We start from the raw sequence: 72,089 nt of genomic DNA on the forward strand, positions 1-72,089 counted from the left end.
ATTACACATTCGAGTGCGCGACTCAAAAAGGTATCTTTCTCCTATTGGTTCCAGTAAAGTGCCGCCACTGTCTAACTCTCATTGGCTGAAGGCCACTTGCACGAAAAGTGCATCATTCGTACGTTCTACAGATACTATTCTGAATCAACTTGAACACTTACTGCACTGATCTAATACATTGCAGTAATATTTAATTAAAGAAATTTTATGGACATTCGCTCACACTCAGACCGTTCACAATAAATGTAAATAAAGGTATTCTCATAAATGATTAAGCAAGCGTTTTGCGCCTGCGCGCTGATGTTGAACCATAATAAAATGTCGTTAAATGTTGTTTAAACAATTTTTTATGCCTGCCTGATAGAAGCATCTTATGGCAGTCTTCCAAATAGTGGTATCAGCTAGCAAATGTTATAACCGCTCCCCAGTTCGCAACGATCTGTATTATTCGCATACGCTGAAAATGAAATTATATTTAATTAGTTCAGCATAATAGATAACAGCTCCTTTCATGAAACTCATTGTCGTGACCTTCCGTTCTTGTGAAATCTAAATCTTAACATCTCCTTTCACCAATATTGGATTTTATTAATTGTTCAAATGGTTCAAATGGCTCGGAGCACTATGGGACTTAACATCTGAGATCATCAGTCCCCTAGAACTTTTAACTGCTTAAACGTAACTAACCTAAGGATATCACACACACCCATGCCCGAGGCAGGATTCGAACCTGCGACCGTAGCGGTCGCGTGGTTCCAGACTGAAGAGTCTACAACCATTCGGCCACACCGGCAGGCTTTTATTAATTGAAACACTCTTTCGTAAACCAACATTTATAAACGCCAAACAGAAATCAAAAACTGTGTACCATTACGTCCATTTCTGTCACTGATCTCCAGCCTCGTGACCAAGAAACTGTCTCTAGCCCATCGCACACCGGATTTCCACTCTCTGACCCTAACAGCCGACTCTCGCTCACCCACTCGCACATATTGCTGACAGTACTGCCGTCTTTGCTTTATTTTATGATCGCTGCATAGTACATGATTGATGCTATGTAAGGTTACAGTACCCTTACAATGTGATTTACCCATTTTAAGCTAACACAGTTTTCAATATCAATTTTAATCAACAGTGAAATATAGTCGCTGCCAATTCTGTAAAATATTCTTTAAGTAACCACACCGGGAGTTTCCATTGTTCAAGTGATAAGTCAAGTTTATACATTTCACTATACATAACTAGTCCTATTGCAAGCTGCCCATGGTCTTGTTTACTTTCTGTGAGGGTCATTGAGGGTTGAAGACAACTGTAAAGTTTAAAGGAATGTGGGCTATTGGGTCGGGGATGGAGCGTGGAGAGAGGGTGGGTGGGTGTTTGTGTGTTTGTGTTTGTGTGTGTGTGTGTTTGTGTGTGTGTGTGTGTTTGTGTGTGTGTTTGTGTGTGTGTGTGTGTGTTTGTGTGTGTGTGTGTTTGTGTGTGTGTGTGTTTGTGTGTGTGTGTGTTTGTGTGTGTGTGTGTTTGTGTGTGTGTGTGTTTGTGTGTGTGTGTGTTTGTGTGTGTGTGTGTTTGTGTGTGTGTGTGTTTGTGTGTGTGTGTGTTTGTGTGTGTGTGTGTTTGTGTGTGTGTGTGTTTGTGTGTGTGTGTTTGTGTGTGTGTGTGTTTGTGTGTGTGTGTGTTTGTGTGTGTGTGTGTTTGTGTGTGTGTGTGTTTGTGTGTGTGTGTGTTTGTGTGTGTGTGTTTGTGTGTGTGTGTGTTTGTGTGTGTGTGTGTTTGTGTGTGTGTGTTTGTGTGTGTGTTTGTGTGTGTGTTTGTGTGTGTGTTTGTGTGTGTGTGTTTGTGTGTGTGTTTGTGTGTGTGTGTTTGTGTGTGTGTTTGTGTGTGTGTTTGTGTGTGTGTTTGTGTGTGTGTTTGTGTGTGTGTTTGTGTGTGTTTGTGTGTGTTTGTGTGTGTATGTGTGTGTATGTGTATGTGTGTATGTGTATGTATGTGTGTGTATGTGTGTGTGTGTATGTGTGTGTGTGTATGTGTGTGTGTGTATGTGTGTGTATGTATGTGTGTGTATGTATGTGTGTGTGTGTATGTGTGTGTATGTGTGTGTATGTGTGTGTATGTATGTGTATGTATGTGTGTGTATGTATGTGTGTGTATGTATGTGTGTGTATGTATGTGTGTGTATGTATGTGTGTGTATGTATGTGTGTGTATGTATGTGTGTGTATGTATGTGTGTGTATGTATGTGTGTGTATGTATGTGTGTGTATGTATGTGTGTGTATGTATGTGTGTGTATGTATGTGTGTGTATGTATGTGTGTGTATGTATGTGTGTGTGTATGTATGTGTGTGTATGTATGTGTGTGTATGTATGTGTGTGTATGTATGTGTGTGTATGTATGTGTGTGTATGTATGTGTGTGTATGTATGTGTGTGTATGTATGTGTGTGTATGTATGTGTGTGTATGTATGTGTGTGTATGTATGTGTGTGTATGTATGTGTGTGTATGTATGTGTGTGTATGTATGTGTGTGTATGTATGTGTGTGTATGTATGTGTGTGTATGTATGTGTGTGTGTGTATGTGTGTGTATGTGTGTGTATGTGTGTGTATGTGTGTGTATGTGTGTGTATGTGTGTGTGTATGTGTGTATGTGTGTGTGTGTATGTGTGTGTGTGTATGTGTGTGTATGTATGTGTGTGTATGTGTGTGTATGTATGTGTGTGTATGTGTGTGTATGTGTGTGTATGTGTGTGTATGTGTGTGTATGTGTGTGTATGTGTGTGTATGTGTGTGTGTATGTGTGTGTACGTATGTTTCGTATTTTGTCTCCTTCATTTGTGTGTTCAGGTTGTTTTCAGTCACTGTGTTACTGTGAAGGATACACTGAGCTGAAAAATATATGTATAATGAAAAAGATCTAAAACTTAATAGACCAATAAATAAATTAGATACACGTATGTTTCGTGAGTGATAGCTATAGTGCAATGCTGTCATATGAGATATCGTTTCAACATTTCAATGTTGTTAATTCAAAGGTTCATTGTGGAAAGATTTAATCACTGTAAGATTTTAACTTTTCTAGTTTTAAGTAATTGAAAATATTATTGATTCATTCGATGTGCCTCATTTTTCTCAGACTACAGATGCATTTAGATTTCCTTTATTATGTAACGTCATTTAGTGTAAAGTTTCTGAGAGCTGTAAGTGGCTATATTTCAGACTGTCTTGGAGTCCGCCATTTCTGGTACAACTTCTGCACACCCCATGCGATCAACTGTCGTCCAGCTGCCCTCGTTTTAGAATTTATCTATTTGGGGTTGCGCTGTATGCCTTGGCAACGAGCTCGTCTGGAGCGGCCGCCGACTCAAATGGTTCAAATGGCTCTGAGCACTATGCGACTTAACAACTGAGGTCATCAGTCCCCTAGAACTTAGATCTACTTAAACCTAAGTAACCTAAGGACATCACACACATCCATGCCCGAGGCAAGATTCGAACCTGCGACCGTAGCGGTCACGTGGTTCCAGACCGAAGCGCCTAGAACCGCTCGGCCGCCGACTCTCGCTCACCCGGGTAAGCTAATTCACCTCTCCTCAGTACCCGACCTAATCGGCCCAATAACTCGTCCACGCCGGCCGGAGTGGCCGTGCGGTTCTAGGCGCTACAGTCTGGAGCCGAGCGACCGCTACGGTCGCAGGTTCGAATCCTGCCTCGGGCATGGATGTGCGTGATGTCCTTAGGTTAGTTAGGTTTAAGTAGTTCTAAGTTCTAGGCGACTGATGACCTCAGTAGGTAAGTCGCATTGTGCTCAGAGCCATTTGAACTCGTCCACATACTCGTACTGTTACGCACTAATACACTCCTGTTACGAGATCATCAGTAAGAAGTAGAGACAAAAGCTCTAAACTGTTTCAGAATACTTTTCCTGAGTGTTCTTGCGGCGAAATATTCTCTATAATCGAGAGGCGAAGGCACCTAGTCTGAGAGACCTCTCAGGTAAATCTCTGTATTCTTGACACAGTCGCGTCTATTGATTTATGGTTGTCCGTCTTCTTGCATGGACGAGGGGCTTCAGCTAATGATGTACACGAGAAAACGTAGCACCACAGCAGTAACTTGAGAGTGTCTTTATTCTGTCGCACTTCTAGTTTCTGGGCCACATTAACGCCATCCTCAGGAGGCACCACTGCCAAAGGAGCATTTGATTTCCTTGGCGCATTTACTGTGGGATCCTTGTTACTAGACCACGTGTGCTAATGACAAGGATCCCACAGTAAATGTGCCAAGGAAATCAAATAGTCTTTTGGCAGTGGTGGGACCTGAGGATAGCGGCAATGTGCCACCAAAACTAGAAGTGCAGGCTGTGGTGGTACGTTTTTTCATATAGTCTAGGTGTTAAAATGGAAAGTGATACTAAATGGAGTGAACACGAACGTCGGTGGTAGATTTATAGGGAGAATTTTTAGGAAAGTATGGGTCAGCTGTAATGGAGACTACGTGTAGAGCAATAGTGAGAAATATTCTGGAATATGGCTCCAGAGTTCGGAATTACCGCAAGGAGACGTTAAAGGAAGACATCGGACCAATTCAGAAACATCCTGCCGGATCTGTCACCGATAGGCTCCATCAACACGCGAGTAGTACAGATATGCTTCATGACCTCAGACGGCACTCTCTGGAGGGTCGATGACGTATTTCGCAAAATAGCATTGAGAAAGTTTAGAGAAACATTTTTTGCGGCTAAGTGCAAGACGCTTGTTGTCTCACCAACACAGATTTTACGTAAGGACTCGGAAGTCTAGAGGAATTAGGGCACGACAGAGGCATATAAGCACTCGTTTCCCCTCTCTCCATTTGCGAGTAGAAGAAGACGAAAAGAATGGCCACTTGCGGTGGTTTGTGGAGTATGTACGCAAATGCAGAGGGCCCTGTAATCCTACTTCTCTCAAAGTATCCACGGTACAGTGAACTGCAGCACATTTTTTTCCCCGCTGCTGGATGTGTGCGTCATGTAGCAACAGGACACGCGAATAGTGGATCGCAACACGCCATGCTTGTCGGCGAACGCCACTACTGGCCGGTGGTGGGCAGCTGCGTTGAAGCGGAAATAAATGTGGAATGACCAGTGAAGCACTACCGGCAACAAGGTGTACGAAGAAGAGAAATGAAGCAGGCAGGCGGGAGCGGTGCAGCGAGGCTGCTACTGGACGGATGGCTGAGGCCGGCGGTGGCTTGCAGTCAACATGGTCACCTTTCCGGCTGGACGGTGCTTGGCTTCGTGTATCCAGGGAAAACAGAGCAGCCTGTAGTTAAGCGTTTGCTACTTTAGCGTGTTTGCAGGTACGACGGAGGAGACCACTACATAGGTCTGGAAAATTTGTGAAATTTATCATAATTTCTTATGGGACAAAACTGCTGGGGACATCGGTCCGTAAACTCACACACTACATCTAACTTAAATTAACTTAAGCTAAGGACGACGCACACACCCATGCCGCAGGGAGGACTCGAACCTCTGACAGCTGGAGCCACGCTGACCGTGCAAGACGCCTGAGAAGGCGCTGCTACCCCTCGCGGTCATAGGTCTTGCCTTAAAGTCGTAAACACCACGCAGCGGTCAGGTCTGGTCATAGAGCTGTAATGGTTCGGTCTGATCGAAATGTTCCTTGTGAAATTTTATTCTATTACTGTTCGATATTCTTGTTTTACTGTTCTCGTATTCTTTATGCAACGGAGTGTACATTGCACCCCGACAAGGATAGTGACACGAGCCAAAAAGGGGCATTTTTTAGTTTATGTCACTGAAAAGGACGTGTGGAGTGCCGCAGTGGGCATAAAAATGGTTCAAATGGCTCTGAGCACTATGGGACTTAGAACTACTTAAATCTAACTAACCTAAGGACATCACACATACCCATGCCCGAGGCATGATTCGAACCTGGGACCGTAGCGGTCGCGCGGTTTCCGACTGTAGCGCCAAGAACCGCTCGCCCACTCCGGCCGGCAGTGTGCATAAAAAACGTTACAACTTTATCTCGCAATTTGTGAACTTCAAGGTAGTTGTGTCAGTTTTGTTACAGGCTACTTCATGATTGGTCACCACAAGAACAGTATCACTTCAGTGCTGCTGCTGGTTGGTGCGGATGGGTCATTCACGACAGTAAGTTGAATGTAATGTTTATTATAATTTATTATAACAATATCTGTATTTATACCATGTCATTTATACAGTGTCACATTCCTACATGCAAGGTCCTTCAGACATGTATGCTGACACTACGTTGGCAGCTGTTGTAAGTAATTCGTAAGTTCGTGCGTTGCAGCGAATGAGGAGAAAGTGGAAATTTCTGCTACAAAGGAAATTAGTATGGAGTCCCTATTCCCGGCGAAATTACTACTACGTTATGTAAACCCATTTATGTTTCTATATTTTCAAAAATTGTATTCCGTATATTGCATCTAATTGATGTTCCTTATTAAATTGTACTAATTTTCATAAATTATATTTTTTCATTTTGTATTTTTCTAATAAAACAGTTTCAGTTTGTTTTCCACTTTATTTTACCTTAAGTACTTATTTCGTCTGATGGAAGTTCGAATGTTGTATTATATTTCAGCAAGTGAAATAAAATATTATTTGGGGTGCAAAAGTGGTAAAGGACGGCGTTGGTTGAGCGGTAATAACAAAGAAAAGTTTTTAGAAAAGTAGTGAAAATGACTCAGCTCAAAGAAATAATCAATAATTGCCTCATAACACCTCACATTCGACGAAAACACAACCATATTACCATATTAATGTTGTGTAGAGTATAATGGAATTTACTGCTGGAAATACCAACTTGAAATTTAAACGAAGCCTCTATTACTTGAATGTAATTTTTATAGAATTGTTTGAGCCGATTTTTTCAGGTATCGATTTTTGATTTGTATCACGGTACTTGTCGGGGTGCTATATGGTTCGTTTTAGTGTGGAATACTTTTTGGTTCAAATGGGTCTGAGCACTATGGGACTTAACATCTGTGGTCATCAGTCCCTAGAACGTAGAACTACTTAAACCTACCTAACCTAAGGACAGCACACACATCAACGCCCGAAGCAGGATTCGAACCTCCGAACGTAGCGGTCACGCGGTTCCAGACTGCAGCGCCTAGAACCGCACGGCCACACCACCCGGCGGAATTCATTTTCTCTATTGTATTCGCTGATCAGCATTAAGTACGGTGTCGACGTTGGTTGGGTTCATTTTAGGATGTGCTTCTCGGTATTCTCGTATTCCGTTTTTACAGTGTGTTTTTATTTGTGAACAATTGTTCATGCTCCTTTTATTGTAAAGCTAGATTAATTCGCTGGGACAGATTTATACATACTACGCTCAGTTGCATTAGATATTAGTGAATTATTTTGGTATGTTGACCGGCCCTTCCACTTCACTGTACAGTTGATTGGTTCCAGGTGGGCAAGTCATTTAAAGATGTACTATCTCGCATTAAATCTTAAGCATAATTTTGTTAACCTGAGTGCTGACTTCATTTGGTTGTTTCTTATTCTATATGCAGTCTGAGATGTTTGTGCTTATTAATAAATTGAATTACATTTCCTTCAGATTTTACGGCCACAGCATCCAATCACTATACACTTCCCTTCTCCTGCGCCGCAGTTGGTAGCGTTTCCTGCACAACAGCTGGTAACAGATCTTATTTGAATTGAAAGGAAGGTCAGCGTTGGGCGTAATATTGATGTTTTATTGATAGCAAAACCGATTTTCAATCACATAGTGATCATCTTCAGTGCTGTGGTATACAAATTAAACTCATAGACACTGGTATCAAGTTATTAATAACCAAACCTGAGAAGCGATCACAATAACTCAATCGCTTGTGATCGCTTCTCAGCTTTGGTTTCTGATAACTAGATACCAGTGTCTATGAGTTTAATATGCACACCACAGCTCGGAAGATTATCACTAAGTGATTAAAAATCAATTTTGCTATCAATAAAACATCAATATTACGGCCAGCGTTGACCTTCCTTTTAATGTAACATACATGGTCGTTCTGCACACAGCACTCCATGGAGTCACCAATCAATAGAACGTATTTGTGTTGTATTGACGTGGAGTTAGTGGTAACAATATGTCAGAGATAATTTCGGTTTGTGTCCTTTCTCTCCTTGGTTTCTGTGTTGCAGGATTAACAGGAATGTCGTAGCTGCGTGTTGATTGAGGAAGGACTAGTTTACCGATGAAGTTGCCCCGGCTCTACGGCTTACGAAGTTACCCAACAGCTTCGCCAAGAAGTGATAGAGCCAATGCCGTTAACGTGAGCGCAGCAGCAGAACACGAGTAGCTAAACTGCTACCATGTGCCGACCGCAGTGGCCGAGCGGTTCGAGGCGCTTCAGTCCAGTACCAAGCTGCTGCTACGGTCGCAGGTTCGAATCCTGCCTCGGGTATGGGGTATGGATGTGTGTGATGTCCTACGGTTAGTTAGGTTTAAGTTGTTCTAAATTAAGTCCAGGGGACTGATGACCTCAGATGTTAAGTTCCATAGTGCTTAGAGCCATTAGATTTCTTTTTTTGTTTTTTTTGGGGGGGAGTGGGGTGGGGGGATATCTCGTCAACCTAGACTGAAGATGAATATTTACTGCAGCCTTCTTAAGTAACGTGACATCCTACTCACAGCTATAAAGGTGATTTATTAGAGGTACTCTGAGTCCAGAACGAGATTTTCACTCTGCAGCGGAGTGTGCGCTGATATGAAACTTCCTGGCAGAATAAACCTGTGTGCCGGACCGAGACTCAAACTCGGGACCTTTGCATTTCGAGAGAAATTGCTCTAACGTCTGAGCCACCCAGGCACGACTCACGGCCCGTTCTCACAGCTTCACTTGCCAGTACCTCGTACTCTACCTTCCAAACCTTACAGAAGCTCTCCTGCAAACCTTGCAGAACTGGCACTCCTGAAAGAAAGGATATTGGGGAGACATGGCTTAGCCACCGCCTGGGGGATGTTTACAGAGTGAGATTTTCACTCTGCAGCCGAGTTCGAGTCTCGGTCCGGCACACAGTTTTAATCTGCCAGGAAGTTTCAACTCAGTGAGTGATTTGATACTCTTAATTAATGTATGGTATACAGTAAAGTGAAGTCATAAGGTTTGCGGGCATGGTCTGCTCAGATAGAAATAATACTAATTGATATTTTGTCAATTATGTTTCTGAAAGGCAGTAGGTTCAAATTAGATGCGATGGAGAAAGAATGTGGCGGTCAGATTTGAGAGCTAGAGGCTCCACGTGTTAAGACGGGACAGTGAGATAAACAGTTCGCTAGGTTACCTCATCCTCTCTTGTGGATGATGGAAGAAACAGTTTTCTGTGGATTCGATTCTGGAAATTGTGCAGTTCCGTAACGTTTTGCTATCATTGATCAAACAGAACAAGGTGTTCGGATTTGGAGATGTAGAAATTCTTCAGATGTTATACCCACACGCTAAGGGAAGTGTGATATAGTGGGTGACTAATGTTATAATTTCAAAACACTCGGTCAGGAGCTTCCATGAGCAGCTGTGTAGGCACGGGATTACGGCTATGGCTATGAGACGCCTAATACAGATACACTATGGGCGTGAACAGACTGAAGGAACCGTTTGGGCAAATAATAGGGTGAGAAAGATGTCCAAGTGTTGCGTCCTTCACATAAGGAGGCAGAAGTGGTAATCAACATTACAGGGGGAATTAAGTCAGTAGACCGGTCTCATATGGGCAACCGCGCAGAACCTTCCAAGATGTAGAAGAAATAGCCAACAAAATCGATGGCATTAAGTATGTAGATCAAGGGTAGGGTGCGGGAAATAAGAAAGCTATGGGGTGGAAAAACGAATGACTGGTTCAGGTGAGGCCCAGTTTTTGCTTCCTTTGTGACATGGAAGGGCACTTAAGGGCAAATTCTCCATAGAAAACAGCAGACGCTGTTAAGACCTGATTATGGCTTCGCAGGAGCGTGGCACGCAGTATTACCTCGGACACTGCCCCAAGCAACATCAAGGTGACGTTTGCGCAACAGAGAAATTTAACCGTTTATGTGCTGTGAGATCGATTATGACCAGTTGTCTGCCCTCCTGGATATGGGTGGCTTGATAACTCTTTTAGGTCAGTAGTGGGCTTCGACGCATCATGCAATGTATGGGCGGGGGAAATTGAACCAGGAGGTCATTTGATATGTCACTACTAGTTCCAGCTCATTACATATGGTAGGCTGGGTGTAGGCAAAATTAAGAATTCTTGATTTTACTAGAAGGGTTATGTTGTTGGTAGCTGAAGCACTGTCTGCTGATATAATTTTGGGATCTGATATCATTTGGGTGATGTGGTTAATTAGTAATTGGGAACACACCAATTAATGTTTCGATTCTGGAGAAATAAATCACACTTTTTTGCCCGCACTGTGAATTAGCCATGGCATCTGTCCAACAGAGGCAAGGGGTGGTAGATGGCTTGCAGTTACATCACCTACCCCGGACCAGGAGGACCAGTTGAACGAGCTGTACGATCATTTCATGGAAGCCTCAGCCGCAGGCTGTGACTTAAGAACCTGATTAAACACCGAAAGAGGTGATGTACAGTGCCTGCCATTCGGCCACTGTATCGATTGCCAACACCACCGATGAAAGAACGAAGGCAACTCAAGGGAAAAAAAAATGCTACAACAGGGGACCATACTGCCATCTATATCGCCTTACTTATTTTTACTAGCCAGACCACTGAGTAACAGTATCGGACCACCACACGGTTTTTGACTGGTTTGCTGGTTCTAGTTGAAAGGGGAAAGATTAACAGGCAAAGCATGCAAGCTTAAAGTCGCATTTCCAGAAATGTCTTTCTGCGGGCATATTATGTCATTGTGTGAAGTGTGAGTAAATCCAGCTTGCACCTAGGCTATTAGTGTGACTGTAAGGAAATTTCCAAAAATTCTCCAAGAAAATCTATAAAACTCATTTCATTATTTTTAGATGATTAAAGTTCTTCAAGGACATATAATCTATTTAGAGATTCCCTCATTAGGTAACACAACCGGTTTCACATAATTCAAGGTCGCACTCCAGCTGATAATAAATTTTCACTTCACGAGACAAGATAAACGGTACGATATCGAAACATTCAGGTAGTAGCATAACCTCTTAAAAGTTTGATCATCGGATGGCCAAACTGCGAATTATGCACCGTAAAGTTAACATCGAAAGCGTCAGACAACAAACAGAAGCTGTTTTATAATAGACTCACTGTCTAAAGTTGTATTCTTGTTTAACGTGGCCGGCCGCTGTGGCCGACCGCTTCTAGGCGCTACGGTCTGGAACCGCACGACCGCTACGGTCGCAGGTTCGAATCCTGCCTCGGGCATGGATGTGTGTGATGTCCTTAGGTTAGTTAGATTTGAGTAGTTCTAAGTTCTAGTGGAATGATGACCTCAGAAGTTAAGTCGCATATTGTTCAGAGCCATTTGAACCACATGCGGAAAACCGATGACGGTTAGAGTAGAATCAGCGTAAGGTATGCTGAGGAGGATAGTACGGACGTGTTAGAGAACCAGATGAATGAATCTCAGGTTATCCTATATTAGCAGATTTTGCCACGTTTTGTAAAGGCATACAGGGTTTCTATACCCTTCATCCATTTAATAACGCCTTCTAATTCATAGCTCTTGTTTGTTTTCAGATTTGCTAAATAAAATCGCATATTACACAGTCGAGCGTAGAAAGTCGTTTAGTGCAGCGTTGAAAACTGGAGCTACAATACTAACAAGTAAACAAATTGGTTAAATAATTTCTTGCGCGTCGCTGATAATGCTATCAGACTTTTATCTTGGACAAAAAACCGAAAAACGAAAACGTTGCTTTGTTGTGAAGTTGCAGTCTGTATAATAGATTAGCGAACCTGACAATGCTATGCAATTGCCAGATACGTATGGAAATTTGGTATTCGTTTCAGCCTCCTTCACTCCTTCACTCCCTCACTCTGATCTCTTTCCCTAGCCTGCTTGCCCCTCTCTGTTCATCAGCTCCTCCCCCTCCTCCTCTCCCTATCCATCTCCTCCATCCGCTTCTCTCTGTCCAGTCCCAACACTATCTCCTCTACACTCCCACCCCCACCCACCGCTTCACACACTGACCTTCAGCGTTGTTTATTGTTATTGGTAACGAAACCTTGGTTGGTTGGGTTGGTTGGGGGAGGAGACCAGACAGCGAGTTCATCGGTATCGTCGGATTAGGGAAGGAAGGGGAATGAAGTCGGTCGTGCCCTATCAAAGGAATTATCCAGGCATTTGCCTGGAGTGATATAGGGAAATCACGGAAAACCTAAATCAGTATGGCCGGACGCACGAAATCTTGTTGGGAAGGGAAGTCACTTCAAATGAACTGGTATCATTGTCATATGGGATGTGATAAGCCTCTACTGGTGCTGAATATGTGAATATACAGCTTTAGTAGTACTATTTCACACAATTTTCATCTGCTAAGGGGTATAATTAAAACGTTTCGGACTATTCGGATTCTAACCGTAAGTTCATAAAAAAGTCAGTCGTTGTTTAACGTTGTTACCCAATATCTCGGAAAATTCTTGGCCGTTGTACCTCAGATTTTTACGCTGTAGTCGAGTAAACGTCTGATCGAAACGATCAAATTCTAAATATTTTTTAAAAAAGTATGTGGAATTTAAACGTTTATATCAAATAAATAATATGGAAAAGCTAGTAGAAAGTCCCGTGGAGTTCGTGACCGAGTTATCTTATATTCTTACACAGTACTCTAACAAACATTCAGACAGTCATATATTTTTACGCAACAATGTAAAAGATTTCTGTGAAAACCGAGTGCCATGAAGAAGATGATATGCTTTCAAAATGAGCGGTTTCGCTTAGTTTCTAGCAGTTTGTTGTGGTTGGCAGGAGAGCCAACCGTGTTAATAAAGGAGGCCGAATTGCACGCGTTTTAGCTCACGCAGGCTGGCGTGAGGTCTGGAACAAGACAAGGGAATTAGAATTGAGAAAAACGGACGTAGCTGGTGGAATACTTAACTTTAATCCATTAATGGAGAACGTCTTTCTTTATGCTACATGATTCACAATATCAATAGTACGAATACTGGCGCCTTGCTAGGTCATAGCAAATAACGTAGCTGAAGCCTATGCTAACTATCGTATCGGCAAATGAGAGCGTAGAAGTCAGTGAACCATCGCTAGCAAAGTCGGCTGTACAGCTGGGGAGAGGGCTAGGAAGTCTCTAGCCCTGCCGTGTGACGGCGCTCGGTCTGCAATCACTGATAGTGGCGACACGAGGGTCCGACGTATACGACCGGACCGCGGCCGATTTATAGGCTACCACCTAGCATGTGTGGTGTCTGGCGGTGACACCACATTCCTCCCCCGCAAATCGGCTAAGGTTGTGGAATAAGGCTTCCGCACGCCGTGGGGAGGACCGAATGTTGACGTATGCGACGAGGAGGGGAGCCTAACAACAGGCGAGGCTGTCCCACCCGCACCGTGCCATTCGGACCGCGGGGAGCGAGGAAACGTCAGAAAACCTGCTCCAGGGTGCACGCCAACATGCGGTGTATGCGCCCGTAGAGAGAGAGGAGGGCCGAACGGTCGACCTCCATCGGGCAGGGGCACTCGACGGGCGAAGACGACACATGGTTCAGAGCGGGCAAGAGTTCCATGTCGGAGGACAACTGGTCCGGGGAAGCGATCGGCGGCGCGTGACAAAAGAAGGCGCCCTGCGGTTGCAGCGACGCGTCCACTGCGGGTGTCGCCTGCGGGAGAACAGGCGGCGGCGGCAGCGGTGGCGGCAAAATAGAAGGCAGCGTCGGTAACACCTGGGGCTGAGGCGAGCCAGTAGATGGGTCCCCGGGGCGCTAACAGGACGGCACCGTCGCTGAAAGCAGACGGCGAGCGGCAGATCCCGTGCGACGACAGAGGCGCAGCTCATTGAGATGCCGACGCACCTCACCAGAAGCCCCCAAAACCAGTTACATAGCGCGTCCGAGGCAGCGAAGAATGCGCCCTTCGACCCACGCCGTGAACCTCGATAATGGCGATAGTAGACAACGTCGCCGAGTGCAAAAGCAGGTGTCTGCTGATGCACAGGAACCTGACGTGGTGGATTTAGCAAAGAGATCAAGGTTTGATGATGACGACCGTGGAGCAAGTCAGCGGGCGAGCGACCATCTCGGGATTGAGAGCGATACGAGGACAAAAAGAGCAATAAAGCGTCCTCCCGAGAATGCGACTCTCTCAACTTCAACATCTGTGACTTGAAAGTCGCGACCAATCGTTCAGCGGCACCGTTTGACTGTGGCGAAAACAGCGCGGACGTCAGATGTTGAATACCAGTGGCCTTGAAGAATGACTGAAATTCTGCGGACATGAATTGTGGGTCATTGTCGGAAACAATAGTCTGTCGAAGACCTTCAACGCAAAAGATAGCGGATAACGCTTGGATGGTGGCAGATGACGTCGTGGAAGACATCCGGACAACACAAGGAAAATTACTGAATGAATCTACCACTACCAACCATCGAGCATTCCAGAATGGACCAGCAAAATCGATGTGTAAGCGTTGCCAAGGGGAAGTGGCTTTTGTCCATGGAAAGAATTTCCGTGGTGGTGCTGACTGTTGTTCGGCACACACCATGCAAGAAGAGCACATATTCGTAATCGCGGCATCGATTCCGAACCAAGTACAGTGCTGACGAGCAAGTTGTTTCGTTCTTACCATACCCCAATGTCTTTGGTGGAGAAGCTGTAAGACAGAGGACTGTAACGAACGTGGCACCACGACCCTTGACTGATCATTATCAGAACGCAACAGCAAAACACCACGTCGTACAAAAAGCCTCTCCTTAAAAGCAAAAAATCGGCGAACCAACGGGTCCCCGATCCGTGATTTTGACAAAGGCCATTGCGTAGCAACAAAACGCAGAACCGGATCAAGGACAGGGTCGGCAGCTGTGGCTGTAGTTACTCGACGAAAATCAATCGGAAACGATTCGACCAAATCATTGGTTTCCGCATCAATGAACATGCAAGCAAGTTCGGAAGAATCGAATGCCCTATCCTCAGCAACAGGGAAGCGGGACAACGCATCGGCGTTTCTGTGCTTAGCAGTGGACCGATATAAGATCGTAGCGGTACTGCGAGAGGAATATAGACCAGTGAATGAATTTCTGCGCTGTACGTGGATGTACAGGCTTGTTCGGATGAAAAAGCAATGTCAAGGGTTTGTGGTCTGTGATTATGGTAAAGTGACGAGCATAGAAGAAATCATGAAACTTTGTAACACCAAATACGAGAGCCAATGCTTCTTTCCCGCTCTGTGAATAATTTCTTTGAGCAGACGAGAGCAATTTAGACGCAAAGGCAATATTGCGATAGTGTTATCCATCTTTATGCACAAGCACAGCACCGATCCCGAAATCCGATGCATCAACCATCAACAGGAGGGGCTTCTGGGGATCGAATGGCGTAAGGTAAGTATTGGAAAGCAACGCCAATTTCAACTGGCGAAAGGCGCATCCGCATTCCGTCGTCCAGTCGAACGGAACACCCTTAGGGCGTAAGCGATGAAGCGGAGCTGAAATGGAAAAGGCGCGTGGAATATATTTACGATAATAGTTGATTTTTCCCAGCACTCTCTGTAGCTGCTTCAAATTCTGCGGCGACGGTAAGTCTTGTATGGCACGAAGGTGCGTGGGACTGGGATGTATGCCTTGGGCATTGAGTACATGGCCCAAGTATGGCAAGTCCCGAGCAAAAAATACACATTTGTCCTTTCGCAAGCAAAGACCATTTTGTCGCAAGACCTGAAATAATATTCTGAGATTGGCCAAATGTTCTTCTTCCGTCTTTCCGGAGATCACAATATCGGCCAGATAATTTGCTGCAGTAGGAACCCACGCACAAACAGTTTGTAGATATTGCTGAAACAATGCAGGGGCGGATGCACACCCGAATGGCAGTCATTTGAATCAATACAACCCAAGATGCGTGTTAACCACCAAAACGCGCTGGGATTCTTCGTTCACCGGTATTTGCAAGTACGCATCTGCGAGGTCCAACTTCGAAAAATATTTACCCGGGCACAGCTTGTCAAAAAGATCTTCCGGGCGGGGTAAAGGAAAAGTTGCAGTCACTAGTTGTGGATTCACTGTTGCCTTGAAATCCACACAAAGTCTCAATTTGCCTTAAGGTATTGGCAAAATTACTAAGGGTGATGCCCAGCGAGAAGCCTGCACACGTTCAATCACACCTTGTGATTACAAATCGTGTAATGTTTTTGCGACCTCATCACGCAAAGCGTGGGGAACATTGCGCGCTGTGAAAAATTTCGGTGGCGCGTTTACTTTCAGTTCCAAATGTGCTTTATAGTTCTCAGCGCAACCGAGGCCCGGTGCAAAAATGTCTGCAAATTCTTCACATAGACGAGAAACACTGTCTGAAGGCACAGTCTGGTTCACTGATAGGATCTGATTTACTATAGACAAGTTAAACAACTGAAATAAATCGAAACCAAACAAGTTCACTGCAGAAGAAGAACGAAGGACGTAAAATGACACAAGTTTTGTTTGTCCTTTGTATGTTGCAAGAAGGCTGCACTGTCCTAACACAGGGATACGTTGCCCTGAATAGCTTGTTAACTGAACATTTGCGGCACGCAACGGAGGTGTACCCAGCAGTTTGTACGTGTCTTGATTGGTGAGTAAAACTGCAGCTCCGGTATCGAGCTGGAATGGTATCACTTTGCCGTTAATGTCCAAGTCTACAAAAAGTTTATTGTCCTGCTGACGACAAGAGCGACTGTCTCGTGCAACGTGAACTGACACTGGTACACAATCACTTGCTACTCGACGGGAGTTCCATCGATGTAGACGAACACTATTTTTGGGACGAACACAGTCACTGTTAGAGAGAGTGGCACTGCGCGGAGTGGAATGGACTACATGAATTTCCATGGACGAAGTTTCTCGAGCCTGAGTATCCTTGGTTCGATTCCGATTCCGGCGCGAAGCAAAGAGCCTGGAACGGTTTTGAGCTTCCGATCTGAGCTTTTTCTGGCAAACACTCCAAACATTACAATAAAAGCAAATAGCTTGGCATGACGGGCAATTCTCACGCGAATGTTTAGTAGCACATCGCGGGCATGATTTGATTACTGTATTAGCTTGCCTGCGCGGCACACGTGGCTGAGAGCCTGGCGGCAGCGGCGCGGCCGGGCGCGAGGGCTGTTTACTGCTCCGTGCAGCTCGCCCGGGGGGCCGGTTAACCTGACACACTGCTGGCGAAGTTTCAAATGATTCCTGAGCAAAGTCAAGTGTGTCCTGCCGATCCAATATGTCCATCAGTTGTTGAAGGGAGCGATTTGCTAGTTTCAAAATCTGTTCCCTTATACGAACATCAGAAACGTTCTGTGCAATTGCATCACGGACCATAGTATCTGAATAAAGGAGTCCACATTGACACTCAAAAGCACAATCCCTAGTAAGGCCTTGCAAGGTTGCAACCCACTCCCGATTAGTCTGACCTGCCGTACGTTTTGTACGAAAGAAGGTATACCGTTTGGCCACTACATTGACTGATTCTTTGAAATATGCATCTAATGCAGACAAAATTTCTTCGTAGGACAGAGCTGCTACGTAGCGTCGGGGAAATAATTTGACTATCACACGGTACGTGGTCAAACCTACGGAAGAAAGGAGAAAAGGCTGCCGCTCGTTACCTTGAATTCTGTAGGCGGCGAGATGGAATCCAAATTGGCGTGACCACTCCGTCCAGCTTTCCAGTGCAGCATCAAAAAGTCGAAAAGTTCGTGTAACAGCGTGTTGTGCCTGCGTTAGCGGTGAAGCGGCTGCTGCCGCATCGTTTTGCATCACACGTTGACCCCGGACGAGCTGTCCAAGGGCATCCAGTAAGGCCTGCGTCTGCTGATTCTGTAATCGATAACATTCGGACAGTACATCTGGAGATTGTGGCGAAGCCATTACACAAGTAAATCAGGGCAATATCGATAAGAACCCGGTTTTGCTTCGTCGCCAATGTTGTGGTTGGCAGGAGAGCCAACCTTGTTAATAAAGGAGGACGAAATGCACGCGTTTTAGCTCACGCAGACTGGCGTGAGGTCTGGAACATGACAATAGAATTAGAATTGAGAAAAACGGACGTAGCTGGTGGAATACTTAACTTTAATCCATTAATGGAGAACGTCGGTCTTTATGGTACATGATGCACAATATCAATAGTACGAATACTGGCGCCTTGCTAGGTCGTAGCAAATAACGTAGCTGAAGGCTATGCTAACTATCGTCTCAGCAAATGAGAGCGTAGAAGTCAGTGAACCATCGGTAGCAAAGTCGGCTGTACAACTGTGGCGACTGCTAGGAAGTCTCTCTAGACCTGCCGTGTGGCGGCGCTCGGTCTGCAATCATTGATAGTGGCGACACTCGGGTCCGACGTATACCACCGGACCGCGGCCGATTTAAAGGCTACCACCTAGCATGTGTAGTGTCTGGCGGTGACACCACACAGTTAGTCTTAACTACGATACAAGGGCATTTACACCATGATGTTATTCACTCTATACATTGAGCAAGTAGTTAACGAAACAAAAGAAAAATTTGGGATAGTAATCAAAATTTACGTACAAGAACTAAATACTTTGAGGTTTGCCGACCACATTGTCATTTCTCTCAGAGACAGCAAGGGACCTGCAAGAGCAGTAGAACGGAATGGACAATGTCTTGAAAGAAGGCTATAAGATGAACATCAACTAAAGCAAAACGAGGATAATGGAATGTAGTCTAATTAAATCAGATGAAGATGACGAAATTAGATTAAGAAAAGAGACTCTTAACGAAGTAGATAAGTTTTGCTATTTCGGGAGCAAAATGAACATGGTCGAAGTAGGGAAGATATAAAATGTAGACTGGCAGTGGCAAGAAAACCGTTTCTGAAGAGGAGAAATTTATTAACATCGAGTACAGATTGAAGTGTCAGGAAGCCTTTTCCGAAAATATTTGTATGGAGTGTAGCCATGTATGGATGTGAAACATGAACGATAAATAGTTTAGACAAGAAGAGAATAGAAGCTTTCAAAATGTGGTGCTACAAAAGAATGTTGAAGATTACTTGGGTAGATCACTAACTAATGAGGAGGTACTTAACAGAATTGGGGAGAAGAGGAATTTGTGGTACAACTTGTCTAGAAGAAGGGATCGATAGTTAGGATATGGTCTGAGGCATGAAGGAATCACAAATTCAGTTTTCGTGGGCAGCGTGTAGGGTAAAAATCGTAGAGGCAGACCAAGAGATGAAGACACTAAGCATATTCAGAAGGATGCAGTGTGCAGTAGTTACCTGGAAATGAAGAAGTTTGCACAGGATAGAGTAGCATGGAAAGCTGCATCAAATCAGTCTTTGGAATGAAGACCACAACAACAACCGTAGCCTTATTCCTTATATAGAAATTTAAACAAATTTTGAAATCACAACCATATGCTGTTTTTTTTAATGTTTATATTCATCGCCGCTCCTTTAAGATAACTTATGGCTTATCGAGTTATCGTTGAAAAACTACTCCAGAATCTGAATCGATTTGTTGTTAGAATTTTACTACAGAATCTTAATTGTCCGGAACGTTTTAATGGTACTTGGTAGGGATTACGGACTGACGAGTGGTATTCAAGTGATGGTCGAACGAGGATTCTGTAAGCTGCCTTTATTGTTGGTGGACTACATTTCGTGAGGGTCCTTCTAACGAATTTCAGTCTGGCATCCGCCTTTCCAACGATTAGTTTTATGTTGTGTTCAACTTTAAATAACCATCAGTGATTGTTCTGGAGTCTTTCTAAGAGGAAGCAATACGTTACGTTTCTTAATGTTGGTCAATTGCCACTCCCTCCATCAAGCTTCGATCCTCTGTATATCACTACAGCTTCCTAGCCTTGCAACTTCTGTGTAGAAAACAGCGTCATGCGTCGAAAGACCACCTCATAGAACATTTTAAGTTATTCACCAAATCATCTACATACACTATGGAAAGGAATGACCCAGTGACATTCCCTTTTGGTACCCGGAGAGATAATTTTGCGTTTGAAGGTACCTCTCCTTTGAAAATGACATGACATGTTCAGTTTGCTAGATACTCTTTAACTCTGGTATTCCGTTCGCTCGTATTTAGTTTATTAGGCGGCAGTACGGAACTCTGTTGACCGCCTTCCGGAAGTGAAGGAACGCAGCATTAACCTGAATACCTGCATCTATTGCCTTCTAGATCTCGTGGAGGACGCAGACGTCGAGCTGCAATTAAGACGATCGTTGTTTTCAGAACCCTCATTGATTCCTACACAGATTTTGGGTTTAAAATAAATCATGATATGCGATCGTAAAACATGTTCCAGCGCTGTACTACAAACCGACATCAAGATGTAATAGGCCTATAGCTCTGTGGGGATGTTCTATGCTCATTCTTGGAAACGAGAGCGATCTGCGCTTTTTCCCAAACTTTAGGAACGCTTCCCTCCTTCAGAGACATACAGTATAGCGCTCCTAGATGAGGTAGATGTTTTTTGCATACTCCACATAGAATCGTATTGGTATCCCATCAGGTCCTAAGGTTTTTCGCCTGTTGAGCGGTCTAACTACTTTTCTATCCCGCCGTTGTATCCACTGTCGGACAAAATAGTACTACTGGGAAATTGTACATTTACTGACAATCGTTTGAACGCGTCCACCAAGAGACTGCGCAGCCGCATTGCTACCAGAGCGGGATCTGTGTTTACCCTTTAATATGGAATGACAACAGTCAGAAGCCTCAGTATGGTTAAAATATGTGGAGCAAGCAGACAAGCATGCCACGGAGATGCACTCGGGCTTCCTGCAGCCAACTGAGCGAATTTAAAAGGGGTCAAATTGTGGCCTTCCTAGTGGTAAGACGGTCCTTGCGGAAAACTGCCAGACAAGTTTGTTGTGCTGCCGAAGTTGTGCCCTAAGGCTGGTGTCAGTGGTCGCGTGACCATTCCCACAACTGTAGGTGAGGTTCTGGTCGTCCACGCACTGCAGATGCCCGCCAGGAAAGTCGTACTATAAGCGCAGCAGTGGTAGATCATACAGCTACCTTAGCACAGGTAATGAGGCTGTTGATCTTAAACATGCCAACACGAACCGTTCCGAACCGGTTACACGCAGTGGGACTACGGGCACGTACAACGCTACCCTGTCTTCCACTTACGCTACAGCATCGACGTGCAGGGCTCAACTGGTCCAACCATACAACAGTTGGAAGATGGAGCTAAGCGTCAAGGTCTTCAGACATGAAAGAGGATTCCACCTGCACGAAAGTGATGGTCGTTAGCGCGTATGACGTAGACCTAGTGAGCGCGTCTTGTAGAATGCATATGTAAGCTTCAAGCCCCTCTCATCAGCAAACAGCGGCCAGTACGTGCAGAATGTGGCGACGTCCTTTCCTTCTACATCTACATCTACATCCATACTCCGCAAGCCACCTGACGGTGTGTGGCGGAGGGTACACTCAGTACCTCTATCGGTTCTCCCTTCTATTCCAGTCTCGTATTGTACGTGGAGAGAAGGATTGTCGGTATGCTTCTGTGTGGGCTCTAATCTCTCTGATTTTATCCTCATGGTCTCTTCGCGAGATATACGTAGGAGGGAGCAATATACTGCTTGACTCTTCGGTGAAGGTATGTTCTCGAAACTTTAACAAAAGCCCGTACCGAGCTACTGAGCGTCTCTCCTGCAGAGTCTTCCACTGGAGTTTATCTATCATCTCCGTAACGCTTTCGCAATTACTAAATGATCCTGAAACGAAGCGCGCTGCTCTCCGTTGGATCTTCTCTATCTCTTCTATCAACCCTACCTGGTGCGGATCCCACACTGCTGAGCAGTATTCATGCATTGGGCGAACAAGCGTACTGTAACCTACTTCCTTTGTTGTCGGATTGCATTTCCTTAAGATTCTTCCAATGAATCTCAGTGTGGCATCTGCTTTACCGACGATCAAATTTATATGATCATTCCATTTTAAATCACTCCTAATGCGTACTCCCAGATAATTTATGGAATTAACTGCTTCCAGTTGCTGACCTGCTATTTTGTAGCTAAATGATAAGGGACCTATCTTTCTATGTATTCGCATCACATTACACTTGTCTACATTGACATTCAATTGCCATTCCGTGCACCTTGCGTCAATTCGCTGCAGATCCTCCTGCATTTCAGTACAATTTTCCATTGTTGCAACCTCTCGATACACCACAGCATCATCTGCAAAAAGCCTCAGTGAACTTCCGATGTCATCCACCAGGTCATTTATGTATATTGTGAATAGCAACGGTCCTATGACACTCGCCTGCGGCACACCTGAAATCACTCTTACTTCGGAAGACTTCTCTCCATTGAGAATGACATGCTGAGTTCTGTTATCTAGGAACTCCTCAATCCAATCACACAATTGATCTGATAGTCCGTATGCTCTTACTTTGTTCATTAAACGACTGTGGGGAACTGTGTCAAACGCCTTGCGGAAGTCAAGAAACACGGCATCTACCTGTGAACCCGTGTCTAAGGCCCTCTGAGTCTCGTGGACAATAGCGCGAGCTAGGTTTCACACGACCGTCTTTTTCGAAACCCATGCTGATTCCTACAGAGTAGATTTCTAGTCTCCAGAAAAGACATTATACTCGAACATAATACGTGTTCCAAAATTCTACAACTGATCGACGTTAGAGATATAGGTCTATAGTTCTGCACATCTGTTCGACGTCCCTTCTTGAAAACGGGGATTACCTGTGCCCTTTTCCAATCCTTTGGAACGCTTCGCTCTTCTAGAGACTTACGGTACACCGCTGCAGGAAGGGGGGCAAGTTCCTTCGCGTACTCTGTGTAAAATCGAACTGGTATCCCATCAGGACCAGCGGCCTTTCCTCTTTTGAGCGATTTTAATTGTTTCTCTATCCCTCTGTCGTCTACTTCGATACCTACCATTTTGTCAACTGTGCGACAATCGAGAGAAGGAAGCACAGTGCAGTCTTCCTCTGTGAAACAGCTTTGGAAGAAGACATTAATATTTCGGCCTTTAGCCTGTCATCCTCTGTTTCAGCACAATTTTGGTCACAGAGTGTCTGGACATTTTGTTTTGATCCACCTACCGCTTTGACATAGGACCAAAATTTCTTAGGATTTTCTGCCAAGTCATTACATAGAACTTTACTTTCGAATTCATTGAGAGCCTCTCGCATAGCCCACCTCACACTGCATATCGCTTCGCGTAATTTTTGTTTGTCTGCAAGGCTTTGGCTATGTTTATGTTTGCTGTGAAGTTCCCTTTGCTTCCGCAGCAGTTTTCTAACTCGGTTGTTGTACCACGGTGGCTCTTTCCCATCTCTTACGATCTTGCTTGGCACATACTCATCTAACGCATATTGTACCATGGTTTTGAACTTTGTCCACTGATCCTCAACACTATCTGCACTTGAGACAAAACTTTTGTGTTGAGCTGTCAGGTACTCTGTAATCTGCTTTTTGTCACTTTTGCTAAACAGAAAAATCTTCCTACCTTTTTTAATATTTCTATTTACGGCTGAAATCATAGATGCAGTAACCGCTTTATGGTCGCTGATTCCCTGTTCTGCATTAACTGATTCAAATAGTTCTGGTCTGTTTGTCACCAGAAGGTCTAATATGTTATCGCCACGAGTCGGTTTTCTGTTTAACTGCCCAAGGTAGTTTTCAGATAAAGCACTTAAAAATATTTCACTGGATTCTTTGTCCCTGCCACCAGTTATGAACGTTTGAGTCTCCCAGTCTATATCCGGCAAATTAAAATCTCCACCCAGAACTATAACATGGCGGGGAAATCTACTCGAAATATTTTCCAAATTATTCTTCAGGTGCTGAGCCACAACAGCTGCTGAGCCCGGGGGCCTATAGAGACATCCAATTACCATGTCTGAGCCTGCTTTAACCGTGACCATCACCCAAATCATTTCACAATTCGAATCTCCGTCAATTTCCTTCGATACTATTGCACTTCTTATCGGTATAAAAACGCCTTCCCCTTTGCTGATTTTGCAACATGAAGCTGGTGTGTTGCTCCAACAGGACAATTTCGGTTCACACCCTGCTCTTGAAACCCAGTGTGTTAGGCAAGATGCGCCAGCACAATCTCTGGACTTGTCTCCAATCGAGGACGTGTTGGATATGATTGGATGAGAGGTGACTTGTGTGACTCAGTAATCAACAATTCTCACAGAACCGAGTGAACAGGTCACGCAGGCGTGGCATAACGTAGGCCAGGACAGAATTCACAAACTGTATGGTAGTCTGAATGACAGAGTCAAAGCCTGCATTGTAGAGATGGGGGATCCACTCCTGAACTGATTCATAGATTCGAATCTTTCAAAGGAGTGAACAATCAGTGATTCAGAAAAAAAGAACGGTAGCTCCAAATGTTTCCCATAGCAGAGAGAGAGAGAGAGAAAGAGAGAGAGAGACAGAGAGTCAGAGCAGATCAGCGGGGCCTCCACTGATCAGAGCACACTGCACGCCACACAACATAGCCAGCGCCGGCCTCTGCCCTGCTTCTGCCTTGGCTGCCTGCATTGTGCAGTGCCCTAATGAATTCTGCGTTTCACATATGCCGTGCTGTCTCTGTGCTTCCTCTGCCGCGTGTGGTGTCTGGCGCACCTAACTTAGCATCACACTCCGTTGCCGATCGTTCCAGCCGCACGTCCTGCCTTCTGGGCAGTTGATGCGAGCAACAGGACAGAGAGCCTCCTAGCGGAGAACATAAGAACTACTTGCAATAACCTGCTCGCAAGAGAACGGACGATTTGTCTCGGAGTGAGTGACTGGTGGCCGTTCACCACTCCCCCGCCCCTGGAACTCGCTCGCTCAACGCTTACCCATCAGTTCTCGACTGTAGCCAGAGCGTTGAGCAAAGCAACTCAGGTGTCACTCTGGTCTCTGCGGTCTTAGCTCACGCAGTAATACAGCTCGCGGCTCGACCTGCTTGACTCAGCGCCCCTGCATTGGAGTTCGTCTCTACTAGATATTGTTCTTGGTAGTAATACCCGTTTATTACATATTTATGTTATGTATACATCATTTGTTTTTATTCTATTTTTGTTTAAACTGGTCAGATTAAGTTCCTGACGACTCCTCTTACTAAAGGATTTTTTATTATTGACACTCGATTTTACACTTTAATTACGAGCGAACCAATAAACGTATCACAAAATGTGATACACCAATATTTTATGAGTATTTCACCTTTGACCATGATAATGGCTACAAAGCCAAAACCACGATAGTGCAAAATAAATCAATAATCAAAACTTTGTCATATTGTGGAAATTTCAATAAACAATACAAAATTCTTACTCATTATCAGTGTGACTTCAAAACGGGATCAAATAAGATCAAAATACAGGTATAGTACTGGAATAAACAAAGTTTAAAGGGCAATGTGCTTTCCATTTATCTTCTATTGTGCATGAGTGGTGAGTCATGAAAAAGAGCTAGTTCATTTCAGGGAGTGAACAGTTCTGATCCGATCTCTGAAAAGAATAGTTTTGCCCATTTCTACTGCATTGCCGACTACATACGCTAAGCTAATATGGCTTTATGGCTTTTCTTAGCATATGTCAATACCTGTTATCTCAGAATTCCTGTATCGTGGAGACATTATGATTGAAAGCCGCTTATCCAGTGACGGCGGGTAAATACGATGTTGCAGGGTTTGATGGAATGTTCCTCTGGTCATGAATGCATTCCCGAAGGAACATTGCATCACATTTCTGAGCTACACGCCACTGCAGTATAGCTTAAACTTGCAGTGTGACTCATTTTGGACCAAGAAAATGTAAATAGAATGTTAAATGGTTCAAATGGCTCTGCCGCGCGGGATTATCAGAGCGGTTTAAGGCGCTGAAGTCATGGACTGTGCAGCTGGTCCCCGTGGAGGTTCGAGTCCTCCCTCGGGCATGGGTGTGTGTTCGTCCTTAGGACAATTTAGGTTAAGTAGTGCATAAGGTTATGGACTGATGACCTTAGCAGTGAACAAATGGCTCTTATCACTCTGGGACTTAACATCTCAGGTTATCATTCCCCTAGACATATAACCACTGCAACCTAACTAACCTAAGGACATCACACACATCCATGCCCGAGCCAGGATTCGAACCTGCGACCGTAGCAGCAGCGCGGTTCCGGACTGAGGCGCGTAGAACCGGTCGGCCATAGCGGCCGGCAAACAAAATGATGATCCAGCCCAGTCGTCAAATATGGGGTGTCGAGGAAACCTGCTTTCTCGGATCGCTAGACCACGATCAGAAAATCGCATTTGTGAATTTTATTACCAACAGAAATGATTACAATACTTAACTCAGCGATTACACTGATGTATGGCAAGCAGAGGACGACAGACAGTATAACATTTCCCAAGTCCGTGTTACACAGACAGTACAAGTAAGTGATTAGAGTTGACCCTGCTATCCAAGTTGCTAGCCTTGAAACTGCTGTAGAACTGGGCCGCAACCAGTCGGGAGCGGTGCTTATGTCCTCGACGCATAGGGGCCGCTGCTGTCGCGTTGTCTACGAGAGCGGTCGGTGAGCGTACGGTTGGCGCAAGACTTCTCACAGCCCTCTCTGGTCTATCGTTCTCGATTAACTTGCCAGCGCTTGACCTTCCATCGCAAGACAATACACATAATCAGACTTATTGTGGGATTTCTTTCCAGTCTGATCCCTTACCTTACGGTGTACTGGAATTTGCGCAAAAGATTACGGCTAATGACATACTGTTCCATTTGGAATTGAAAGAGGCATTTTCCTTTATCATGGGCACTGACTACTATCATATGTCTTTTCAAACGCCGCATCACGAGTATCATAAGCATTTGAAACACATATAACATGGCCATTAAATTTCATCATCTTCATATCTTGAAATTTTACATTAACAGTAAAGCTTTCAACTTCAAATAATCTCTTCAACTCTGGGGAGTAATATTTCCACCTCTGCCGACTAAATTCTTTAGACTGAGTTACTTTATGAAAAGTGTTAAGATTTTGAAATGCAAATTCGTCTGGTGTAGGACAGAAAAATTACTCAGCACTTTCATCATATCTGATTAATTATTCTAATAATTTGGATTTACCTGCACCTGGAAGTTCATACAAGTACAATGTTTTTTTAAACCCATTACAAACACCAATATTCCACCAATTAATTGTGTCTTTTTCCCAACTATCATGGACACGAGCAAACTGTTCCAAATAAATTTTCTGCGTATTTCTAAAACTGTTGAATAAAACGCCAGTCGACAAAGTTCCAGGTCTAGATAGTTTTAACAGCCGGGACGTCATCGCTTATCAGACATTTCATATCGCAGTGGGTCTACAACAGAGATATGAGGTAATCAAATTACCTCTCTGCAATGCCGTTCGTTCTCAGGACCAGAAATTATCGTAAAATTAATAAATCCGAATCCGTGTCAGTGTGGGTTAAAGGTAATGACAATTGTAAGAAAATTAAAGTCATTGGCGGCCTCACCCACTACTATGAAAATTAAATAAATTCTTTCCTTTCCTTTACCCGTAACAAAAATATTATATTAAACAAATAAAAATAATTAATTAGCCTATTGCATCATCCATATGCGAGATACTCAGTGTGAGCGTCGACCTTAGTCGCTACGCAACAGCGCCAACACTGCGCCCTGCCGGCCGCGGTGGTCTCGCGGTTAAGGCGCTGAGTCCGGAACCGCGTGACTGCTACGGTCGCGGGGTCGAATCCTGCCTCGGGCATGGATGTGTGTGATGTCCTTAGGTTAGTTAGGTTTAAGTAGTTCTAAGTTCTAGGGGACTGATGACCACAGATGTTAAGTCCCATAGTGCTCAGAGCCATTTGAACCATTTTGAACACTGCGCCCACTCACAACGACTGGTGAGCAAGTGAGGGATAACGCCGACTCGTTCACAGCGTCAGCCGAGAACCGCTACGTGTACATCGAGAATCGCGAGCTCAAGGAGGCAACAGCTTTGTGTACATAAGTAATGAATTTGGGAAGAAGGCGTCAGTCTTCGTGCAGCCGCGTGAGCAGTAGCATTGGATCGTTCACACAGAACATGCCAAGATATTATCCTTCCTTGCGCTATCATAGTATGTTCTCCATTTGTAATAACCACGTCTTCGATTCGAAGTTAAAATATATCCTTATTAATTCCCAAATACTTCCTCCACACTGTTTTTTTTTGTGAACGGCCGCCTCACCACCACCACTTCCTCACACCTATATAATGGGGCTGTATGTGCCGAAGAGTGCCCGGGGATAGGAGACGGAGTTTTGCGCCAGGGGTGGTGTCGAAGCTGGCGGTGCCGGCTGCGCGGTGCCACGTGCGGCCGTATTGGCTGTTGAATATTGCAGCAGCGCTGCGCCTTTATTGGGACGTCTGTCGGCCGCGGAGCCTCTGTTTGCCGTCTCCAGAATATTACTGCCTCCTGATGTATACGTCATGAGCTCCGCCGTACTCTTCCCCCCACAGAAGCATCACGCGTCGCTTCTTCATGGCATTCCGGCATCTGCAGGACCAATGCTCCTCTAGGTACTGCCTTAACATCGTATTCCTTGCTTCTGGTGGCAGAGAAAACGTCTGTAAAGTGGACTCACACAGTAACAGACGAAGCATCAAACTGGCTCGCGGTTGCATACACCGTCCAGTCGCATTAAAATGATCACCGCCTACGTCAGTCGTCAACGAAGTGCCAGGTGGCAGTACTGTCTGTGAAGGGTACATAAAGCGTGTGGGGTGTGTGAAGGGGAAGCGGCAACGGAGCCATTTATCTGACGTCCAAAGGGGCATATGATCATTGGCTTTCGGGCCACGGGTCGATGCACCACCGACACGGCGGCTAAGTTTATGAACTGTTCCCATGTCGCCATGATTAAATGGATGGCAAAATAACGATATCCAAAACCGGTTCCGAGGCAACAGATGTTCGCCATAGGCCTCAGATGACACGGATGAACGACGGTTGCAGAGATATGTTCGGGCGAATGAATGTGCAGTTGAGCAACTGCCCGCACTGTTTACCCAGAGGCCTTCAACAGTGTCTCCTCAACGACCACTCAGCGAACCATGTTGCGGAAGCTCCAGAAGCCTGGTTCGTGCACCCATGCTGACAGCTGTTCATCGGTGACGAAGGCCCGAATTTGCTCGCAATTACCGTAAGTGGGCGTCCACTGTGTGGTGGCAGGTAGCCTTTTAAGACTACAGATGCTCGTGGGCGTATACGGGGTGAAACGACTGAAAGCAAATAAACCGTGATTGATTTTCAAAGAATATTCTTAAGAATTTATATTATTTACTAGCGATTCATCAAGAACATTAATACATTTACTCACCCTATGTAGGCATGGAAGTAGTTGCCAGGGAGTAACTGATGAAATCATAACCAATTTCCTTTTTACAAATGCGAATTTTATTCACTTTAAAAGTGCCTAAAAGCATTTTTTAAAGAAACAGGTTTAAAATTATAATCCGAAAACACCCTCTAAATATCAAAGTTACAATTTATTCAGAGGCAGATAGAAACAAGTTTTGACTGTCTTAGCTTCAGGGGAGAGTACCTTGCCGATCCCTTTTGACACGGCCGTATTTAAGACCGCTCACAACAGCCTCTGAAAGACTACACTGCTGCAAATCTGCAACACACCAGATAACTTTCGACTAAGAGTTTTAACAATTTACACAAGCACGCTAACTATGCACCCCTCGGTAGGAGCGACGGAAATGCTACAAAACAGTAACAATTAAAATATTAACCTTGCCATTGAAGGTGCAACTTCATTTTAACTTCTCAGAAAAGTCTTACGGTGAAAGGGTGGCAACTTTATATACTAAAATGATCATTTAAATAAAAGCCCATGAGATGTAACCTTATATAAAATTGTACAAGTTTGGCCAAACAATAGTTAAGATGCTCTACAGGACGCAGATACCGCCTCTCAAGATCATAGGCAGTAATATCAAAGATTCCAAAGATCAAAACATATTACAGGTATTAGGTGGTTACACTCCAAGCATTCGTTAACACACCAAATCCAACAAACATGACAGAGGCAGCTACTAACGTACGGTAGATTGATAGGGAGATTACCGAACAACCTGAACCGCAGGTTGCTCTAACCCACCCCTACTCCACAAGGGAAAAACGGACCATCCAATTTATAAACAACCACTTTCCCGCGGGTGGGCAAACGGAGAAGAATGGTGGGACGAACCCAAATCAAAACGGCTGGTGACCACACCAAGAAAACCAGTAGAATTTAACAAGAGTAAATCAAACAACATATCACCAATCACTTCTAATAAATTGCGATTTCTCGAGAAGACCTGGCACAGCACCCTCAAATCTCTCTCCAGAACCGTCCGCTGCCAGCCACTTCAACGGACGCAAGAAGGCGCGCCTATCTCTCCTGTCACGACGTCGCAGCTCGCACCGGCCAGACTGATTTCGTGGATTGACTCCTGTTGCTCTCGTGTCGACTGCGAATTCACTACCCCTAGCTATAAGCCGCAGCCCACTGGACACACGTGGCGACCTCACATGCGCCGACGCTCAAGACAAACAAGTCATCTTGTGGCTCAGTGCGCGACCGACCAACCGATCGATCCAGCCGCCAATGACCACTGCCTGAGAAAACTCGAGCAGACTTTCGGCCTAACGCGCAGACTCAGATGTAGGGACTAAGCCCTGACCGAGCGACCACTCACTGAGTTCTCTTACTGGCGGAGTGGAAAGACTCTCATTTTGCCGCCTTTGAAGGTTGATCCGAACGACAGACATACTAGCACTCCGAACGACAGACACACATTAACTGCCAAACAAATGCGGACGAGAGACAGACAAGCAAGCTGGGGACGAGAGACTGACCCAGACTGACCGACTGGCGAGCTCATAGCGCCTTTTGCATGCACGTGAACCGGTAACTTTTCCCCTTTTCCACCAGAGGAAGACACCAAAACTGCGATTTGCCAAAGCGGCGCCACCGTCAGTAACGGAGGGCGACTGCTTCACACTACGCGCTGCGGCTCGCTCTTCAAAACAGTAATTTTTACCACGGCTCAAGAAAAACCCCGTAACAGTCGTCGGAAGGCTTCAGCCCGGAGGAAGGTGCGTTATGACCTGATAATATTTTCTTGGCAATAGGTGATCTTGCCATTCTATTAGACATAATGGATCAAGTATGCATCTATCCTTGGGACCATGCCCACCCCCACAAAAAGGTTGTTACTCCTCTGCACGAAGTCACCTACTAGGTGGACAATGCAAAGAGTCACACAGCTTCCATTGCACATGCTTTGTTCGAAGAGGACCCTCGATAAGTTTACTGCACTCCTTAGGTCACCTGTTGGAGCTCGTCAGTCGGGCTGTTGGCGTCATGGATTCTCAATCGAGAAACCTAGCACAGCTGGCCACCACACTGAAGTTGGCATGGTTCCACATCCGTCTCGGTATCTTCCAGAACCTCATTAGCTTTTTTCCTGCGGGTCTCGCAGCGGTCAGCGTTGCAAAAGTTGGTTACTCTGGCTTTTGATAGATGGATACTTTTGTAAGCTGTTGTGACCGCGACAGGAACAGTCGCGGGGTGGCCAAAAACGGGCGGCGGGACCAAACGGAGAGTGGTCCGCGAACAAACAAACGAACGAAAAGGACGGACACGAAACTACGACGGACGACGGAGTGAGACCTTACGACGACAACATGCAAGAAGCAACGGAAGGAGAGAGACAACCAAACGAATCAAAGACGTCCACTATCAATGAAAACAAAGAACGATCAACTCGCTATCTGTGATCGAGGCGTCCGGCCGGTGTGGCCGAGCGGTTCTAGGCACTTCAGTCTGGAACCACGCGACCGCTGCGTTCGCATGTACGAATCCTGCCTCGGGCATGGATGTGTGTGATGTCCTTAGGTTAGTTAGGTTTAAGTAGTTCTAAGTTTTATGGGACTGATGACCTCAGACGTTAAGTCCCATACGGCTCACAGCCATTTCAACCATTTTTTGTGATCGAGGCGATGTGTCGAGACTCACGCAACGATTATACTCGCTGGCTGGCCTTTTTTTTCCATTGAATTTCGATTCCCCCCGAAGGGGGCAGGCTGGCAGAAGCCAGCAGCTTAGTATGCCGCTCTTCAGCTTACAGACTTTGTTGAAAGATGAAGAGAATAAATAATAAAAACAGGTGATAAAATCGGAGAGTAACATGGCGAAAAAGTCGTGGCACTTAAAACGTAGAAGAAAGGGATGATGAAGCTAATAAAATACATACGTAGCAGACAGATAAAACAATAGACAGAAAATTAAAAAACACGGCGACAGTCTGTTTTCTGTTCGCAAAAGACATAAAATTGCCACCCAGCAACAGCATAGTTTTTGTTCGCAACACGAGAAAGACGAACACTGAACAGTCACTGGAACGCTGCACTAAACAGTCTCGCTGAGCGAGAGGCCGGCTCTTAAATACTCTATCAGTGGCGCCGCTATTGGCCGCTAGAACCACGTGTTCCACGGTGGCGCCTTCACACTACATGCGTGCCAGGACGCACGCGCCGCCACAGCTTACGGCGCGATGGTGCAGAGACCTCTAGGGGTCTTCGACCTTCATGACGTCTCGCGGCAATTAAAATTCCGCGTCGAGCCGTACCAGAGCTACATTAATGTAACGGGAAATAAAAAGCCTCCAAGGCGTTGTTTTTCCCGTTGTCAGTGGTTCACCTTCCGATTGGTCAGCACCTTCTGCTGTAATATTAACTCTGAAAATTGAGATTGCCATGAGTTTTTCGTAGGGGCCCTGTATTTCGGTCACGCGAAGGTATCTCCGGAGAGAGTAAAATCCCAAGGGAAGAAACTGAAGTTCAGTAGCTACCAATGGCGCCCATATCGGGAAAAAGCGGACGGACACATCCCCTCCACCCCACCCCGCCCGCCACCCCATAGCTGCCATCTTACTCCCAGTAAAAGGAAAAAAATATTGTGTACCGAGATGTTTTTCATTTAACAAAATAAAGTCGATTTAGACTATTTTTTTTTAAAAAAAGGAAGCGGCATTAGAATTCTTTGATGGCTATTTACAAGTCGCCATTCGTCTTGTATAATATTAAAAGTACGAGTACTCCTTCTCACCAGGTGTAGGCGCGGTATCGTATTAGTGCCCTTCGCGGTTATGCATTTTCTGGCTCTGAACATTATGACCACATGACTATTACTTCATTAAAGCCTGATACAGCAACAGTGGTTGAAATTTCTAAAAAGAGGCAACAGTCTCGGTTATAAATGTTTTATTAATAACGACGCATTTCGGTCAGTTAGCGTATCTTGAGATTATCTGTAATTAGTAATATCAGTCTTGTTACATAACTGCTTACCCGCCCTCCTATCTGCACCAGTCAGTGGTATAGATAAGCTAAAGATGAGAAGTAAAGTGATTCATCTGCCTCGAACAGCAGAGACTGCATTAAAAGCCATAGATATGACGGCGTTCAAGCGAAGACTGCAATCGTCAAACATAAACATAGGAAAGCCGGTAATGGTAAGTGAAAACTTATCAGTCAAAAGCGGAAAACTCTAACGCTAATAGGAAATTAAGTCTTCTTGAGTGCACAATTAAGAACCAAAACGAAACTCAAAAATTTGGGCAATATGTTATGCGAAGACTGTTTAGCAGTCATAGCCATGACTCACAGTGGTATCAAATGGTACTCTAGACAATGTACATAAATTGGTCAGTGCTAAATAGGTTAGAGAGTAAATTGTTATAAGATTTGTAAGGTGCCAGGCTAATCCAATACCCTCCATTAAAACCCTGACATGATAAGCAAATCCAGTAGTATATCACATAGCTCCGAATAAATCGTAACATTCAATTAACCAAAGTAATACGAGTAACGAGTGAGCAAATTGAATACCGCAGACTAACACAATAATGCCTAAATGCATGTTTACCTTCCCACCGTGAGACAGACGGAGTTCCGAGGGGAGAAACGAGAACAGAAGCCGAGAGCAGAACCGTGTAAGCTAGAAGGCCCTATGATAAGGGACGGACACCCAGATAATCACCAGTACCCCCCCCCCCCCCCCAACCCATGTTAAAAGCTAGAGCCCATCAGAAGTACAGTATAGATCTCACGATAACACTAAAAGGGCAAGTTTTAGCGTGAGACTTTTTCATGTCTCTGTTACGTTGCAAACGTTAAAAACATTACCCCACTATGGAAAGTAACCGCCAGGACCAGCCCCCCCCCCCCCCCCCACCCAGCCATGTTAAAAGCTAGAGCCCATCAGAAGAACAGTATAAATCTTACGATAGTAAAAGGGGCACAGCAGGTGCAAGTTTTAGCGTGAGACTTTTTCGCGTCTCTGTTACGTTCCAAACTTTAAAAACATTGCCCCACCACGAGAAGTATAACGTTTCTCATTGGATGGACAGAATTTTTGTAGGCTGAGTTTAAGGTTAACATTGAGACCATGATTGGTTGGGTGAAAACACAGCCAGATAGTTTTTCTAAAACCAACTTCGGTAAATTGTAGTAAAGACAAGTTTGGAGAGAGTTGCTTCCGAGACGGCGTGCTGTATGGAGCTGCGCAGGCCGCCGCCCCCTGACAAACACCGACAAGGTAATGAACGCACATGATGCCGCATTTTTCAGCGCATAAGGCTTCACTCAGAACTGCAGAAATCTCATCTGTTACACCCACGTTTTGCGTAATACTAGTGTCGATCGTCAATTAAAGCTCATGGTATTCACATTTGCTACGTAAGTTAAAATCTGAAACGTGATGATTTTTCTGTTATATAATTATTGAGAAGCCACATCAGCTACTGTAATTTACGACAAGTTAGATAAGTAATTAAAGGTAAATGAGGGTCACTGTAGACCATTTTGATAGTTTTCTCTTTTGTGAAACTGAATTTAAACCTAGATTATAGATATGATATGGCATAGGTCATCCTTTGACCTATTGTAGAACTTGGAAACCCATTCAGAGAATATTCTTTCACATTTTTGTTGGTCACAGTTGGTTTTTATCATCTTCTATTAAAGCATTTCCTTTTATCAATAGTGCAATTTATAAACAATGTTTTGTGAGTAGAATAAAATTTCCAATGGTAAACTTAACTGCTTTTTCGACGTTATTTTACCAGCTAACTAAAAATAGGAAAGACTTGAACCCCTTCCACTAAATTTAGTTAGTATTAAGATTCTTTTACAGTGAGTGCAGTGGAGCTGACGCTGAAATCATTAAGTATTTGATTCTATCATCGCTAGTCACTGAACTCTTCTGAACTCTACATGTTATGTGTGGTCTGGAGTCTCCTTATCAGCAACATGTCCCAGGTTCTAACTAGTCAATTCCCTAAAAAACAAGCTCACAGCGTCGTTGCTCGAAAGTGGTAGGAAGACAAAACGTAGAACAAACAGACACCACGCAGAATGTTAGAGATTGCTAGTATTAATTACAGATAATCTGAAGATGCACAACCACGCCAAGCACGTCATTTTTAATAAAATGCAACAGAGACTGTTTTCTATTACTTGTACTCTATATGAGGTAGATAGGAGGTGCAGGGAGACACAAAAGCAAATTCGAGAACTATGACAGATGTAGTACTGCTAAAGTGCAAATTTCGATACGATTGTCGATTAACGACCTATGACTGACGCCGAGAGTACTGCCTCTTAGACGGTCTCTTCTCCACCTCCGCGTGAGTGGGCACAGGAAGCCAATTCCGTGTTGTGTGTTTCCGAGAATATCAAGAAGCTCTACGAACTCGGCCAGACTTGCGTCGAGTGTCACTGTGGGCAAGATTTCCTTTCTTCTTCAGAATTAATATATTGACAATGATATGGACTAGTAATAAAAATGACCGTGGTGCGGGTCAGTGCTTAAGTCTTGACTAAAAATCGTCAGCAGTATAAGTCACATTCTTTTCAACAATGGCCTTATCAGTGGAGGAGCGGGCAGAGCTTCACAGAAACTCGGTTACCGTTGGGATGGGAAGCTGCCCGTAAAAGCAGAATAATTAGCAATTATCAACGGTATATGTATGCATAAGGCAATGAAAACGGCTGCATTGAAGACACACACCGTGTATCCACAAGACATGTGGCCTGTAATACAAATAGTGTCTTGATAATCTGTCTTTTGGAAGAAGATTCCGCATTAGTTCCCTTTTTGGGTCTCACAAAGAAGATGATATACTCTCTTAGAGTGTACAATGGCAAGCTTATCAGCGTATCCACAAGACATGTGGCCTGTAATACAAATAGTGTCTTGATAATCTGTCTTTTGGCAGAAGATTCCGCATTAGTTCCCTTTTTGGGTCTCACAAAGAAGATGATATACTCTCTTCGAGTGTACAATGGCAAGCTTATCAGACAGACTCTATCCAGTGTAAATGACATGGAAAGTCAACAGATGAACACCCTATTCGTAATCTGTGCCGCACTAGCTGGTGTAAATATGTACAACCTCAGAGGTATAAGAACACCTACATTCACAAGGAGAGGCTTCCAAATTGTATCCCGGATCTTGCCAAGCCCACGTACAGGTTTCTGGCCGATCCTACAATCTCAAGTAGTGTGTTATAGGCAAATCGAAATTCCAAATGAGTCTCTAAGTTCACTCATATTTGAATATGCTACAGTTGTCATAATTCTAACTTATGATGCAGTTATTGTATTTAATGATGGGAACGTCGTGAGGATAAAGTTATTACAATGAATGGGCTTCAACGTAGGATACTTTACTCAAGACATCCTGAGAAAAATAGATTTACAGAGCGTCACTGGAGCTGAAAAGTCAGTTTAAGACCTGGTAAAGGAAAGAACACAGACAACAAGAAATCAGCCTTGAAGGGAAAGACGACCCAGAGTACAAATGTGGTGCCTTCTGAAGAAGTGACATAAGGAAAAAATTTTGGTTGAATTTAAATTGAGTTTCCTGTAAAGTCTGTTTTTTTAAGTTTATTTGCCTTTTCCTCAGATTCTATGAATGCTAGAATTATAAAATTTTGTACACATATTTCTGTAAACCTAATACACTTTGCCTCAAGAGAAAAATTTTAAAATTCTGATTGCAAGCTGAGATATGGCGCAAAGTGCTTGGAATTGCATGAATTTAAAACTGTGCTTGTGAATTATAGTTAAAAATTATGAAAATTCTCCTATTTGACCTATTCCGAAAACCCCATGAGAGAAGCTTTCAACATATTAACAGATAAAACAGAGAAATGTTTGTAGGAATCTCTTGAATACTTTCTGAGAAAAAAGTAACATACATAATTTTTTGAAAATAAAACTTCAAATTTCATTCAAAAGGTTGAATTTATATACTCAAAGGATTTTATATGTAAATGATTTACTTTCATTTAAAACGTGGTACTAAATTTCAATACCATATCTCGGAAACTGTGGATTTGGTGCATTTTTGAAATAGTGTGTGTTTTTCGTCAACGACCCCCGTAAGACTGACTTTTTGCATATTTCAGCCGTAAGCAGATGCACAGCAAGTTTTAAATATGAACGCATTTCATCATAGTCGAATTTCAAAAAACGGGTTCTATATAGTTATACAAGGAGTAAACTCCCAGATTTCGTTCCTAATGTCGTATGTCTGAGGTGGTGACCTGAGAGAGCAAAAGTCAATACAGATATTATGAAACTTCCTGACAGATTAAAACTTTGTGCCGGACAGAGACTCGAACTCTGGACCTTTGCCTTCCGTAGGCAAGTGGTCTACCAACTGCGCTCCTCAAGCACGACGCACGCCGCGTCCTCACAGCTTTACTTCTGCCAGTACCTCGTCTCCTACCTTCTTCTGTAAACTTATTATATGTCATTAGTACAATTATTTCTTAGACGACACTGCACCAAGTCAGCCATAACGTTTGTACAGAAAAATGTTATGCAGAACAAAAACATATTTTTTATGGAGTGGATGATTACGCAATCTAAAAGAAAATGTCTATAGTGGCTTTTTAATAAATCAATTGTTGCCAGAATTAAGATTATTTGACGGTAACTGGCAAAAGAAACAAATCTGTTTTCGCAGGGTATTGTGCGTTTTCAGAGATAAAACGAAAATGTAAAAGAAGTAGATTCCCAAAATAGAAAAGAATATTTAAAGATGTGGATGAAACATATAAAGATGACGAAACAGCATAATAATCCCTAAAGTCCCTTTCAGAACATAAGATATACAAGTTTCGAAGAAACCGTCAGTGGTCAGGCGTAAGAAAGGTGCACACCGTCGTAAAGATCAAAAGTGGACAAACCCCATACTAATGTCCACTAATAAGTGCTCCGATACCTTTTTTCAGATAGAATGAAATAAATACGAAGTAAGCAAGAGCATACGAAGCTTTTTACTAGAAGTAGTTGATGGTGACTAAGATTGCTACGGAAAAGCCGGGAGCGGTGGAGCACAGTGTTTTCAGCGCTTGTGCTGGGATAAGTCCTTCCCCCTTAAGACAGTGACGTCCATTGTGCTGTCGCGACGGCCTAGGCCGTCCCGGCACGGGAGCTCGGCCGGTACGTGTGTGGCGTACCGCGACCATGGCGCCTCGCGTTCTGTGCCGTCTGCGGCTGCGAGGGACGCCTGCTCATGCCGGCCACGCCCACACCCGGTAATCAAATTTGAGGGCCGCCTCGCGGCGTGGCGCGTACGTGCCGAATCCCCTCCCCAGGGGGCACCGCCTGTCCTGTCGTCGCCGGCTCCAGCTTCCAGGCTCTCTAGTCGAGCCGCGAGCGGACGCGGGGTGACCGTAACATACAGGGAGCGATTCTGACACTCCGTCCTGTAGACACCAACTGGTTCAGCGTGGGCCTCGCGCCGTGGGTCCCAACAAGCGCACCTACAGAGTCGTCATAGATGTGCCACCGTACGACCACTGGAAAGGAAGAGGCGATACTGCCAATATGGTTACCAATCTGAGAAAATTATACGTGAGGCACAGTGAAATACAGGGTGTTAGAAAAATAAATCCCTAGTTTTAAGTATAAATTTAATGGGGAATTTAATGAAAAATTACATCGATGAGTACATATTATGAAAGAGAATTACTTCAAGTTTTGTTTAATGGTAATTCCACTTCCCACCGACAGTTCAGGTGTAACTGCCCTAACCGCAGCGCCGATTGTTCCCCTAAATGACTGATATCTCTGCTCTCTTCACTGTACACAAAATTTTTTATGTCGACCCAAAAGAAAAAGTCTAGTGGGTTATGTCTGGGATTCGTAATGGGCAATGGTATTGGGCCAGCCATGACTATCCACCTTCCTGGAAACTGAGTGTCAAGAGCCACACGCAAACTGTTACTGCAGTGAGGTGTGGTACTATTGTCTAGGAAAAATATATGCCACAAAATCGTCCATTTGGGGAAAGACGTATTCTGACAACATGTCACAGTAAACGTTGTTGTTTATTGTTTTTTCTACAGAAATGAAAGGAGCAATCACACGATCTTCCATCAAACCGCACCAGACATTAACTTTGGGAGTCTCGTTAATGCTCTGCCCCCCACCCCACCCCCACCCCCACCCCAAATTCTGCAGTTATTATTGTTCCACTGACATGAAATGTAGCCTCATCATAAAAGAGGATCTTTTTTTTAAAAAAAGTGTACATCTTCATCAGCACTGTGTAGAAAGGCAACAGCAAATTCAGACCTTTAGATTTTATCAGTAGGTTTTAATTCATGTAGTAGTTGCTATTTGTAGGTGCGCAATTTAAGTCTTTTACGCACACCATCATACACAGTACCTTTAGGCACTCCTAATTGTAGGCTATGACTGCCCGATATTTTCTTCGGGCTCCAAACACACGAAACACTGGTCTGTTCAGACACATCTTCAGACGTTTTCGGTCTACCTGGTGATTTTACTTTTAAAACTCTACCGGTTTTCTTGAAAGAATTTATCCAATGGCGGGTAGTTTTTTGCTCTAGGTGGTTCACCACCATACTGGCGTCTAAAATTACATTGTACTGTTATCACTCACTCTGTTCAACAAGCCAAATAGCACACTGCACTTCCTGCTGCGGAGTTCACATTGTTGCTGAGTTGCTCTGCGCTGCACCGCACCCACGCCTGGACTGAACTGAGGGAGCAGAGGAGAAAAGCAGCATGGGAGCCATCTCAAGATCAAACAGACCTGGAAACTGCAGGGGAGCCAAACTTGAAGAGTTGATGAATCAAACACCACAAACCAGAATAGTGTACGTCACTTTGCAAGATTGTAGGACACATTAAAACAAGGGAGTTCTTTTTCAGACACACTGTATTACGTGGCGTAGTCAAAATGCTATAATTTTAATGGGAAGGAGCTACGAGATGGAGTGGTTAGATTAGTAAAAAGCTTAATACTTTAAACAAATTTATTTCAAATATGAGGGCTCTTCGATCTGTCACAAAATCGAAACAACGGGGAAAATCCGATGAAGCTTTGCCCAGATGTGTTGGGAAGTTTCTCCAGTATGCCCGTCGATCCCATCACTTCGCTCTCTTAAGCTCTGAGCACACAGTGAGCATGTAAAGATGCCTACAAAATAACGTTTCCCGCCAAGTAGGAGGCGCTGGTGGTAGATTTCGCATGATGTCACGCAGCCCCCATAACTTAATTATCGTGCGTTTCCTTCTTCATGACAAGTCACGACCACAATGTGCAGGTCAATGATGATGCTCCTGCAGCGTTTTCGACGTGAAGGTGTTTGATCAGCCATAACTGAGCCCGCAACTGGCTCCCGTTGAGTCTCATCTCTTCTCACATGAACCTCTGGCTACGGTGACAACATTTTGCACAGACAAAGAGCTGTAGGCCGGCGTAGAGAAATGGCGGAAAGCACTGGCAGATGAGTAGAGTACTAGCAAGTCGGTTCAACGGTAAGAGAAATGTCTGAGTCGTAGCGCCGACTCTAGAGAGAAATAGCTGGAAGGTAAGCTTGTTTCTATTTTTAGTCAGATGTGACCCCCAACGAATTCCTCCCCTGTGCTAACCTCTTCATCTCAGAGTACTACTTGCAACTTACGTCCTCAATTATTTGCTTGACGAATTCCAATCTCTGTCTCCCTCTACAGTTCTTGCTCTCTACAGCTCCCTCTAGTGCCATTGAGTCCTTCCCTCATGTCTTAACAGATGTCCTATCATCCTGACCCTTCTCCTTTTGTTTTTCGCATATACCTTTCCTCTCCGATTCTGCGTGGAACCTCCTCATACCTTAAATTATCAGTCCAAATAAGTTTCAACATTCGTCTCTAGCACCACATCTCAAATACTTCCATCCTGTTAAGGTTTTCCCACAGTCCATGTTTCACTACCATACAATGCTATACTCGAGACATACATTCTCAAAAGTTTCTTCCTCAAATAAAGGCCGATATTTGATATTAGTAGACTTCTATTGTCCAGAAATGCCTTTTTTGCCATAGCGAGACTGCTTTTGATGTCCTCCTTGCTCCGTCCGTCATTGGTTATTTTACTGCCTAGGTAGCAGAATTCCTTAACTTCTTAGACTTCGTGACCATAAATCCTGATGTTTAGTTTCTCGCTGTTCTCATTTCTACTACTTCTCATTACATTCGCCTTCCTTCCATTTACTCTCACCCCACACTGCGTACTCATTAGACTGTTCATTCCGTTCAGGAGATCCTGCAATTCTTCTTCAATTTCACTCACGATAGCAATGTCATAAGCAAGTCGTATCATTGATATCCTCCCACCTTGAGTTTTATTTCCACTCCTGAACGTTTCTTTTATTTCCAGCATTGCTTCGTCGATGTGAAGATTGAACAGTAGGGCCGAAATTCTACATCCTTGTCTTATATCCTTTTTAATACAACCACTTCGTTCTTCGTCGTCCACTCTTATTATTCCCTCTTGGTTGTTGTACATATTATATATGACCCGTTTCTTCCTAAAGCGTAACCTACTTTTTCAGAATTTCAAACATCCTGCACAACTTTATATTGTAGGATGCTTTTTCCAGGTCGACAAATCCTATGAACGTTTCTTGATTTTTCTTTAGTCTTGCTTCCATTAAAAACCACAACGTTAGAATTGCCTCTCTCGTGCCTTTACTTTTCCTAAAGCCAAACTGATCGTCACCTAGCGCATTTTCAATTTTCTTTTACATTTTTCTGTATATTATTCTTGTAAGCAACTTGAATGCATAAGCTGTTAAGGTGATTGCGTGACAATTCTCACACTTTTCAGCTCTTGTCGTCTTCGGAATTGTGTGGATGATGCTTCACCGAGAGTCAGATGTTATGTCGCCAGACTCATTTGTTCTACACACTAACGTGAATAGTCGTTTTGTTGCCACTTCACCCAGTGATTTTAGAAATTCTGGTGGAATGTTATCTATCTCTTCTACCCTATTTGACTATAAGTCTTCCAAATCGTTTTTTGGTTCTGATTCTCATACTGGATCTCCTGTCTCTTCTAAATTGACTCATGTTTCTTCTTCTATCGTATCAGACAAATCTTCCCCCTCATAGAGGCTTCCAATGTATTCTTTCCACCTATTCGCACTCTCCTCTGCATTTAACAGTGGAATTCCCGTTGTACTCTTAATGTTACCACCCTTGCTTTTAATGTCTCAGAAGGTTGCTTTGACTTTCTTATATGCTGTACCTGTCCTTCCGGCAATCATTTATTTTCCGATGTCTTCAAATTTTTCTTGCAGCCATTTGGTCTCAGTTTCTCTTAAGTTCCTATTTATTTGATTCCTCAGCGACTCAAGTTTCTGTATTCCTGAAATTACTTGAACATTTTTGGACTTTCTCCTTTCAGCAGTCAACTGAAGTATTTCTTCTAATATCCATGGTTTCTTCGCAGTTACCTTCTTTGTACCTATATTTTCCTTCCCAAATTCTGTGATTGCCCTTTTTAGAGATGTCAATTCCTCTTCAAGTGTGCTGCCAACTGAGCTATTCCTTATTGCTCTATCTAAAGCCTTAGACAACTTCAAGCGTAACTCGTCATTCCTTAATAGTTGCGTTCCTTAGTAGTTCCTTGGGTATTGATTCTTCCTGATAATGTCTTAAACTTCAGCCTACTCTGCATCATTACTACATTGTGATCTGAGTCTACACGTGCTCCTGGGTACGCCTTACAATCCAGTATCTGATATCGGAATCTCTGCCTGACCGAAATCTTCCCGTATCTCCCGGCCTTTTCCAAGTATACCTCCTCCTCTTGTGATTCTTGAACAAGGTATTCGCTATTACTAGCTGACACTTGTTACAGAACTCAAGTAGTCTTTCTCCTCTCTCATTCTGTGTCCCAAGCCCATATACTCCTATAAATCTTTCTTCTACTCCTTCCCCTAGAACTGCACTCGAGTCCGCCATGACTATTAGACTTTAATTCCCCATTACATTCTGTATTACCGTTTCAATATCCTCATATACTTTTCCTATCTCTTGATCTTCAACTTGCGACGTCGGCATGTGTACCTGAACCATGATAGAATTTTTGTAGCTTCTAATAAGAACAACCATGTCACTGAACTGTTCACAGTATCACACTCTCTGCCCTACTCTCCTATTCGTAACGAACTTTACTCCTGTTATACCATTTTCTGCTGCTTTTGATATTACCCTATACTCATCTGAGCAGAAATCTTTGTCTTCCTTACATTTCACTTCACTGCCCGCTACTGTATCTAAATTGAGCCTTTGCATTTTCCCTTTCAGATTTTCTGGTTTCCCTACCACGTTCAAGGTTCTGACATTCCACGCCCTGTCTCGTAGAACGTTATCCTTCCCTTGATTATTCAATCTTTTTCTCTTGGTAACCTCCACCTTGGCAGTCCCCTCCCGATGATCCGAATGGGGGAATATTCCGGAATCTTTTGCCAATGGAGAGATCATCACTACACTTTTTCAGTTACAGGCCACAAGTTCTGGGGTTACACGTTGCGTGTCTTTAATGCAGTGGTTTCCATTGCTTCCTCATGCCGTTGATCATTGCTGATTCTTATGCCTTTAGGGTCAGTTTCGAACCCTCATTACCAAAGAGTGCCTAAAGTTCTGTCCGCTCCTCCGCCCTCTTTGACTATTCTATTGGCAGACTGAATGTGACTAACCGTTGCAAATAAAGCAGTTTTCATTTTCAAAGTGGTTTGCATTTCACTAGCGATCGGACCTTACTTACTCAGAATTTGGAAGCAGATTGAACCACTTCTTTTATAATAAAACACTTCCGCTACAGACACTAGGAAGTAATAACACTGACCAGAACGAATTTAATTAGAAATAACTCCGACAAAAAAAATTAGTGACTTCACTCTTAAAATTTTAGGATATTTAAATAAATTGTACAGCGAATCATACAGTATAAACGTTAACCTTCAATATTATAAGACGTTGTTTAAAAAATAGAGGTTTACAACTGAAATTTTAAAAACCCGCTACCATGCAAGTTCTCGTGCGCAAAGTAAAGACCCATTACCTATGTGCTCACACCTTCACTCTATCCTCCACGAAACCGCATATAGCTTCAAAGGACACACCAAGTAATAAATAAGCTATTTGTACCACACCAAAAATCAGAAGCACTAATAATATATTAACCCTTCCTAACGTGAACAGCCGAAATTACTTAAACATGAATGCAATCCTGGAGTTATTACGCGTTGACAATAGCTGAATGAGGCACCTACCTTTAAGGTATTTTGTTTGAGATAACTTTCTAATGCCTAGGGATCATTTATGGGCGGATGCTAAGAAGTACTGAATAACTGTACTATAACTTAATGTCAACAACACTTGTCTGTAACTCGGATTACAATTTCACATCTACTTTTGCTGGATGACAACGCTTTCTTGCTGGTAAGGCAGAGGAACACATACTGTTTGGTAGTACTCCTTATTCCAAATACAGCTTATAACGATGCATTCTCAGTGAGCTCTTAGTGAACTATAATACAACAGATTGGAAATCAGAATGAGGAAGAGTAATAGGCTCCGTTGAACAAATCGGGTAAGTTCTTGAAAGATAGTTTAAGTCAGATGATCATCACAGTAACAGTAATGCAATCCGCTCGAAGGAAGTTGGTCAAATACCATATAAGTGAAGCACAGGGAGGCCACATCTTTAAATATACGGGTCAGCTATCATGTGGTATTTGGTATATCGCCCACGGCGAGATGCTTGATAAGAAATAGTAAGACGCAGGAAAGCAATAACAGGTGTTATTACGATCACAATAGAGTGATTTAATAACAAGGAATAACTCTTTTCAAGGACAAAAAAAACACAAGTTTTTAGGTAGCAACTGGTATTTGCCTGGAACACTCAGTGAATAAACGTATTTGGACGTAAAGACCACATCACTTATAATCCCTAACTACGAAGAATACGTGCGGTGTATTTGGCCGACAGGTACGTCACAGGATGTTGCTGGAAATTCGTAAGTCCCGCAGCGGTGCCTTCCGAAGGAGCTCTGACTGATGTTCTGCCAAGATCCGGCGCATCAGTTGAAATAATTTTAGAAAAAGGATGGAGTCCAACACCGGTATGGTGACCATCAGAAAACTTCTGCTGTCACGTCTGCGTTTGTTACTGTTTAACCGAAGAATTAACAGGATGTAATCAGTACATGTGTTTGGGATTGTGTATTAATACGGGGCCATGGGGAGATGAGGTTGGTGGAAAGCAAACGAATGGCATCGGTTTTGAAGAGCAGAGGGAAGGAATTGCAGGTGCCAAAGGGCAAAAAACCTGCAACGGTCGGGTCGGGTAGTAGGGACAGTAGCGGTCTCTTTCTCATACATCGGTACCGAAAGTCATGCCTAGGTTTGTCATATAATGAATCAGTCCTGTCGAGGAACGGGTCGAGTAGTAAGGCCCGTAGCGGTCTCTTGGTGTCTGTGACAGATCGTGCGGGCGTCAGAGTGTGTTAGTGGTCGGGCGTAGGTACCGTAAGTCATGGCTAGGTTGATCACATAGTGATTAAATCCTATCGAGGAGAGGGGCGCCGCTGGTGATGAGCACTGGTGAAGTCTCCCGGGCCAGCTGCTGCGGCTGCTTCTCTAACATGGCAGTGTTGTCTGCGTCAGTCAGTTTTATGGCTCCTCAAAGGAATGATGCGTATAGATTCCGTCGGGAATTGGGTTGTGTCCGGTGTTCGGTGTTCGACTTACCTACGATGCGGCTCACCTAGCAGAGGTAGTCAATAGCTCTTATGCGGGGGATAGCCGTATTTCTTGGTTTGCGTGACAGCGTAAATACCGTAGATGGTGAGTCACTAAGGAGTAGTGTTTTTCGGCGCTCGTGTACCCATGTATTGTTGTGATCGTAGTTTTCCCCAGGAGTAGCATGTGAGGGTTGTTCGAGCGACTAGATTTTCTCTGTATTCGTGTGGCGTGTTTTTTCAATACCTCCGAAAGAGACCACAGGCGGTATTCGCTGTGAAGACCTGCTGCAACACTATATCTGGGGGTATCGATTATGATGTGGTTCAGGTGTTTACCCACTGTGTCTGTCATCGATTATCTAATCAGTGAAGTGTACATGGGCACGGACATCCTCGTAGCCATTGTACTAACTCTGCTGAGCATTGCATATTGTTATCGGAACCTCACTTTAGCTTTTTTGGTAATGTATTGTATGTGTTCCCATAAGTAAACTTCCCGTCCAACCAGAATCCAAAGTATCCGACTTCCGCACCAAAGCGTGTTTGCACTCTTGGTGTTAGCGCAGTACTTTCGGTCTGCGAGTAAATGAACTGCCACGCAACAGTCGCGTTTACTTTAATATGCCATACCTCCAACCATGGCTAAACAGTTCTGAGTACTGTCAGCAGTCTGTTGTTAATGTGCAATGGTATCCTGTCTTATGCAAGGATGGCAGTTGAGCCCCCCACACACGTGTTCGTGCCATTTCTTATTTTACATCTGTTGTTGTTTATTTTACCGTACTGCCACCTCGTTATCTTAATTTTCAATTAATGTTGTCACTGAGTTGCTGCCTTGTGCCCGTGAGTGACAGCAGCAGCTCATATCGATATAGGCCCTGCCGTATTATCTTTGCTGGCCTGCTATTACTTCTCGGTCGTCGTGTGTTGTGAGTTGGTTCGGACCTGACAGTGTTGGAGTGGCACTTGACACAAGTTCAGTTGGGGCGCGGCTGCAGTGAGGTCCGGATCGCCATGACTCGCCTGACGGTTGCCGACACACATGACTGGGACGACTTTGGTTGGTCGTCAGTCGGTCACCTTGTCGGACAACGTGTATTTGGCCGGCGATCGCTTATGGGTTGGCTGTCCGTGCCGAGTCGTGTTTCGTCCCAGTTGTTATACAGTCACTGCCGTCAGCATTGTCTAGTTCTTCCTACAAGCGTTCGGGAAGCTGTGTGTCGTTTGTGTGATCTGGATTGGCAAGTTATTATAAATGTGGTCGGCGTACTGGCTCTGAGCAATCAGTCGGTTGGTGTTGATCAGCCAGGAGATCTACGCGCAGCGCAGTGGGCCAGGCCCGCTGGCTATCTCTACACAATGTCGCAGTGTGTGGGAGCTGTCCCGACTGCTATGAGGTTCGTGGCTCACAGACCCAGGACATCAAAGCTGAGTGGTTATTTAATTACCGAAGCCAGTTAGTTCACATTATGCCTCTGGTTTTAATGGTTGCCTGTTGGGCTGAGCAACGGCATGTGTTCGAGTTGGCAAAAGTTTGGCCACTACCCGGTGGAGCTTAACTGTATTTGATTATTTGAAGTCCAAGTGCACCAGCGGAATTTCCTGCCTTGTGGCCGTTAGTGTTCCGGTTACCTGCCCTGGCTGCTGACGTAAAATTAAGGCAGTGTCCTTTCCTCAACGTGTTGTCGCTGTCCAAAACGTGCGTGTAGTTTTGACAGCTTAAGCATACTTGGTTGTGGGCGGCTACACCTTTTACGTTTGGGCCTTGGAGTTCCTTGTGAATTGGTCGGGTAGAAAGCAAGTCGTCTTGTCGGTGGGTTCGTTGACTGTCTCTTGGTTGGGTTGCCGGCGGACCAGATATAGTTGGCCCGACTACCCGTCTCCCCTAAGTGAACGTTAATATTTCAAGTGCAGATCGACACCCGGAAACTTCTGAGTACCGCTCGCTGTACTACATCTTTTTGGTGGTGTTAGATTGTGTATTTTAATGGCTCATAGCCGATGGTTTGAAATTGCATGCTTATAGTTGGGTTTTAAATAATGGGCCATCAGCCTTTTTAAAACTGAAAATTCCTTACTTGTCAATTCTTGCATTGTCTGGGCCCATAGCCTCATTTAAATTTTGTTTGATAAATCTTTGGGCCTTCTGCCATTTTAAAATTCATTGTAGTTGTGTTTTAAATTATGGGCCTACAGCCGTTTTACAAATTAAAGAGGTTGTCCCCTTAGGCCATTATATTGTGTGACATATTCAGTCAATAGGTAAGCTCAGAAATTAGCGCTGTATACTTTGGGCAGTATCCCAAATATCCCAATCCCAAAGAAAGCAGGTGTTGACAGATGTGAAAATTATCGAACTATCAGTCTAATAAGTCACAGCTGCAAAATACTAACACGAATTCTTTACAGACGAATGGAAAAACTGGTGGAAGCGAACCTTGCGGAAGATCAGTTTGGATTCCGCAGAAATGTTGGAACACGTGAGGCAATACTAACCTTACGACTTATCTTAGAAGGAAGATTAAGAAAAGGGAAACCTACGTTTCTAGCATTTGTAGACTTAGAGAAAGCGTTTGACAATGCTGACTGGAATACTCTCTTTCAAATTCTAAAGGTGGCACGGGTAAAATACAGGGAGCGTAAGGCTATTCACAATTTGTACAGAAACCAGATGGCAGTTATAAGAGTCGAGGGACATGAAAGGGAAGCAGTGGTTGGGAAGGGAGTGAGACAGGGTTGTAGCCTCTCCCCCATGTAATTCAATATGTATATTGAGCAAGCAGTAAATGAAACAAAAGAAAAATTCGGAGTAGGTATTAAAATCCATGGAGAAGAAATAAAAACTTTGAGGATCGCCGATGACATTGAAATTCTGTCAGAGACAGCAAAGGACTTGGAAGAGCAGTTGAACGGAATGGACAGTGTCTTAAAAGGAGGATATAAGATGAACATCAACAAAAGCAAAACGAGGATAGTGGAATGTAGTCAAATTAAATCGGGTGATGCTGAGGGAATTAGATTAGGAAATGAGACACTTAAAGTAGTAAAGGGGTTTTGCTATTTAGGGAGTAAATTAACTGATGATGGTCGAAGTAGAGAGAATATAAAATGTGGACTGGCAGTTGCAAGTAAAGCGTTTCTGAAGAAGAGAAATTTGTTAACATCGAGTATAGATTTAATGGTCAGGAAGCCGTTTCTGAAAGTATTTGTATGGAGTGTAGCCATGTATGGAAGTGTAACATGGACGAAAAATAGTTTGGACAAAAAGAGAATAGAAGCTTTCGAAATGTGGTGCTACAGAAGAATGCTGAAGATTAGATGGGTAGATCATATAACTAATGTGGAGGTATTGAATAGAAATGGGGAGAAGAGGAGGTTGTGGCACAACTTGACAAAAAGAAGGGACTGGTTGGTAGGACATGTTTTGAGGCATCAAGGGATCACAAATTTAGCATTGGAGGGCAGCGTGGAGGGTAAAAATCGTGGAGACCAAGACATGAATACACTAAGCAGATTCAGAAAGATGTAGGTTGCAGCAAGTACTGGGATATGAAGAAGCTTGCACTGAATAGAGTAGCATGGAGAGCTGCATCAAACCAGTCTCAGGACTGAAGACCACAACAACAACAACTTTGGGCAGCGAAATAAAGTTATATGTTTTCGAGTGTAACGGACAGCCGCTCGTTTTTGGCCCTTTTCAACAATTCCGAGTACGTGTCCTGTCCTGCGGATTTAACCAGCCAGACATTTCAGCAGCGTCATCAGCTTACCATCGTGTTGCGTGTCGTTGGGATATCATAAATGTAGAGGTTCGTCAAGAGGGGGCCGAGGATGCTACCTTGGGGTATCCGTACTAGTATAGTGTGCTGTGATGACTGTTTGCCCCGAATGTCTATGATAAAGAATCTGGCCACGCGGGATTAGCCGAGTGGTCTAAGGCGCTGCCATCACGGACTGTGCGGCTGGTCGCAGCGGAGGTTCGAGTCCTGCGTCGGGCATGGGTATGTGTGCTTGTTCTTAGTATAATTTAGGTTAAGTAGTGTGTAAGCTTAAGGACTGATGACCTTAGCACTTAAGTTCCATAAGATTTCACACACATTTTTTTAAAGAATATGTTTGTGCGGTATGGGTGAGGGAGACATACGAGTCCATCAGGGAACCCAGCGTCTATGAGTGTGGATATGAGGCCGTTGCGCCAGAGACGATCCATCACTCCTTCGATGTCCAGGAACACAGTCACAGTTGCTTTGTTCACTTCGTAACTCTTGGGAGTTATGTGGGGGAGTGGTGACTCCTAAAGCAGAAACGCTCCGGGCGCACTGTCATTGTCAATATATGGCTCTGAGCACTATGGGACTCAACTTCTGAGGTCGTCAGTCCCTTATAACTTAGAACAACTTAAACCTAACTAACCTAAGGACGTCACACACATCCATGCTCAAGGCAGGATACGAACCTGAGACTGTAGCGGTCGTGCGGTTCCAGACTGAAGCGCCTAGAACCGCTCGGCCACTCTGACCGGCTGTTGTCAATATAGAACGGTGGGAATCGATTCCGTATTATCATCTCAGCTACCTTGCTGAGAGTGCTCAACAGGGTGATGGGGAGGTACATTTGTGATAGGGATTGGTCTTACTGGCTTTCTGGACATCAGGACTTCGGCCGCCCCTCAATAGGCAGGGAAGTGTTGCAGTTGTAGGATGCCATTTCTGATGTGTGTACTCCTGGAGAACACGGTTCTGAATGTCATCGTGACCAGTGGCTTTCATAGGTGAGGAGTGCTCAATGGGCCATATGATTTCGTGTGCAGTCGCTGGCTTGGCTAGAAGACGTGTAAATAACTTGTCCGTTTCAAGAGTGAACGCTGGATCAGAAGGAACCAGATGTGATGCGAAAGACGCTTCAGGCTCTCAAGTGCCCTCGTTTTAAACAAACACATGGCCATCAGTCGCACCGAGGCAGAACCAGCGTTCATCAGAAAACAAAACATACCTCTACCCAGCCAATCCCCCCCCCCCCCCCTGCCTCTCCCTCAACTATGTCGCCCTCCCCCCCCCCCCCCCCCGGCCAATGTTATCTCACTTGACACTATTGAAGTCGCAAATGGCTGGGGTCACTGGAATGCCTTGTCCTTCGCGTGTGTGCTTTACTATTGTAAAGGCTGAAAGTCGCTGGCAACTCATTCGCCATGTCTTTAAAGATTTCATTATCTGTAAGCCAACCACGATCCAAAATTCAGTGATAAAGTGGAAACTGGCAGACTCATTTTGTTTATGCTCCTGTACCTTATACAGCCGATGGTTGTTCGTATTGGCAATTGCGAATACATATCATGTATTTCATAAGAGCGGCGTACGCTGTAGTCCATTTTCCTTTCGACATGCAACCTTATTAACAACACAGGCACTGCAACTTCGTATTTATCTGCGGAGACCAGGCAGCAACTTTCAATGAAAACGTCCTCCCATGTTCTGGGATTTGATAATGAGTGTACGAGTACAGGTTGTGACCCAGGAACGAAGAGATATGGAAGTTCGGTTCTGACCGTGAGTCATGCATAGAGAGCCAAAGTTGTTACGCCGACAACTCGCGTAAAGCGGAGAATCTATGTTCGAGTCCAGATTCGCCAAGAAATTGTTAATGTCGCCATTCCATTAGACAGCTGATACTTGTTCGTATCCGCAATACGAATACTTTTCGTGCATATGGCCGACAATGCACTTACGCACTGGTAACCATGTTCTGTGGTATGCTTACGATGGTGCTGTAGTCAAATTTTTACATAGGCACTGAGTCCTTAGAAAACTTGATCTCAAGATCAGTCAACGGAAACCTGTTATCGGCGAATTTTAATTTTAGGTCTTATTGCGAACGAGGTCATTAAATATTTTAACATTCTCATAATCTATTACTTGATCATCATTGTAAACAAAGTGTTAAACTCGCACGAAAAGTATAAAACTAATACTTTAATAAGTCAGTTATTTATGAAGAGTCTGGCACTAGAGGCTATAATATTCGTCTAACTACCGAACACAAAATATAACACATGCAGCTGATTTCCTGAATTACCTTCCTGAGTCCAACACCAGATTTCTTCTAGTACTGGTCGTCCTTGATGGAACCTCGTACAGGGGAGGTCTCATCAGTGCTCAGTTGTCTAGACCACAGGAGTATCTTACCAGAAATGATATCACAGTAGTGTTTCGAATTCGTCCTTCATAAGTGTAATTGTCGTGATCCAACTTAACTTTCAATCTGTTCGTATAATTATTTCATAACTTTGAAGTTCCCCATAACGGTTTTCAAATTACGTTAGTGCCTCACTGCTGTTTGGTCTAAAGGGCGGGAAAATTCCGGAAAAAGGAAGACAATATGCCCTAGCACCTAAATGTTTAAAGGTTGTAAACGTACAAGAATTTACATAAATTAAGACAAGATGGGCCAGCAACGTGCTTGGTGTTGTGATGACCAGTGAGGAAATGGCTCTCGGATATATATGGTCGCTGTAATCAACGCAAGAGCACTTCTGTCTAGAGGACGCCTCACGGAACTGTCACACGTCATGTGACGAGGGCCTCCCGGCGGGTAGACCGTTCGCCTGGTGCAAGTCTTTCGATTTGACGCCACTTCGGCGACTTGCGCGTCGATGGGGATGAAATGATGATGATTAGAACAACACAACACCCAGTCCCTGAGAGGAGAAAATCTCCGACCCAGCCGGGAATCGAACCCGGGCCCTTTGGATTGACAGTCTGTCGCGCTGACCACTCAGCTACCGGGGGTGGACCACGGAACTGTGACGTTAAAAGACTAGAGATGACACGGTGATTGAAAATGACCACCGCATTGCTGTCTTTTAATAATAGCAATAGTCAAACTCTCTTTTGTGGAAAACGCTAAAAGAAAAGAGTATGAAGACACGTTTTCTGTGTTGCCAACTAAATATCTCCATCTTACTTGACAGCTGTCAACCTAGAAGTCTGTCACAGTGACCATCATGAGCTTACAATTAGAACACATTCATACTGGATCACATTTCTTAAAAGTATGGAGGACATATGACCCCATAGATGTAAAGGAATAATAGAAATGTTAAAGAAAATAAAAGACTAGTTACATGTAACCTTAAGTTACAGCATCATATGATTCTACACTAAACCCTTTCCATACACACAAAGCAATGCTAATTATTTGACAGTGACCCGAATCGTCAGTTTCTCAAAAGTTGATTTCCATTAATATTCATATACAGACGAACATCAGCTTTAAATAAGTTTATATACCTCAGACATTTTTTTGCATCAAGAATTGAATCAGGCGTTTCCTATGGTTGTTTATCGCCATAGTATGAAAGATTCTTTCCAGGCGTTAACAGTATAATAGAGGTACGGGTACAAGAGGAACTACATGAAAAGTTTTCCTGCTACAGTGTTATTCTCTTTCACGCTATCGTTTGTAAGACGTAGTGTAATTTACCACATCAGTTCCAGCACTGTTGGACTGGACTGAAATATGGTCTCACTTGACAGAATAAAGCTAAGAAGAAAATGATCAAATGTGTGTGGATTTCTATGGGACCAAACTTCTGAGGTCATCGGTCCATAGACATACACAGTACTTAAACTAACTTGCGCTAAGAACCCGAAGGAGGACTCGAATCTCCGGTGGGAGGGGCCGCCCAGTCCATGACATTGCGCCTCTAATCGCTCGGCCATTCCTCACGGCAATAAAGCTACGCTCATTGCATCAGAACCCTGGCCGTAAAGCTTGGGGAAATGGGAACATACTTCGCATTTGCGCAACGTAGGACAGCACTTGGCTTACTATCAACTAAGGTCGCTTTTTAATTAGTTTCTATTACTGCTGGCCATTTGAGACTATAAATATGCAAGCGACAAGTACCGTGGCCATTACACTGTCACTGGTGCCCTACGAACAACCCAATAGCCACGTGACGTCCTAATTCATCCAACATATCCACACAACACCCAGTCATCACGAGGCAGAGGAAACTGTAAGGACAGCAGTGGCAGAGTATACAGCTTCCTTAGTATAGATAAGAACAACTTTTACGAAATAATTATCAACATGGAAGGTGACAAACCGATTACTTGCCGTGGAACTACGGGCACGCATGCCTCTAGCCCGTCTTCCACTAACACAAGTCATCACCGTACTCGGCTCGTCTTGGGTCGCTACAGGATCGCCTTGATGATCGAATGGCACACTGCGTTTTTAGCGACCAAAGCACCTTCAGCCTGCTTGCAAGTGATGGTCGTTCGTACAAACAAGGTAGTTCTGGCGAACGCTGTCTTGAATAGTCAGTAATACACTGCCCCATACAACGCCACACGGTATGGGGTGTGATAAGAAGTTTCGTTCATCCTACAGTTTGCGGCGGGAACACTGACCAGCACTCGTTATACGCTGAATATTGTTCGACCAGTTCTTTTTTAGTTCCTACAACAAGAAGTTATTGCAGTGTTCCAACAAGATAATGCTCGTACACACACTGCCTGTGAAAGTTAGTGTTATGAAAGACGTGTTGCGGCTGGCATGCCCAGCAGGATCGCCGAACTTATCTCCAATACAAACCGTGACGCACCAGATGGGACGACAACTGACTCGTGCGACTCGTCCACTCACAACTCTCACAGTGGCAGAGCACATCGGACAGCTGTGGAATAACGTATTTCAAGACAGTATTCGCCACTTTTTGGTCGACTACATGCACGAGTCCACGACAGCATCGCCACCTGTGGAGGCCCCAATACTTTTTACCATAGGTGTTACAGCGCAGGTCTATACGTACTACGTGATAACCGTTCTCCAAAGTAGTCAATCCATATATATTGTTTTCACTTGAAATTTTGAATGAATTGAGCAAATTCTCAAAATGTTCTGTACGTTTTCCGCTAGTTTTGCTGAACAGTCAGAGGAATGGTAAGTGTTGCAGATGATTGTGTTGTTGACCATATGTAGGTATTCCCTCACTCAAACATACATCTCCAAGATACGACGATTTTTGAAAATCTATAAGTGCATGAGTGAAATAAGGCTAGATAAAATCAGTTTCCAAATGTCTGCAACACGGCGAACGAACGGAGTACACCTACTTTACTAGTCATTCCGAAAGCCGTTTGGATCGAGTTTACGTCACACATGCTCTGCGATCGGCAGTTATCGACGCTGTGATGTGGCCTGCAAAGTTCACGGGCGACCTAGCACATATGTGTACTCTCATCCTCCCCTGCCAACGCGTCCGACGAAGTAGAGATCCGTGGCGCCTCAGTGTGGCCCTCCTTGATGAGATAAATTGCAGAAGCGAAGTTGAGTCGACACGGAGAAGATGTTGACTGCCATTACCCGCCAACGGTTCCATACTTCAATGGTGGTTACAGTGTGCCTAACATTCGCCAGCTATGGACGAGATAGAGCGCGCTGGTATAACATGATCATTGATTTCTACTACACTACACTACACAACACTACACGACAATAAGATCCCTGTAATGGACTCCCCTGCACAGAGTCCTGACCTGAATCGTACAGAACGTCTTTCGGATGTTTTGGAACGCCCAAGTCGTGTCAGGCCTCATCGACCGACATCGATACCTCTCCTCAGTGCAGCACTCCGTGAAGAATGGGGTGCCATTCCTCAATAAGCCTTCCGGCATCAGAATGAACGTATGCCTGCGAGAGTGGAAGCAGTCATCAAGGCTAAGGGTGGGGAAACACTATATTGAACTGTAGCTTTACAGATGGAGGACGCCACGAACTTGTAAGTCATTTTCAGCCATGTGTCCGGATACTTTTGATCACATAGTGTGTGTCGTAACCTCTTACCTATCTTCCTCCATTACTATCTTCTATTCATAAATTGTTAATTTTTAGGTCTTCATTTCTTAATTTCCTTTAGAAATGCAAGTATCTAAAATTGCATTATTCTTCACCCTTACTACATATAAGAAATGTGCAATTTCATTACGTAAAAATACGTTTCTTAGTATATAGATAGCAGGTCATTTGCAAATGGTAGCAAACAAAAAACTATGTCCTGCCTCACATAGCCGTGTCGTTTAAGGATCTGGCCTTAGCGTTGGAAAGTGATATGAAATGGACGAGCGTGTGAGGATTGTGGTAGGAAAGACGAATGGTCGACTTCGGTTTGTTGAGAGGATTTTAGAAAAGTGTGGTTCATCTGCTAGTGTGTCCTGTTCTTGAGTGCTGTTCTAGTGTTTTGGATCCGTACTAGGTCGGATTAAAGGGAGATATCGAAGCAATTCAGAGTTGGGCTGCTACATTTGTTACTGGTATGTTCGAAAAACACACAGGCGTTACGGAGATACTTCGGGAATTCAAATGGGACTTCCTGGAGAGAAGGTGAAATTCATTTTCGAGGAGTAGTGGTACAACATAAACTCCGCCACGAACCGTATCGTAGCCTGCGGAGTGTACATTGTAACACTGAAGACGTAGTCACACATTACGTCGGTTTGCTGTTATCACATGGTCACGTAGATGCACAGTCAAGTATATAGTGTGGTCCATTCATCGTGACTGGGCCAAACAAAAAACTACAAAGAACGAAACTCGTCTAACTTGAAAGAGGTAACCAGATGGCGATGTGGTTGGCCCGCTAGATGGCGCTGCCATAAGTCAAGCGGATATCAACTGAATTTTATTAAACAGGAACCCCCATTTTTTATTAAATATTCGTGTAGTACGTAAAGAAATATGAATGTTTCAGTTAGACCACTTTGTTCGCTTTGTGATTCCGCTGTAATAGTCACAAACATATGGCTAACGATTTTGGCCGAACAGATGGTAACAGATAGGTTTTTAAAATTAAAATATAGAACGTAGGTACTTTTGAACAGTTTATTTCGGTTGTTCCAATGTGGTACATGAACCTTTGTGAAATTATCGTTTCTGAGAACGCATGCTGTTACAGTGTGATTACCTGTAAATACCACATTAATGCAATAAATGCTCGATATGATGTCCGTCAACCTCAATGCATTTGGCAATAGGTGTAACGACATTCGTCTCAACAGCCAGAAGTTCGCCTTACGTAAAGTTCGTACATGCGCTGACGCATGTTGTCAGGCGTTGTCGGTGGATCAGGATAACAAATATCCTCCAACTTTCCCCACAGAAAGAAATCCGGCGACGTCAGATCCGGTGAACGCGCGGGTCATGGCATGGTGCTTCGATGAACAATCCACCTGTCATGAAATATGCTATTCAATACCGCTTCAACCGCACGTGAGCTATGTGTCGGACATCCATCATGTTGGATGTACATCTCCATTCTGTCATGCAGTGAAACATCTTGTAGTAACATCGGTAGCACCTTACGTACGAAATCAGCATACATTGCACCATTTAGATTGCCATCCATAAAATAGGGGTCAATTATCCTTCCGCCCATAATTCGCACCGTACATTAACCCACCAAGGTCACTGATGTTCCACTTGTCACAGCCATAGTGGATTTTCCATTGCCCAATAGTGCATATTGTGCCGGTTTACGTTACCGCTATTGGTGAATGACTCTTCGTCGCTAAATAGAACGCTTGCAAAAAATCTGTCATCTCCCCGTAATTTCTCTTGTGACCAGTGGCAGAACTGCACACGACGTTCAAAGTCGTAGCCATGCAATTCCTGGTGCACAGAAATATGGTACGGGTGCAATAGATGTTGATGTAGCATTCTAAGCACCGACGTGTTTGAGATTCCCGATTCTCACGCATTTCGTCTACTACTAATGTGTGGATTAGCCGCGACAGCAGCTAAAACACCTACTTGGGCATCATCATATGTTGCACGTCGTGGTTGACGTTTCACATGTGGCTGAACACCTCCTGTTTCCTTAAATAACGTAACTATCCGGCGAACGGTCCGGACACTCTGATGATGTCGTCCAGGATACCGAGCAGCATACGTACCACACGCCAGTTGGGCATTTTGATCACAATAGCCATACATCAATACTATATCGACCTTTTCCGCAATTGGTAGACGGTCATTTTACCACGGGTAATGTACCACTAAGCAAATACCGTCCGAACTGGCGGAATGTTACGTGATACCACATACTTATACGTTTCTATTACAGCGCCATTTGTCACAAAGCGAAAAAAGTGGTCCAACTATAACATTCATATTTCTTTACCTACTACACGAATATGTAATAAAACATGGGGGTTCCTATTAAAAAAAAAACAAAAAAACGCTGTTGATATCGTTATTTACCTATGGCAGCGCCATCTAGCGGGCTAGCCATACCGCCTTCTGGTTTCCCCCTTCAAGCTAGACGAGTTTCGTTCATCGTAGTTTTTTCGTTTGATGCTTATTTCGTCATACGAGTGTTATCCACAAAGTATATTACGTTTTGGAATTAAAAATAAATAAAGTATTGGATTTCTTTTATTATATACAGATGAAAGCCACACTTAAATATTACTTTTCTACATAGTTGCCATTTAAATTAAGTCACTTAGCGTAGCGATGGACGAGCTTGGAAATTCCTTCGTCGTAAAATTCGGAAGCTTACGCCTTCAACCACGTTGTTACCTATTTTGGGACAGAAAAGGTGTGATTTTTGTGGAATGCCTGGAAACAGGCACTACAATAAACTCTCAAAGGTATTGCCAAACTCTGCACAACCTCTGAAGAGCAATACAAAACAAGCTCAGGGGAAAGTTGGGCTCAAAGATCTTGCTGATTCACGACAACGCCCAGGCCCACACGGCAAATGCCACTCGTGAAATTCTCGAATCTTTTAAGTGGGAGTTGTTTCCTCATCCGCCGTACAGTCCCAACCTGACACCCAGCGACTTCCACTTATTCTCAGCAATGAAGAACTGATTGGCTACGCAGCGTTTTGATGACAACGCACAACTTCAAGAAGAGGTAACCACGTGGTTGAAGGCGCAGGCGGCCGAATTTTACGACGAAGGAATTTCATAACTCGTCCATCGCTACGATAAGTGCCTTGATTTAAATGGCAACTATATAGAAAAGTAGTATTTAAGTGTGTCTTTCATCTGTTTCTAATAAAAAAAAGTTCCAATACTTTATTTATTTTTAATTCCAAAACGTAATTAGTTTGCGGATAGCCCTCGTATATTTGGCCCGGTCACTACCAATCGACCACCCAGTATATCGATGGAGTCCTATTATTTTTTTGTTCACTTTCGTGTTTTCCAATAGTTTCTGGGACGTTCCTCTTACTTTAATAAATGTAATTTCTGTAGTGTACGATGTTATGCACATGTAAGTGTACTCTCCGCTAGGAGCGAATTTGTTCGATTTTGTGACCAGCCAGGGAATAATAGAAGCACACGAATTGCAAGATTGTTTTCTGCGTAACAGCCTGATTCGGTCGCTGTTCAGCATCTATTCCTCCACTAAACAAATTTTCCAGGTGACGAGATACATAATTCCCTTAAAACTATTGTGCATGAATGAGTGCACAAACACGCATGTATATACAGGTATGTACATAAATACACATACACGCACTTGCATAGATATAAAAATAGTATTGACATAAATAATTTTTTTGGCTTGCAGTACTTTTTGTAAAAAAATTTGCGCTTTCTTGTATAATGTTTTCTACTACACAAGTTGAAAAAATCCTGCTACTTGACAAAAGTAGCAATATGTTAAGAAGTACCTAAGGGATTTACGAGCAAGTGAGAATCATGAAAATAATTTCAATGTATGTGAAGGACTATTCTAATTTTGTATCGCAATATTTGTATTGGAAGTTTCAAAAGTTCTCACTAAATACGCACGCAAGGTCTCTTTTCCGCTTTGTATCGTGATCACGGATATTGGCGATTATATTTACGCTACACAACAACATGGCTACCGTATGGGCAAGGCGGGAAATGAACGTCAGATACACCCGACAACAGCTGAAGAGTGGTGCAGTAGCAAAGTGCGATGAAAAACGCTTTTTCATGTGATGCACCAGCTCGTTTTAAGAGTGCGTTAACCGTGACGGGAATCGTGTCTAACGGGCTTCCTAACGACAAACATACCATTCCTGAGGGCAGCTTTAGGAACATACAGATGGACAAATGTGAGAAGTGAATCTATTGCAAGAACATACAGTATTTCACTTGCCACAATTCATTTTTTATAGTTTCCTGAGCGACGCTTGCTATATTGAAAATGGTATTGCAAATGTCGTGGTGAACCTGGCTTATGACCTTTCTCGCAACATTTCGATATCGCACACCAGCGTTCCCGTCGTGAGGAGTTTTGCGAGGGAGTCCACCCATTAACCGTCCATGTGGTGCGGTGCAAAGGTCATCCGGCGCCAGTTACAGCGCAGCAGACGCCCCACGGCTGCTCGGCCTTTAAGGACCCACTGCTTCGGGCGCTGCGCCCCACCAACGGCCCGGCCGTCGGAATTCTGCCATTTACACAGGCGCCGGCGGAACAGGCAGCTGCGTGCAGTTCCGGGGAGGGTGGTGGAGTGTGGTGGCTGCCGCTGCCTCTGTGCCTCGCGGACCGGATGTTCCGGCCAGATGTCGCACCCTGTGTAATCCAGAGCTTCCGGTGGCCACTCTACAGTCAGCTCGTGGTGTCTGCGTAGCAAAACCTCCATCGTATCCTTTCCCTTTGTCGCATCTGTCTCTCCTGTACCTTTTATACTACACTACAGGCCATTAAAATTGCTACACCAAGAAGGAATGCAGATGATAAACGGGTATTCATTGGACAAACATATTATACTAGAATTGACATGTGATTACATTTTCACGCAATTTGGGTGTATAGATATTGAGAAATCAGTACCTTGAACAACCACTTCTGCCCGTAATAACGGCCTTCATACGCCTCGGCATTGAGTGAAACAGAGCTTGGATGACGTGTACAGGTACAGCTGCCCGTGCAGCTGCAACACGATACCACATTTCATCAAGAGTACTGACTGGCGTATTCTGACGAGCCAGTTGCTCGGCAACCATTGACCAGACGTTTCCAATTGGTGAGAGATCTGGAGAACGTGCTGGCCAGGGCAGCAGTCGAACATTCTCTGTATCCAGAAAGGCCCGTACTGGACCTGCAACATGTGGACATGCATTATCCGACTGAAAGGTAGGGTTTCGCAGGGATCGAATGAAGGGTAGAGCCACGGGTCGTAACACATCTGAAATGTAACGTTCACTGTTCAAAGTGCTGACACTGCGAAGAAGGTGACCAAAACCTGTAACGCCGGCCGATATGCTAGTATGGCGATGACGAATACACGCTTCCAATGTGCGTTCACTTGATGTCGCCAAACAAGGATGCGAAAATAACGATGCTGTAAACAGAACCTGGGTTCATCCGAAAAAATGACATTTTGCCATTTGTGCACACAGGTTCGTCGTTGAGTATACCATCGCATGCGCTCCTGTCTCTGATGCAGCCTCAAGGGTAACTGCAGTCACGGTTTCCGACCTGATAGTCCATGCTGCTGCAAACTTCGTCGAACTGTTCGTGCAGATGGTTGTTGTCTTGCAAACGTCCCCATCTGTTGACTCAGGAATCGAGACGTGGCTGAACGATCCAATACAGCAATGCGGAAGAGATGCCTGTCATCTTAACTGCTAGTGATACGAAAATGTTGGAATCCAGAACGGCATTCCGTATTACCCTCCTCAACCCACTGATTCCATATTATGCTAACAGCCATTGGATCTCAACCAACGCGAGCAGCCATGTCGCTATACGATAAACCGCAAGCGCGATAGCCTACAATCCGACCTTTATCAATGTCGGAAAAGTAATGGTGCGTATTTCTCCTCCTTACACGAGTCATCACAACAACGTTTCACCAGGCAACGCCGGTCAACTGCTGTTTGTGTTATGAGAAATCGGTTGGAAACTTTCCTCATGTAAGCACGTTGTAAGTGTCGCCACCGGCGCAAACCTTGCGTGAATGTCTGAAAAGTTAATTGTTTGCATATCACAGCATCTTCTTCCTTTAGGTTAAATTTCGCGTCTGTAGCACGTCATCTTCTTGGTGTAGCGATTTTAATGGCTAGTAGTGTATTTTGAGGACTACATATACGTTGTCAAACAAAAAGAGTCGACTGTTTGAGATGTGGTGGTACACTCGACAAGAAAGTCCTACTTGTAGAGTTAATAAACAGCTACACAGTTGCAAAATGGAAGGCTTATTAAAATCCCTTTACCATAGCTTCAGTGTTTGTAAAAACGTGTTCTACAAATGCAAATAGTGACAACCTGAACAAACTACCAGTGAAAATATGTTAAAATATATTTATAGACTTAAAGTTGTATCTTGTTACGAATACAAAAAATTATTAAAACTTACTGGTTTAAATGTTATGTCGGAGGTGAAATAGTATATTCCATCTCCATAATAATTAAACTCGCGCAACATCGGTTGTAATTTCGTTAAAAAATGGTTCAAATGGCTGTGACCACTATGGGACTTAACTTATGAGGTCACCAGTCCCCTAGAACCTAGAACTACTTAAACCCAACGAATCTAAGGACATCACAAACATCCATTTCCGAGGCAGGATTCGAACCTGCGACCGTAGCGGTCACGCGGTCCCTGACTCTAGAGCCTAGAACCGCTCGGCCACCTCGGCCGCCTGTCATGTAGTATTACCTTCCCAAAGTACAGATGGTGCACCTGCCTTACCTACGCAACATTCGCTCTAATGATAGTATTCGGCAACAGAGGCCACTAGTTTTATGCGCGAGGAGGGTGCAATGCAGTGAATGAACATTGTCATGCTGAACTTGCTTAGAACTCGTCCTCGCACATACTACTAGCGCCCTTTCCTGTCAGAAGCTCTCCTTAGACCAAACGTTGAGCATCGACGGTAGGGGCCTACCTGAATATTGGTGAGATGACAACTACCATTTTGTGCATGTTTTAGTTGTTAGCAGGCCGTAGTGGCCAAGCGGTTCTAGGCGCAACACAGTTTGGAACCGCGCGACTGCTACGACCGGACGTTCGAATCCTGCCTCGGCCATGGATGTATGTCATGTCGTTAGGTTAGTTAGGTTTAAGTAGTTCTAAGTTCTAGGGGACTGATGACCTCAGAAGTTAAGTCCCATAGTACTCAGAGCCACTTTTTTTTTAGTTGTTATGAAATGAAATTTTATATCTGATTGACACCTTCCGGCTATATTTTAACGTACTTCCGTCACATTTAGCCTCACCCAGTAAGTCTAAATAACTTCTGGTATTATGTACAATGAAGCACCATAGAAAATGGTATAGGCATTCGTATTCAAATACAGAGATAATTAAACAGGCAGAATACGGCACTCCGTCAGCAACCCCTATATAAGACAACAAATGTCCGGTGCAGTTGTTGGATCCGTTACTGCTACTACAGTGGGAGGTTAACATGATTTCAGTGCCTCTGAACGTAGTGCTATAGTCAGCGCACGAGTGATAGGTCGCAGAGTTACGAGGTAGCGACCATTTCATGAGTGTACAGTGAATATTAGGAATCCGGTAATACATCAAATCGCCAAAATCGGCACGACCAGAGAAAGATCCTGCAAGAAATGGGCCAACGACGCCGGAGGAGAATCGTTCAACGTAACAGAAGTGCACCACTTCCGAAAACCGCAGCAGATTTCAATCCCGGGCCATCAACAAGTGTTAGCGTGCGAACCATTCAACGAAACATCTTAAAAAAAGGTTTGCTCCTCTCCTGGGCCCGTTAACACCGACATTGGACTGTTGATGACTGGTAACATGTTGCCTGCTCGGACGACACTCGTTTCAAATTGTACCAAGCGGATGGACGTGTACAGGTTTGGAGACCCAATGAATCCATGGACCCTGCTTGTTAGCAGAGGACAGTTCAAGCTGGTGGAGGTACTCTAATGGTGTGGGGGCGCGTGCATAAGGAGTGATATGGGACCCCTGATACATTTATATACGACTCTGACAATTGGCACGTACATAAGCATCCTGTCTGATCACCTCCCACCATTCATGTTTATTGTGCATTCCGACTAACTTGGATAGTTTCAGCAGGACAAAGCAACACCCCAAATGTCCACAATTGCTGCAGAGTCGCTTCCGGAAGACTCTTTTGAGTTCAGAAACTTCCGCTGAGCACCAAAATCCGGAGACATGAACGTTACTGATGCCTTGGAACGCGCCGTTCCGAAGAGATCTCCATGCTCTCGTACTCTTACGGATTTATGGACAGCCCTGTAGGATTCATGGTGTCAGTTCCCTCCAGCACTACTTCAGACATTAGTCGAGTCCATGGCACGTCGTGTTTCGGCGTTTCTATGCTGAGCCCTACACGTTTTTATAACCTTAGTAAAGGGATTTGCAACTGATTAGATTTCTATAAGATTTCATCCTACCGTTGCTGTTACAGCCACGTACAAATTTAAAAAGAGAGTCCAATAAATATGATCTAAACAGCTACGAGCACTTTTGATCATGTGTGTTTTAAATTCAAAGAAATAATATCGACAGCGACTGAGAGGTATATACAAAATATATTAAAATGGAATGGTAGTGAGCCCCCATGTTACTCAATACAGGTCTGCACACGGTTGCGGAAACAACGAAAAAGCGTACCGAACTTAAAGAACGTGGAACCTCCAAGACTGACGATGTTTTACTGAAGTTAGCGAGTTGCTTTTATAGTTTCCACAAGGAAACTTGTGTCTCGAAATGTAGGCAGAAAAATCCAAAGAAGCTCTTGTCCTATGTAGAGTGCACCAGCGGCAAGATACAATCAGTACCTTCGTTGCGGGATAACAGTGGTAGTGTTACTGAAGACAGCACTGCTAAAGCTAAATTCCAAAAGTCCTTCACCAAGTAAGACAAAGTAAATATTCCAAAAGTCGAATGAAGAGCAACTGCCAACGTAATTAACTTAGACGTAGAGCGGGGCAGCTTCAATCATTTAATCTCCTGGTCGACACAGTAAACCAGTTAACTTCATCTCAGGATATGCTCACACAATAGCTCCATATTAGCAATTGTATACAAGCGCTCACTCTCGGAGCGATCCGTACCTAAGACTGGAAACTTTCACAGGTCACACCAATACTGGAAAAACGAAATACGAGTAATCTGATGAATTCCAGACTTGTGTCACCAAAGTCTGTTGCAGTAGGATTCTGGAACGTATACGTTTTTCGAACATTATGAATTACCTGGAAGATAACGATTTGTTGGCAAATAGTCAACATGGCTTCAGATAATAAAGATCTTGAAAAACACAACTAGCTCTACGTTCACATGAAGTAATGAGTATTATCGACAGGGGAGCACGGATTGATCTAACGTTTCGACAAGTCATCTGTATGACGCGAAAAGTGTCAAATGACTCCAAATAATGAAAAGTGTAAATTCAATCCACGTGACTAGTAAAAGGGATCCGCGGAATTTCGGTTACACGATAAGTCACACAAATCTAAAGGCTCCAAATTCACTTAAATAGTAATGTATTACATAAAATGCAAAAGGACTACTAAGGAGACTGTCTATACCATGCTTGAACCTCCTCCTCTGGTCGACTGCTGTGTGGTGTTGGGCGCGCATCGGACGGGATTGACAGAACACGTAGACAAAGTTCAAAGAAGGACAGCGCGTTGAATATTATAGCTGTAAATAAGAGTGCCACGGATATGATATGTGAAATGGGAGTTCGTTGCGACGGGATCGCCTCATGAAATCACAGTTACCAACTTTCTCCTCCGAATGCGAAAATATTTTGTTTTCTCGGCCACCTACATGGGGAGAAATGATAATTGTCATATAATAAGAGATATCAGAGACCAGATGGTGAGATTGAACGGTCAGTTTTTCCCAAGCGCTATTCAAGAGTGGAACGATAGAGAAATAGCTTGAGGGTGTAGTCATGTAGATGTAGGTGTATGTGTATAAGAGATATGTTTCTCAATTGTGAAGATGAACATGTGCTCATGGCTCTTAAGGTATGCATTTTGGAGCCCAAGTTAACTGTAGTTTCCTTTTTCTTCTTCTGGTGGGTACTACCATCTCTCGTAATAATTGAGACTCTTATAAACGCACTGTAAAAGACTGCAAGACTGCACAGGCAGCTCAGACAAAATAACATAGTACATCAGGTATTTCAAAATAGAATAAAACTCAAAACCAAACGGACTGATCGCAACTAACTTGCTGACAAATTATCTGCGTCATTACATGTAAAGAACTTTCCTTGTACAAAAAAACATAGATGATGACTCTGAATAATGACAACAGCGCAAACCGCGACACTCACTACACCACGTAAACCTTTTGAAAAATTACAGCACCAACACTCAAGCACACATACTTAACACACATGCGTCCAAGGGGTCGTAGCTCTCCTTTATCCACTACGCCACGTTACGATTTTAAAAAGTAAACGTAAGTCATGACTCATCGCTGCAACCGCATATTCATGTGTGTAGTTTAAATAGCATAGAATGAAGTGACAAGCACAAAGAAACAACTAATATAAAAAAAACAACAATTAACAGTAACACAATAATAATACATATATTGTTAAAATCGATGGCATTTTGTGGGATGGATGAGAATTCTGGCGATTCGGGAAATTAACATCATCGAGGCGCTCTGCATCGAGGTGTAACTTGCTGTTCAGGTTTCGAGAGGTTGCATTTCTGCATGAGGTTGGGGTTGTTTGGGGAAGGAGACCAGACAGCGAGGTCATCGGTCTCATCGGATTAGGGAAGGACGGGGAAGGAAGTCAGCCGAGTCCTTCCAGAGGAACCATCCCGGCATTTGCCTGGAGTGATTTAGGGAAATCACGGAAAACCTAAATCAGGCTGGCCGGACGAGCGATTGAACCGTCGTCCTCCCGAATGCGAGTCCAGTGTTTAACCACTGCGCCACCTCGCTCGGTTTTCTGGATGAGGTACCGAATATATTGCTTTCCCCTACTTATGTCTCCCGAGGAGTTCACTAATGTTAAATTAGAGAGATTCGAGCGCGTACGGAGGCTTCCTGGCAGTCGTTCTTCCCCCGAACCATACGCGACTAAAGCAGGAAAGGGAAGTAAAGACAGTGGCACGCAAAGTGCCCTCCGCCACACACCACTGGGTGGCTTGACGAGTATAAATGTAGATGTAGATGTAGATGTACGAAGTATGTCTAAATTTCTATAAGACTTTACAAACCGAAGATGTCACAGCTCTTTGATTCATGCCTAGGTCTGAACTTTTTCGAACACTACTGCCTTTTCATTTCCCCTTCCCGAATAATTTACCTTTAACACTCTCCACTTCCCTTAAATAATTTACTATATTTAAGTCCTTCATATTCTGCAACATTCATATTTCATAATTTATTTGCTTAAGTTATGTAATGATTCCCATCAATATGTTTGTAACGCACTCCAAATTATCTTAACATTGTATAAAAATTATAAATGCAGGGTCAATTTAAAATACTAGGTAGCAGACGCAGTAATCGAAATAAAAGATTCTACTTCGACGTCCAGCTATGGATAACATGTTGCGAGTATTATCTCCAGAATCTCTTGTCACAGTCTTCCGCAACCAGCCATCTGAATGACCATAAAGTACTGTGCATTGGCGACAACCAGTTTACTATATTCTACCTCATGTCTGAACTTGGAAATGGAAGTTAAAGAAGACCATGTGCATATCGTTACTTCTGTCTGTCGGAGTAAAATTGTGGTAATCATAACAAAAGGTGTTAAAATTTGATAATTTGAGATACACATTTTTTGGACTCCTCAAATGCCTTGTTTAGGTTCGTTGCTGTAAAACTCATTTTGGTCTAACTGCGCGCAATTCAAACCTCACCATCGACCAATCCTCCGAAGGGGACGAAATTTTTTAATACCCGTTTTTTAACCTGACTACACTTCCCTTTATATCTTCTGTGTGTGTGTGTGTATCATCTTGAAATTTCGTGTCATGGGACTAGTGCTTAGGCTGGACGCCGAGTTCAGAATTGGAGACTCACTGCGTCCCCTCGCAAGTAACTCAGTGCCTGCTGGACCTACAAGACCTCCATAGGTGTTCGAATTAAGGAAACCACTTCTCGGTGAAGAAATAATTCTACACAACTAATGTTGCCACCAAAGTTGATGTCACTAGAACCACTGCTCTAGGCTTCACGTTGCTGTGCATGTTAACCATTTTTTCCCTGGTATAGCCTACCTGGGGTGTCCCCTAAGAGTCGTCAGGGGCCTTTTATATGACATCACAACAGGCATCTGCAGTTTAGTTCTAGCAGTGTGTAGCTGGAGACAGCTGAAACGAATAATGCTCATCGCGTCTTTGCCGCGACAGTAAGCGTCAGTTTGTTTCCCGCTACTTACTAGTCTCGTCCGCTATTGGTTTTTTCGTCTGGTGCGCTATTGGTGTATGTACTATCAGGGACAGTAAACTACGAAAAATAACCAGCACTCCAGCGACGAGTGAACAGCGCTGAAGCCGGGCGGTAGCAGTCGTGACGTTCCGAGGAGGTGCTGCCACTGCTAATTATTCATGTTTTTACTGTCGCTGTCAGGAGTTTCCAAGCTGTCGTTCGCGGTGATGCAGTAGAAACATCGCTGTGGTTTCATAAAAATAGTAACTTTACTCCTTTCCTTTTTCTGTAAGGGAACAAACAGTTTACTAGCAGTGATATCTAGCAAGATGGCAAGTAATGGCTGTTACTTTGGCTACATGGTACAAGCAAGCAATCACTCCGTCTTCAGGCCACGACCGCCGTGTCATCCTCTGTGGAGGATGCGGATAGGAGGTGCGTGGGGTCATCATGCCGCTCTCATTGGCCGTTATGATGGTATTCTTGACCGAAGTACTATTCGGTCGAGTAGCTACTCAAGTGGCATCACGAGAATGAGTGCACACCGAAAAATGGTGACAGAGCATCGCGGCTGGATGGTCACCCATCCAAGTGCCAGCCACTCCCCATAGCGCTTAATTTCGGTGATCTCACGGCAACCGGTGTATCCACTGTGGCAAAGCCGCTGCCCTTGGCTACATGGTAGATGGCTGTCAAATCGTACTGCGTGACTCATTTCTAGTTATTCAGTAACGATCATTTTCAATGTTCGCTCCATCGAACGCAGATCGTTTTTAATTGTTGTTTGCCTTCCGTTTTTTTTCTTTCTTTTCTTTGTTAGCATGGACAAAGTGTTAACCATAAGTACAAAATCTGATATTACAAACGTATCTGCCTTTTTAGAAATATAAATAGACGAAAACGCCGGGAGTATGACGCAGCTACTTTAAATCCCGATTTCGTCTATATCTGCGGTTATCTATATGTATATTCTGCAAACCATGTGAACTGCATGACTGAATATACACTCCTGGAAATAGAAATAAGAACACCGTGAATTCATTGTCCCAGGAAGGGGAAACTTTATTGACACATTCCTGGGGTCAGATAAATCACATGATCACACTGACAGAACCACAGGCACATACACACATGCAACACAGCATGCACAATGTCGGCACTAGTACAGTGTATATCCACCTTTCGCAGCAATGCAGGCTGCTATTCTCCCATGGAGACGATCGTAGAGATGCTGGATTTAGTCCTGTGGAACGGCTTGCCAAGCCATTTCCACCTGGCGCCTCAGTTGGACCAGCGTTCTTGCTGGACGTGCAGACAGCGCGAGACGACGCTTCATCCAGTCCCAAACATGCTCAATGGGGGACAGATCCGGAGATCTTGCTGGCCAGGGTAGTTGACTTCACCTTCTAGAGCACGTTGGGTGGCACGGGATACATGCGGACGTTCATTGTCCTGTTGGAATAGCAAGTACCATTGCCGGTCTAGGAAGGGTAGAACGATGGGTTCGATGACGGTTTGGATGTACCGTGCACTATTCAGTGTCCCCTCGACGATCACCAGAGATGTACGGCCAGTGTAGGAGATCGCTCCCCACACCATGATGCCGGGTGTTGGCCCTGTGTGCCTCGGTCGTATGTAGTCCTGATTGTGGCGCTCACCTCCACGGCGCCAAACACGCATACGACCATCATTGGCACCAAGGCAGAAGCGACTCTCATCGCTGAAGACGACACGTCTCCATTAGTCCCTCCATTCACGCCTGTCGCGACACCACTGGAGGCGGGCTGCACCATGTTGGGGCGTGAGCAGAAGACGGCCTAACGGTGTGCGGGACCGTAGCCCAGCTTCATGGAGACGGTTTCGAATGGTCCTCGCCGATACCCCAGGAGCAACAGTGTCCCTAATTTGCTGGGAAGTGGCGGTGCGGTCCCCCACGGCACTGCGTAGGATCCTACGGTCTTGGCGTGCATCCGTGCGTCGCTGCGGTCCGGTCCCAGGTCGACGGGCACGTGCCCCTTCCGCCGACCACTGGCGACAACAACGATGTACTGTGGACACCTCACGCCCCACGTGTTGAGCAATTCGGCGGTACGTCCACCTGGCATCCCGCATGCCCACTATACGCCCTCGCTCAAAGTCCGTCAACTGCACATACGGTTCACGTCCACGCTGTCGCGGCATGCTACCAGTGTTAAAGACTGCGATGGAGCTCCGTATGCCACGGCAAACTGGCTCACACGGACGGCGGCGGTGCACAAATGCTGCGCAGCTAGCGCCATTCGACGGCCAACACCGCAGTTCCTGGTGTGTCCGCTGTGCCGTGCGTGTGATCATTGCTTGTACAGCCCTCTCGCAGTGTCCGGAGCAAGTATGGTGGGTCTGACACACCGGTGTCAATGTGTTCTTTTTTCCATTTCCAGGAGTGTAGATAGAACCATGATAAGGCGCATCTAAGATGATACGTAAGATTTATACATGATAGGAAATGTTATGAAGATCTTTGTTTTGCAGGAAAGCACCTCTTGGATAAAAGAATCACATCTCTTTGAAAATCTACGCCCCTTTACGGGATAAAACAACGTTAATGGGGAAAAGTGTGTAGGGGTGTGTAGAGATGGAGTTCGTACTGTGCTTTACTCTTATGTCGCATTAAAAGCTCTGATCCGTAAGGATACTCTGGTGCTGTTTGGGCACTCTGTTTCATTCGCCGTGGAATAAAAAAGCATATACCCTGTCCGTCACGATCACAGTACACGCCATTAGAAGCCAGACATTATAGTCCAGATGATATCAATAGTAAATTTCCGTTAATATGGGGGTTGCGTATATTCCCATTAAGTCTCATTGGCGTTAATATTTAGAAATGCGTTGATTAACACAGGAATGAACTTTCCTCTTACCTTGCTCAATTGAAATTTTTGAGTTCCGGGGAGGTCGTAGACAGTACTTTGTTTTGAAGCTGCCATATTATTGTGACATCATTGAAGAATTCAACTGGCTGAATGTATTTGTTGGAGGTAATGACAGTACCATTCTGCAACAGTCAGAATAAAGTTGCACCTTCCGAGAGGAACGTTATCGCGAAAGGTAAAATTGAGTATTAAACTTATAAATTACGTTTCCACTGCTGTTCAGGTGGGTTTTGGAGGCAATGACTTTCAGCTGAGTGAAGAATTGAATACTGTGTCTGTGCATTATTTAAATGAACGCTGTGGTTCCTTTTTGAAGTACTTTCCACAAAAAGTTAATCATCTCAACTGGATCAAATATCCTTTCAGTACGAAGTTTCTATCTACACTTACCAATGATAAACTAGAGCAATCTATTGCTGTTTCCTCATCCTCCACACTGAAATCAAAGTTAGTTTCCTCATCACTGTCCGAGTTTTGGAGCTTTGAAGCAAAAGTATCCGAAAGTGGCTACGAACATGAGACGTATCTTTTGCAATATCCTACTTATGTGAGGTAGATTTTCCAGCATTC

This window comes from Schistocerca gregaria, chromosome 8 (assembly GCF_023897955.1).
Source record: "Schistocerca gregaria isolate iqSchGreg1 chromosome 8, iqSchGreg1.2, whole genome shotgun sequence".
Lineage (NCBI taxonomy): Eukaryota > Metazoa > Arthropoda > Insecta > Orthoptera > Acrididae > Schistocerca > Schistocerca gregaria.